At 39.0% G+C, this 55,916-nt stretch overlaps 18 non-coding genes across 18 annotated transcripts; all 18 read left to right on the forward strand.

Moving 5' to 3' along the window:
* The first annotated feature begins 6,495 nt into the window (after positions 1-6,495).
* TRNAY-GUA (transfer RNA tyrosine (anticodon GUA)) lies at positions 6,496-6,584 on the forward strand. Its single transcript is given in 2 exon segments — positions 6,496-6,532; positions 6,549-6,584. It is a non-coding gene; the product is annotated as a tRNA-Tyr (tRNA).
* Positions 6,585-9,887: 3,303 nt separating this feature from the next.
* TRNAY-GUA (transfer RNA tyrosine (anticodon GUA)) lies at positions 9,888-9,976 on the forward strand. Its single transcript is given in 2 exon segments — positions 9,888-9,924; positions 9,941-9,976. It is a non-coding gene; the product is annotated as a tRNA-Tyr (tRNA).
* A 1,704-nt stretch (positions 9,977-11,680) lies between these two features.
* Positions 11,681-11,769, forward strand: TRNAY-GUA (transfer RNA tyrosine (anticodon GUA)). The gene is given in 2 exon segments: positions 11,681-11,717; positions 11,734-11,769. It is a non-coding gene; the product is annotated as a tRNA-Tyr (tRNA).
* A 2,135-nt stretch (positions 11,770-13,904) lies between these two features.
* TRNAY-GUA (transfer RNA tyrosine (anticodon GUA)) lies at positions 13,905-13,993 on the forward strand. Its single transcript is given in 2 exon segments — positions 13,905-13,941; positions 13,958-13,993. It is a non-coding gene; the product is annotated as a tRNA-Tyr (tRNA).
* Positions 13,994-14,659: 666 nt separating this feature from the next.
* TRNAY-GUA (transfer RNA tyrosine (anticodon GUA)) lies at positions 14,660-14,748 on the forward strand. The gene is given in 2 exon segments: positions 14,660-14,696; positions 14,713-14,748. It is a non-coding gene; the product is annotated as a tRNA-Tyr (tRNA).
* A 1,185-nt stretch (positions 14,749-15,933) lies between these two features.
* TRNAY-GUA (transfer RNA tyrosine (anticodon GUA)) lies at positions 15,934-16,022 on the forward strand. Its single transcript is given in 2 exon segments — positions 15,934-15,970; positions 15,987-16,022. It is a non-coding gene; the product is annotated as a tRNA-Tyr (tRNA).
* Positions 16,023-17,708: 1,686 nt separating this feature from the next.
* Positions 17,709-17,797, forward strand: TRNAY-GUA (transfer RNA tyrosine (anticodon GUA)). Its single transcript is given in 2 exon segments — positions 17,709-17,745; positions 17,762-17,797. It is a non-coding gene; the product is annotated as a tRNA-Tyr (tRNA).
* A 2,697-nt stretch (positions 17,798-20,494) lies between these two features.
* Positions 20,495-20,583, forward strand: TRNAY-GUA (transfer RNA tyrosine (anticodon GUA)). Its single transcript is given in 2 exon segments — positions 20,495-20,531; positions 20,548-20,583. It is a non-coding gene; the product is annotated as a tRNA-Tyr (tRNA).
* A 1,146-nt stretch (positions 20,584-21,729) lies between these two features.
* Positions 21,730-21,818, forward strand: TRNAY-GUA (transfer RNA tyrosine (anticodon GUA)). The gene is given in 2 exon segments: positions 21,730-21,766; positions 21,783-21,818. It is a non-coding gene; the product is annotated as a tRNA-Tyr (tRNA).
* A 2,697-nt stretch (positions 21,819-24,515) lies between these two features.
* On the forward strand, positions 24,516-24,604 carry TRNAY-GUA (transfer RNA tyrosine (anticodon GUA)). The gene is given in 2 exon segments: positions 24,516-24,552; positions 24,569-24,604. It is a non-coding gene; the product is annotated as a tRNA-Tyr (tRNA).
* A 3,194-nt stretch (positions 24,605-27,798) lies between these two features.
* On the forward strand, positions 27,799-27,887 carry TRNAY-GUA (transfer RNA tyrosine (anticodon GUA)). The gene is given in 2 exon segments: positions 27,799-27,835; positions 27,852-27,887. It is a non-coding gene; the product is annotated as a tRNA-Tyr (tRNA).
* Positions 27,888-30,603: 2,716 nt separating this feature from the next.
* TRNAY-GUA (transfer RNA tyrosine (anticodon GUA)) lies at positions 30,604-30,692 on the forward strand. Its single transcript is given in 2 exon segments — positions 30,604-30,640; positions 30,657-30,692. It is a non-coding gene; the product is annotated as a tRNA-Tyr (tRNA).
* Positions 30,693-31,358: 666 nt separating this feature from the next.
* On the forward strand, positions 31,359-31,447 carry TRNAY-GUA (transfer RNA tyrosine (anticodon GUA)). Its single transcript is given in 2 exon segments — positions 31,359-31,395; positions 31,412-31,447. It is a non-coding gene; the product is annotated as a tRNA-Tyr (tRNA).
* A 13,367-nt stretch (positions 31,448-44,814) lies between these two features.
* Positions 44,815-44,903, forward strand: TRNAY-GUA (transfer RNA tyrosine (anticodon GUA)). The gene is given in 2 exon segments: positions 44,815-44,851; positions 44,868-44,903. It is a non-coding gene; the product is annotated as a tRNA-Tyr (tRNA).
* Positions 44,904-45,645: 742 nt separating this feature from the next.
* TRNAY-GUA (transfer RNA tyrosine (anticodon GUA)) lies at positions 45,646-45,734 on the forward strand. The gene is given in 2 exon segments: positions 45,646-45,682; positions 45,699-45,734. It is a non-coding gene; the product is annotated as a tRNA-Tyr (tRNA).
* A 2,501-nt stretch (positions 45,735-48,235) lies between these two features.
* On the forward strand, positions 48,236-48,324 carry TRNAY-GUA (transfer RNA tyrosine (anticodon GUA)). The gene is given in 2 exon segments: positions 48,236-48,272; positions 48,289-48,324. It is a non-coding gene; the product is annotated as a tRNA-Tyr (tRNA).
* Positions 48,325-52,563: 4,239 nt separating this feature from the next.
* Positions 52,564-52,652, forward strand: TRNAY-GUA (transfer RNA tyrosine (anticodon GUA)). Its single transcript is given in 2 exon segments — positions 52,564-52,600; positions 52,617-52,652. It is a non-coding gene; the product is annotated as a tRNA-Tyr (tRNA).
* Positions 52,653-53,394: 742 nt separating this feature from the next.
* Positions 53,395-53,483, forward strand: TRNAY-GUA (transfer RNA tyrosine (anticodon GUA)). Its single transcript is given in 2 exon segments — positions 53,395-53,431; positions 53,448-53,483. It is a non-coding gene; the product is annotated as a tRNA-Tyr (tRNA).
* Positions 53,484-55,916: the final 2,433 nt, after the last annotated feature.

Below are 55,916 nucleotides of genomic sequence, written 5' to 3' on the forward strand. Positions count from 1 at the left end.
GCACCCCTTTATGCCCAGGGTGCCATTACAAAAGATGAGAGCGGAAAAGTGGGGGATTAGCTCAAATGGTAGAGCGCTCGCTTCGCATGTGAGAGGTAGCGGGATCGATGCCCGCATTCTCCAGTGGCTGCTTCTTCTTTTAAATGAAGGGTGCTAAGACTGTATGTTGCATGTCTGTATTTTATGTAATAAATGTAACCTTGTGTATTTTACTGTCTTTTTACTGCCATGTGCTTAATGGAGTTTTGCATCTGTCCTTGGAGATAATTGGATTACTTCCCAATTATCTCCAGGATAGAAGACTCTGTGGAACTGGTTTTGGGCAGAAAAGCCATGCTTCATTTGGTCACAAAGGACTACGATCTATCTTTTGAACCACTGGACCAATTTGTATGATTCTGACCTATGTTTGTATTTGGAGTATGCTGATTCTGAAAATGTAAGTTTTATGTGAATGTGATGCATACTTTTAAAGTTATGAATAATGTGGAAAAACTGTATTTCTCTGCTTGTGATAATTACATTACCCATTTTGTAATGGCACCCCTTTATGCCCAGGGTGCCATTACAAAAGATGAGAGCGGAATAGTGGGGGATTAGCTCAAATGGTAGAGTGCTCGCTTAGCATGTGAGAGGTAGCGGGATCGATGCTTCTTCTTTTAAATGAAGGGTGTTTAGTTGAACTTTTTGTTTACCTGGAACTGGTTTTGGGCAGAAAAGCCATGCTTCATTTGGTCACAAAGGACTACGATCTATCTTTTGAACCACTGGACCAATTTGTATGATTCTGACCTATGTTTGTATTTGGAGTATGCTGATTCTGAAAATGTAAGTTTTATGTGAATGTGATGCATACTTTTAAAGTTATGAATAATGTGGAAAAACTGTATTTCTCTGCTTGTGATAATTACATTACCCATTTTGTAATGGCACCCCTTTATGCCCAGGGTGCCATTACAAAAGATGAGAGCGGAAAAGTGGGGGATTAGCTCAAATGGTAGAGCGCTCGCTTAGCATGTGAGAGGTAGCGGGATCGATGCCCGCATTCTCCAGTGGCTGCTTCTTCTTTTAAATGAAGGGTGCTAAGACTGTATGTTGCATGTCTGTATTTTATGTAATAAATGTAACCTTGTGTATTTTACTGTCTTTTTACTGCCATGTGCTTAATGGAGTTTTGCATCTGTCCTTGGAGATAATTGGATTACTTCCCAATTATCTCCAGGATAGAAGACTCTGTGGAACTGGTTTTGGGCAGAAAAGCCATGCTTCATTTGGTCACAAAGGACTACGATCTATCTTTTGAACCACTGGACCAATTTGTATGATTCTGACCTATGTTTGTATTTGGAGTATGCTGATTCTGAAAATGTAAGTTTTATGTGAATGTGATGCATACTTTTAAAGTTATGAATAATGTGGAAAAACTGTATTTCTCTGCTTGTGATAATTACATTACCCATTTTGTAATGGCACCCCTTTATGCCCAGGGTGCCATTACAAAAGATGAGAGCGGAATAGTGGGGGATTAGCTCAAATGGTAGAGTGCTCGCTTAGCATGTGAGAGGTAGCGGGATCGATGCTTCTTCTTTTAAATGAAGGGTGCTTAGTTGAACTTTTTGTTTACCTGGATGTCATTGCCACAGCAGCATGTTGCAAAATGTTTAACTGCTTACCTGATTCTTCAAAAATGTCCTACTTTGACATTGAGTGAACTCACGAATTACCTTCGATAGCTCAGCTGGTAGAGCGGAGGACTGTAGTTGGTATATGATAGCAATCCTTAGGTCGCTGGTTCAATTCCGGCTCGAAGGACATTTGTTTTTCTCTCTTGTAGAGCAGAGGACTGTATGTTGCATGTCTGTATTTTATGAAATAAATGTAACCTTGTGTATTTTACTGTCTTTTTACTGCCATGTGCTTAACGGAGTTTTGCATCTGTCCTTGGAGATAATTGGATTACTTCCCAATTATCTCCAGGATAGAAGACTCTGTGGAACTGGTTTTGGGCAGAAAAGCCATGCTTCATTTGGTCACAAAGGACTACGATCTATCTTTTGAACCACTGGACCAATTTGTATGATTCTGACCTATGTTTGTATTTGGAGTATGCTGATTCTGAAAATGTAAGTTTTATGTGAATGTGATGCATACTTTTAAAGTTATGAATAATGTGGAAAAACTGTATTTCTCTGCTTGTGATAATTACATTACCCATTTTGTAATGGCACCCCTTTATGCCCAGGGTGCCATTACAAAAGATGAGAGCGGAAAAGTGGGGGATTAGCTCAAATGGTAGAGCGCTCGCTTAGCATGTGAGAGGTAGCGGGATCGATGCCCGCATTCTCCAGTGGCTGCTTCTTCTTTTAAATGAAGGGTGCTAAGACTGTATGTTGCATGTCTGTATTTTATGTAATAAATGTAACCTTGTGTATTTTACTGTCTTTTTACTGCCATGTGCTTAATGGAGTTTTGCATCTGTCCTTGGAGATAATTGGATTACTTCCCAATTATCTCCAGGATAGAAGACTCTGTGGAACTGGTTTTGGGCAGAAAAGCCATGCTTCATTTGGTCACAAAGGACTACGATCTATCTTTTGAACCACTGGACCAATTTGTATGATTCTGACCTATGTTTGTATTTGGAGTATGCTGATTCTGAAAATGTAAGTTTTATGTGAATGTGATGCATACTTTTAAAGTTATGAATAATGTGGAAAAACTGTATTTCTCTGCTTGTGATAATTACATTACCCATTTTGTAATGGCACCCCTTTATGCCCAGGGTGCCATTACAAAAGATGAGAGCGGAATAGTGGGGGATTAGCTCAAATGGTAGAGTGCTCGCTTAGCATGTGAGAGGTAGCGGGATCGATGCTTCTTCTTTTAAATGAAGGGTGCTTAGTTGAACTTTTTGTTTACCTGGATGTCATTGCCACAGCAGCATGTTGCAAAATGTTTAACTGCTTACCTGATTCTTCAAAAATGTCCTACTTTGACATTGAGTGAACTCACGAATTACCTTCGATAGCTCAGCTGGTAGAGCGGAGGACTGTAGTTGGTATATGATAGCAATCCTTAGGTCGCTGGTTCAATTCCGGCTCGAAGGACATTTGTTTTTCTCTCTTGTAGAGCAGAGGACTGTATGTTGCATGTCTGTATTTTATGTAATAAATGTAACCTTGTGTATTTTACTGTCTTTTTACTGCCATGTGCTTAACGGAGTTTTGCATCTGTCCTTGGAGATAATTGGATTACTTCCCAATTATCTCCAGGATAGAAGACTCTGTGGAACTGGTTTTGGGCAGAAAAGCCATGCTTCATTTGGTCACAAAGGACTACAATCTATCTTTTGAACCACTGGACCAATTTGTATGATTCTGACCTATGTTTGTATTTGGAGTATGCTGATTCTGAAAATGTAAGTTTTATGTGAATGTGATGCATACTTTTAAAGTTATGAATAATGTGGAAAAACTGTATTTCTCTGCTTGTGATAATTACATTACCCATTTTGTAATGGCACCCCTTTATGCCCAGGGTGCCATTACAAAAGATGAGTGCGGAAAAGTGGGGGATTAGCTCAAATGGTAGAGCGCTCGCTTAGCATGTGAGAGGTAGCGGGATCGATGCCCGCATTCTCCAGTGGCTTCTTCTTCTTTTAAATGAAGGGTGCTTAGACTGTATGTTGCATGTCTGTATTTTATGTAATAAATGTAACCTTGTGTATTTTACTGTCTTTTTACTGCCATGTGCTTAATGGAGTTTTGCATCTGTCCTTGGAGATAATTGGATTACTTCTCAATTATCTCCAGGATAGAAGACTCTGTGGAACTGGTTTTGGGCAGAAAAGCCATGCTTCATTTGTTCACAAAGGACTACGATCTATCTTTTGAACCACTGGACCAATTTGTATTTGGAGTATGCTGATTCTGAAAATGTAAGTTTTATGTGAATGTGATGCATACTTTTAAAGTTATGAATAATGTGGAAAAACTGTATTTCTCTGCTTGTGATAATTACATTACCCATTTTGTAATGGCACCCCTTTATGCCCAGGGTGCCATTACAAAAGATGAGAGCGGAATAGTGGGGGATTAGCTCAAATGGTAGAGTGCTCGCTTAGCATGTGAGAGGTAGCGGGATCGATGCTTCTTCTTTTAAATGAAGGGTGTTTAGTTGAACTTTTTGTTTACCTGGAACTGGTTTTGGGCAGAAAAGCCATGCTTCATTTGGTCACAAAGGACTACGATCTATCTTTTGAACCACTGGACCAATTTGTATGATTCTGACCTATGTTTGTATTTGGAGTATGCTGATTCTGAAAATGTAAGTTTTATGTGAATGTGATGCATACTTTTAAAGTTATGAATAATGTGGAAAAACTGTATTTCTCTGCTTGTGATAATTACATTACCCATTTTGTAATGGCACCCCTTTATGCCCAGGGTGCCATTACAAAAGATGAGAGCGGAAAAGTGGGGGATTAGCTCAAATGGTAGAGCGCTCGCTTAGCATGTGAGAGGTAGCGGGATCGATGCCCGCATTCTCCAGTGGCTTCTTCTTCTTTTAAATGAAGGGTGCTTAGACTGTATGTTGCATGTCTGTATTTTATGTAATAAATGTAACCTTGTGTATTTTACTGTCTTTTTACTGCCATGTGCTTAATGGAGTTTTGCATCTGTCCTTGGAGATAATTGGATTACTTCCCAATTATCTCCAGGATAGAAGACTCTGTGGAACTGGTTTTGGGCAGAAAAGCCATGCTTCATTTGGTCACAAAGGACTATGATCTATCTTTTGAACCACTGGACCAATTTGTATGATTCTGACCTATGTTTGTATTTGGAGTATGCTGATTCTGAAAATGTAAGTTTTATGTGAATGTGATGCATACTTTTAAAGTTATGAATAATGTGGAAAAACTGTATTTCTCTGCTTGTGATAATTACATTACCCATTTTGTAATGGCACCCCTTTATGCCCAGGGTGCCATTACAAAAGATGAGAGCGGAAAAGTGGGGGATTAGCTCAAATGGTAGAGTGCTCGCTTAGCATGTGAGAGGTAGCGGGATCGATGCTTCTTCTTTTAAATGAAGGGTGCTTAGTTGAACTTTTTGTTTACCTGGATGTCATTGCCACAGCAGCATGTTGCAAAATGTTTAACTGCTTACCTGATTCTTCAAAAATGTCCTACTTTGACATTGAGTGAACTCACAAATTACCTTCGATAGCTCAGCTGGTAGAGCGGAGGACTGTAGTTGGTATATGATAGCAATCCTTAGGTCGCTGGTTCAATTCCGGCTCGAAGGACATTTGTTTTTCTCTCTTGTAGAGCAGAGGACTGTATGTTGCATGTCTGTATTTTATGTAATAAATGTAACCTTGTGTATTTTACTGTCTTTTTACTGCCATGTGCTTAACGGAGTTTTGCATCTGTCCTTGGAGATAATTGGATTACTTCCCAATTATCTCCAGGATAGAAGACTCTGTGGAACTGGTTTTGGGCAGAAAAGCCATGCTTCATTTGGTCACAAAGGACTACGATCTATCTTTTGAACCACTGGACCAATTTGTATGATTCTGACCTATGTTTGTATTTGGAGTATGCTGATTCTGAAAATGTAAGTTTTATGTGAATGTGATGCATACTTTTAAAGTTATGAATAATGTGGAAAAACTGTATTTCTCTGCTTGTGATAATTACATTACCCATTTTGTAATGGCACCCCTTTATGCCCAGGGTGCCATTACAAAAGATGAGTGCGGAAAAGTGGGGGATTAGCTCAAATGGTAGAGCGCTCGCTTAGCATGTGAGAGGTAGCGGGATCGATGCCTGCATTCTCCAGTGGCTTCTTCTTCTTTTAAATGAAGGGTGCTTAGACTGTATGTTGCATGTCTGTATTTTATGTAATAAATGTAACCTTGTGTATTTTACTGTCTTTTTACTGCCATGTGCTTAATGGAGTTTTGCATCTGTCCTTGGAGATAATTGGATTACTTCTCAATTATCTCCAGGATAGAAGACTCTGTGGAACTGGTTTTGGGCAGAAAAGCCATGCTTCATTTGTTCACAAAGGACTACGATCTATCTTTTGAACCACTGGACCAATTTGTATTTGGAGTATGCTGATTCTGAAAATGTAAGTTTTATGTGAATGTGATGCATACTTTTAAAGTTATGAATAATGTGGAAAAACTGTATTTCTCTGCTTGTGATAATTACATTACCCATTTTGTAATGGCACCCCTTTATGCCCAGGGTGCCATTACAAAAGATGAGAGCGGAAAAGTGGGGGATTAGCTCAAATGGTAGAGTGCTCGCTTAGCATGTGAGAGGTAGCGGGATCGATGCTTCTTCTTTTAAATGAAGGGTGCTTAGTTGAACTTTTTGTTTACCTGGATGTCATTGCCACAGCAGCATGTTGCAAAATGTTTAACTGCTTACCTGATTCTTCAAAAATGTCCTACTTTGACATTGAGTGAACTCACAAATTACCTTCGATAGCTCAGCTGGTAGAGCGGAGGACTGTAGTTGGTATATGATAGCAATCCTTAGGTCGCTGGTTCAATTCCGGCTCGAAGGACATTTGTTTTTCTCTCTTGTAGAGCAGAGGACTGTATGTTGCATGTCTGTATTTTATGTAATAAATGTAACCTTGTGTATTTTACTGTCTTTTTACTGCCATGTGCTTAACGGAGTTTTGCATCTGTCCTTGGAGATAATTGGATTACTTCCCAATTATCTCCAGGATAGAAGACTCTATGGAACTGGTTTTGGGCAGAAAAGCCATGCTTCATTTGGTCACAAAGGACTACGATCTATCTTTTGAACCACTGGACCAATTTGTATGATTCTGACCTATGTTTGTATTTGGAGTATGCTGATTCTGAAAATGTAAGTTTTATGTGAATGTGATGCATACTTTTAAAGTTATGAATAATGTGGAAAAACTGTATTTCTCTGCTTGTGATAATTACATTACCCATTTTGTAATGGCACCCCTTTATGCCCAGGGTGCCATTACAAAAGATGAGTGCGGAAAAGTGGGGGATTAGCTCAAATGGTAGAGCGCTCGCTTAGCATGTGAGAGGTAGCGGGATCGATGCCCGCATTCTCCAGTGGCTTCTTCTTCTTTTAAATGAAGGGTGCTTAGACTGTATGTTGCATGTCTGTATTTTATGTAATAAATGTAAACTTGTGTATTTTACTGTCTTTTTACTGCCATGTGCTTAATGGAGTTTTGCATCTGTCCTTGGAGATAATTGGATTACTTCTCAATTATCTCCAGGATAGAAGACTCTGTGGAACTGGTTTTGGGCAGAAAAGCCATGCTTCATTTGTTCACAAAGGACTACGATCTATCTTTTGAACCACTGGACCAATTTGTATTTGGAGTATGCTGATTCTGAAAATGTAAGTTTTATGTGAATGTGATGCATACTTTTAAAGTTATGAATAATGTGGAAAAACTGTATTTCTCTGCTTGTGATAATTACATTACCCATTTTGTAATGGCACCCCTTTATGCCCAGGGTGCCATTACAAAAGATGAGAGCGGAAAAGTGGGGGATTAGCTCAAATGGTAGAGCGCTCGCTTAGCATGTGAGAGGTAGCAGGATCGATGCCCGCATTCTCCAGTGGCTGCTTCTTCTTTTAAATGAAGGGTGCTTAGACTGTATGTTGAATGTCTGTATTTTATGTAATAAATGTAACCTTGTGTATTTTACTGTCTTTTTACTGCCATGTGCTTAATGGAGTTTTGCATCTGTCCTTGGAGATAATTGGATTACTTCCCAATTATCTCCAGGATAGAAGACTCTGTGGAACTGGTTTTGGGCAGAAAAGCCATGCTTCATTTGGTCACAAAGGACTACGATCTATCTTTTGAACCACTGGACCAATTTGTATGATTCTGACCTATGTTTGTATTTGGAGTATGCTGATTCTGAAAATGTAAGTTTTATGTGAATGTGATGCATACTTTTAAAGTTATGAATAATGTGGAAAAACTGTATTTCTCTGCTTGTGATAATTACATTACCCATTTTGTAATGGCACCCCTTTATGCCCAGGGTGCCATTACAAAAGATGAGAGCGGAAAAGTGGGGGATTAGCTCAAATGGTAGAGCGCTCGCTTAGCATGTGAGAGGTAGCGGGATCGATGCCCGCATTCTCCAGTGGCTGCTTCTTCTTTTAAATGAAGGGTGCTAAGACTGTATGTTGCATGTCTGTATTTTATGTAATAAATGTAACCTTGTGTATTTTACTGTCTTTTTACTGCCATGTGCTTAATGGAGTTTTGCATCTGTCCTTGGAGATAATTGGATTACTTCCCAATTATCTCCAGGATAGAAGACTCTGTGGAACTGGTTTTGGGCAGAAAAGCCATGCTTCATTTGGTCACAAAGGACTACGATCTATCTTTTGAACCACTGGACCAATTTGTATGATTCTGACCTATGTTTGTATTTGGAGTATGCTGATTCTGAAAATGTAAGTTTTATGTGAATGTGATGCATACTTTTAAAGTTATGAATAATGTGGAAAAACTGTATTTCTCTGCTTGTGATAATTACATTACCCATTTTGTAATGGCACCCCTTTATGCCCAGGGTGCCATTACAAAAGATGAGTGCGGAAAAGTGGGGGATTAGCTCAAATGGTAGAGCGCTCGCTTAGCATGTGAGAGGTAGCGGGATCGATGCCCGCATTCTCCAGTGGCTTCTTCTTCTTTTAAATGAAGGGTGCTTAGACTGTATGTTGCATGTCTGTATTTTATGTAATAAATGTAACCTTGTGTATTTTACTGTCTTTTTACTGCCATGTGCTTAATGGAGTTTTGCATCTGTCCTTGGAGATAATTGGATTACTTCTCAATTATCTCCAGGATAGAAGACTCTGTGGAACTGGTTTTGGGCAGAAAAGCCATGCTTCATTTGTTCACAAAGGACTACGATCTATCTTTTGAACCACTGGACCAATTTGTATTTGGAGTATACTGATTCTGAAAATGTAAGTTTTATGTGAATGTGATGCATACTTTTAAAGTTATGAATAATGTGGAAAAACTGTATTTCTCTGCTTGTGATAATTACATTACCCATTTTGTAATGGCACCCCTTTATGCCCAGGGTGCCATTACAAAAGATGAGAGCAGAAAAGTGGGGGATTAGCTCAAATGGTAGAGCGCTCGCTTAGCATGTGAGCGGTAGCAGGATCGATGCCCGCATTCTCCAGTGGCTGCTTCTTCTTTTAAATGAAGGGTGCTTAGACTGTATGTTGAATGTCTATATTTTATGTAATAAATGTAACCTTGTGTATTTTACTGTCTTTTTACTGCCATGTGCTTAATGGAGTTTTGCATCTGTCCTTGGAGATAATTGGATTACTTCTCAATTATCTCCAGGATAGAAGACTCTGTGGAACTGGTTTTGGGCAGAAAAGCCATGCTTCATTTGTTCACAAAGGACTACGATCTATCTTTTGAACCACTGGACCAATTTGTATTTGGAGTATGCTGATTCTGAAAATGTAAGTTTTATGTGAATGTGATGCATACTTTTAAAGTTATGAATAATGTGGAAAAACTGTATTTCTCTGCTTGTGATAATTACATTACCCATTTTGTAATGGCACCCCTTTATGCCCAGGGTGCCATTACAAAAGATGAGAGCGGAAAAGTGGGGGATTAGCTCAAATGGTAGAGTGCTCGCTTAGCATGTGAGAGGTAGCGGGATCGATGCTTCTTCTTTTAAATGAAGGGTGCTTAGTTGAACTTTTTGTTTACCTGGATGTCATTGCCACAGCAGCATGTTGCAAAATGTTTAACTGCTTACCTGATTCTTCAAAAATGTCCTACTTTGACATTGAGTGAACTCACAAATTACCTTCGATAGCTCAGCTGGTAGAGCGGAGGACTGTAGTTGGTATATGATAGCAATCCTTAGGTCGCTGGTTCAATTCCGGCTCGAAGGACATTTGTTTTTCTCTCTTGTAGAGCAGAGGACTGTATGTTGCATGTCTGTATTTTATGTAATAAATGTAACCTTGTGTATTTTACTGTCTTTTTACTGCCATGTGCTTAACGGAGTTTTGCATCTGTCCTTGGAGATAATTGGATTACTTCCCAATTATCTCCAGGATAGAAGACTCTATGGAACTGGTTTTGGGCAGAAAAGCCATGCTTCATTTGGTCACAAAGGACTACGATCTATCTTTTGAACCACTGGACCAATTTGTATGATTCTGACCTATGTTTGTATTTGGAGTATGCTGATTCTGAAAATGTAAGTTTTATGTGAATGTGATGCATACTTTTAAAGTTATGAATAATGTGGAAAAACTGTATTTCTCTGCTTGTGATAATTACATTACCCATTTTGTAATGGCACCCCTTTATGCCCAGGGTGCCATTACAAAAGATGAGTGCGGAAAAGTGGGGGATTAGCTCAAATGGTAGAGCGCTCGCTTAGCATGTGAGAGGTAGCGGGATCGATGCCCGCATTCTCCAGTGGCTTCTTCTTCTTTTAAATGAAGGGTGCTTAGACTGTATGTTGCATGTCTGTATTTTATGTAATAAATGTAAACTTGTGTATTTTACTGTCTTTTTACTGCCATGTGCTTAATGGAGTTTTGCATCTGTCCTTGGAGATAATTGGATTACTTCTCAATTATCTCCAGGATAGAAGACTCTGTGGAACTGGTTTTGGGCAGAAAAGCCATGCTTCATTTGTTCACAAAGGACTACGATCTATCTTTTGAACCACTGGACCAATTTGTATTTGGAGTATGCTGATTCTGAAAATGTAAGTTTTATGTGAATGTGATGCATACTTTTAAAGTTATGAATAATGTGGAAAAACTGTATTTCTCTGCTTGTGATAATTACATTACCCATTTTGTAATGGCACCCCTTTATGCCCAGGGTGCCATTACAAAAGATGAGAGCGGAAAAGTGGGGGATTAGCTCAAATGGTAGAGCGCTCGCTTAGCATGTGAGAGGTAGCAGGATCGATGCCCGCATTCTCCAGTGGCTGCTTCTTCTTTTAAATGAAGGGTGCTTAGACTGTATGTTGAATGTCTGTATTTTATGTAATAAATGTAACCTTGTGTATTTTACTGTCTTTTTACTGCCATGTGCTTAATGGAGTTTTGCATCTGTCCTTGGAGATAATTGGATTACTTCCCAATTATCTCCAGGATAGAAGACTCTGTGGAACTGGTTTTGGGCAGAAAAGCCATGCTTCATTTGTTCACAAAGGACTACGATCTATCTTTTGAACCACTGGACCAATTTGTATTTGGAGTATGCTGATTCTGAAAATGTAAGTTTTATGTGAATGTGATGCATACTTTTAAAGTTATGAATAATGTGGAAAAACTGTATTTCTCTGCTTGTGATAATTACATTACCCATTTTGTAATGGCACCCCTTTATGCCCAGGGTGCCATTACAAAAGATGAGAGCGGAAAAGTGGGGGATTAGCTCAAATGGTAGAGTGCTCGCTTAGCATGTGAGAGGTAGCGGGATCGATGCTTCTTCTTTTAAATGAAGGGTGCTTAGTTGAACTTTTTGTTTACCTGGATGTCATTGCCACAGCAGCATGTTGCAAAATGTTTAACTGCTTACCTGATTCTTCAAAAATGTCCTACTTTGACATTGAGTGAACTCACAAATTACCTTCGATAGCTCAGCTGGTAGAGCGGAGGACTGTAGTTGGTATATGATAGCAATCCTTAGGTCGCTGGTTCAATTCCGGCTCGAAGGACATTTGTTTTTCTCTCTTGTAGAGCAGAGGACTGTATGTTGCATGTCTGTATTTTATGTAATAAATGTAACCTTGTGTATTTTACTGTCTTTTTACTGCCATGTGCTTAACGGAGTTTTGCATCTGTCCTTGGAGATAATTGGATTACTTCCCAATTATCTCCAGGATAGAAGACTCTGTGGAACTGGTTTTGGGCAGAAAAGCCATGCTTCATTTGGTCACAAAGGACTACGATCTATCTTTTGAACCACTGGACCAATTTGTATGATTCTGACCTATGTTTGTATTTGGAGTATGCTGATTCTGAAAATGTAAGTTTTATGTGAATGTGATGCATACTTTTAAAGTTATGAATAATGTGGAAAAACTGTATTTCTCTGCTTGTGATAATTACATTACCCATTTTGTAATGGCACCCCTTTATGCCCAGGGTGCCATTACAAAAGATGAGAGCGGAAAAGTGGGGGATTAGCTCAAATGGTAGAGCGCTCGCTTCGCATGTGAGAGGTAGCGGGATCGATGCCCGCATTCTCCAGTGGCTGCTTCTTCTTTTAAATGAAGGGTGCTAAGACTGTATGTTGCATGTCTGTATTTTATGTAATAAATGTAACCTTGTGTATTTTACTGTCTTTTTACTGCCATGTGCTTAATGGAGTTTTGCATCTGTCCTTGGAGATAATTGGATTACTTCCCAATTATCTCCAGGATAGAAGACTCTGTGGAACTGGTTTTGGGCAGAAAAGCCATGCTTCATTTGGTCACAAAGGACTACGATCTATCTTTTGAACCACTGGACCAATTTGTATGATTCTGACCTATGTTTGTATTTGGAGTATGCTGATTCTGAAAATGTAAGTTTTATGTGAATGTGATGCATACTTTTAAAGTTATGAATAATGTGGAAAAACTGTATTTCTCTGCTTGTGATAATTACATTACCCATTTTGTAATGGCACCCCTTTATGCCCAGGGTGCCATTACAAAAGATGAGAGCGGAATAGTGGGGGATTAGCTCAAATGGTAGAGTGCTCGCTTAGCATGTGAGAGGTAGCGGGATCGATGCTTCTTCTTTTAAATGAAGGGTGTTTAGTTGAACTTTTTGTTTACCTGGAACTGGTTTTGGGCAGAAAAGCCATGCTTCATTTGGTCACAAAGGACTACGATCTATCTTTTGAACCACTGGACCAATTTGTATGATTCTGACCTATGTTTGTATTTGGAGTATGCTGATTCTGAAAATGTAAGTTTTATGTGAATGTGATGCATACTTTTAAAGTTATGAATAATGTGGAAAAACTGTATTTCTCTGCTTGTGATAATTACATTACCCATTTTGTAATGGCACCCCTTTATGCCCAGGGTGCCATTACAAAAGATGAGAGCGGAAAAGTGGGGGATTAGCTCAAATGGTAGAGCGCTCGCTTAGCATGTGAGAGGTAGCGGGATCGATGCCCGCATTCTCCAGTGACTGCTTCTTCTTTTAAATGAAGGGTGCTAAGACTGTATGTTGCATGTCTGTATTTTATGTAATAAATGTAACCTTGTGTATTTTACTGTCTTTTTACTGCCATGTGCTTAATGGAGTTTTGCATCTGTCCTTGGAGATAATTGGATTACTTCCCAATTATCTCCAGGATAGAAGACTCTGTGGAACTGGTTTTGGGCAGAAAAGCCATGCTTCATTTGGTCACAAAGGACTACGATCTATCTTTTGAACCACTGGACCAATTTGTATGATTCTGACCTATGTTTGTATTTGGAGTATGCTGATTCTGAAAATGTAAGTTTTATGTGAATGTGATGCATACTTTTAAAGTTATGAATAATGTGGAAAAACTGTATTTCTCTGCTTGTGATAATTACATTACCCATTTTGTAATGGCACCCCTTTATGCCCAGGGTGCCATTACAAAAGATGAGAGCGGAATAGTGGGGGATTAGCTCAAATGGTAGAGTGCTCGCTTAGCATGTGAGAGGTAGCGGGATCGATGCTTCTTCTTTTAAATGAAGGGTGCTTAGTTGAACTTTTTGTTTACCTGGATGTCATTGCCACAGCAGCATGTTGCAAAATGTTTAACTGCTTACCTGATTCTTCAAAAATGTCCTACTTTGACATTGAGTGAACTCACGAATTACCTTCGATAGCTCAGCTGGTAGAGCGGAGGACTGTAGTTGGTATATGATAGCAATCCTTAGGTCGCTGGTTCAATTCCGGCTCGAAGGACATTTGTTTTTCTCTCTTGTAGAGCAGAGGACTGTATGTTGCATGTCTGTATTTTATGTAATAAATGTAACCTTGTGTATTTTACTGTCTTTTTACTGCCATGTGCTTAATGGAGTTTTGCATCTGTCCTTGGAGATAATTGGATTACTTCCCAATTATCTCCAGGATAGAAGACTCTGTGGAACTGGTTTTGGGCAGAAAAGCCATGCTTCATTTGGTCACAAAGGACTATGATCTATCTTTTGAACCACTGGACCAATTTGTATGATTCTGACCTATGTTTGTATTTGGAGTATGCTGATTCTGAAAATGTAAGTTTTATGTGAATGTGATGCATACTTTTAAAGTTATGAATAATGTGGAAAAACTGTATTTCTCTGCTTGTGATAATTACATTACCCATTTTGTAATGGCACCCCTTTATGCCCAGGGTGCCATTACAAAAGATGAGAGCGGAAAAGTGGGGGATTAGCTCAAATGGTAGAGTGCTCGCTTAGCATGTGAGAGGTAGCGGGATCGATGCTTCTTCTTTTAAATGAAGGGTGCTTAGTTGAACTTTTTGTTTACCTGGATGTCATTGCCACAGCAGCATGTTGCAAAATGTTTAACTGCTTACCTGATTCTTCAAAAATGTCCTACTTTGACATTGAGTGAACTCACAAATTACCTTCGATAGCTCAGCTGGTAGAGCGGAGGACTGTAGTTGGTATATGATAGCAATCCTTAGGTCGCTGGTTCAATTCCGGCTCGAAGGACATTTGTTTTTCTCTCTTGTAGAGCAGAGGACTGTATGTTGCATGTCTGTATTTTATGTAATAAATGTAACCTTGTGTATTTTACTGTCTTTTTACTGCCATGTGCTTAACGGAGTTTTGCATCTGTCCTTGGAGATAATTGGATTACTTCCCAATTATCTCCAGGATAGAAGACTCTGTGGAACTGGTTTTGGGCAGAAAAGCCATGCTTCATTTGGTCACAAAGGACTACGATCTATCTTTTGAACCACTGGACCAATTTGTATGATTCTGACCTATGTTTGTATTTGGAGTATGCTGATTCTGAAAATGTAAGTTTTATGTGAATGTGATGCATACTTTTAAAGTTATGAATAATGTGGAAAAACTGTATTTCTCTGCTTGTGATAATTACATTACCCATTTTGTAATGGCACCCCTTTATGCCCAGGGTGCCATTACAAAAGATGAGTGCGGAAAAGTGGGGGATTAGCTCAAATGGTAGAGCGCTCGCTTAGCATGTGGGAGGTAGCGGGATCGATGCCTGCATTCTCCAGTGGCTTCTTCTTCTTTTAAATGAAGGGTGCTTAGACTGTATGTTGCATGTCTGTATTTTATGTAATAAATGTAACCTTGTGTATTTTACTGTCTTTTTACTGCCATGTGCTTAATGGAGTTTTGCATCTGTCCTTGGAGATAATTGGATTACTTCTCAATTATCTCCAGGATAGAAGACTCTGTGGAACTGGTTTTGGGCAGAAAAGCCATGCTTCATTTGTTCACAAAGGACTACGATCTATCTTTTGAACCACTGGACCAATTTGTATTTGGAGTATGCTGATTCTGAAAATGTAAGTTTTATGTGAATGTGATGCATACTTTTAAAGTTATGAATAATGTGGAAAAACTGTATTTCTCTGCTTGTGATAATTACATTACCCATTTTGTAATGGCACCCCTTTATGCCCAGGGTGCCATTACAAAAGATGAGAGCGGAAAAGTGGGGGATTAGCTCAAATGGTAGAGTGCTCGCTTAGCATGTGAGAGGTAGCGGGATCGATGCTTCTTCTTTTAAATGAAGGGTGCTTAGTTGAACTTTTTGTTTACCTGGATGTCATTGCCACAGCAGCATGTTGCAAAATGTTTAACTGCTTACCTGATTCTTCAAAAATGTCCTACTTTGACATTGAGTGAACTCACAAATTACCTTCGATAGCTCAGCTGGTAGAGCGGAGGACTGTAGTTGGTATATGATAGCAATCCTTAGGTCGCTGGTTCAATTCCGGCTCGAAGGACATTTGTTTTTCTCTCTTGTAGAGCAGAGGACTGTATGTTGCATGTCTGTATTTTATGTAATAAATGTAACCTTGTGTATTTTACTGTCTTTTTACTGCCATGTGCTTAACGGAGTTTTGCATCTGTCCTTGGAGATAATTGGATTACTTCCCAATTATCTCCAGGATAGAAGACTCTATGGAACTGGTTTTGGGCAGAAAAGCCATGCTTCATTTGGTCACAAAGGACTACGATCTATCTTTTGAACCACTGGACCAATTTGTATGATTCTGACCTATGTTTGTATTTGGAGTATGCTGATTCTGAAAATGTAAGTTTTATGTGAATGTGATGCATACTTTTAAAGTTATGAATAATGTGGAAAAACTGTATTTCTCTGCTTGTGATAATTACATTACCCATTATGTAATGGCACCCCTTTATGCCCAGGGTGCCATTACAAAAGATGAGTGCGGAAAAGTGGGGGATTAGCTCAAATGGTAGAGCGCTCGCTTAGCATGTGAGAGGTAGCGGGATCGATGCCCGCATTCTCCAGTGGCTTCTTCTTCTTTTAAATGAAGGGTGCTTAGACTGTATGTTGCATGTCTGTATTTTATGTAATAAATGTAAACTTGTGTATTTTACTGTCTTTTTACTGCCATGTGCTTAATGGAGTTTTGCATCTGTCCTTGGAGATAATTGGATTACTTCTCAATTATCTCCAGGATAGAAGACTCTGTGGAACTGGTTTTGGGCAGAAAAGCCATGCTTCATTTGTTCACAAAGGACTACGATCTATCTTTTGAACCACTGGACCAATTTGTATTTGGAGTATGCTGATTCTGAAAATGTAAGTTTTATGTGAATGTGATGCATACTTTTAAAGTTATGAATAATGTGGAAAAACTGTATTTCATTACCCATTTTGTAATGGCACCCCTTTATGCCCAGGGTGCCATTACAAAAGATGAGAGCGGAAAAGTGGGGGATTAGCTCAAATGGTAGAGCGCTCGCTTAGCATGTGAGAGGTAGCAGGATCGATGCCCGCATTCTCCAGTGGCTGCTTCTTCTTTTAAATGAAGGGTGCTTAGACTGTATGTTGAATGTCTGTATTTTATGTAATAAATGTAACCTTGTGTATTTTACTGTCTTTTTACTGCCATGTGCTTAATGGAGTTTTGCATCTGTCCTTGGAGATAATTGGATTACTTCCCAATTATCTCCAGGATAGAAGACTCTGTGGAACTGGTTTTGGGCAGAAAAGCCATGCTTCATTTGTTCACAAAGGACTACGATCTATCTTTTGAACCACTGGACCAATTTGTATTTGGAGTATGCTGATTCTGAAAATGTAAGTTTTATGTGAATGTGATGCATACTTTTAAAGTTATGAATAATGTGGAAAAACTGTATTTCTCTGCTTGTGATAATTACATTACCCATTTTGTAATGGCACCCCTTTATGCCCAGGGTGCCATTACAAAAGATGAGAGCGGAAAAGTGGGGGATTAGCTCAAATGGTAGAGTGCTCGCTTAGCATGTGAGAGGTAGCGGGATCGATGCTTCTTCTTTTAAATGAAGGGTGCTTAGTTGAACTTTTTGTTTACCTGGATGTCATTGCCACAGCAGCATGTTGCAAAATGTTTAACTGCTTACCTGATTCTTCAAAAATGTCCTACTTTGACATTGAGTGAACTCACAAATTACCTTCGATAGCTCAGCTGGTAGAGCGGAGGACTGTAGTTGGTATATGATAGCAATCCTTAGGTCGCTGGTTCAATTCCGGCTCGAAGGACATTTGTTTTTCTCTCTTGTAGAGCAGAGGACTGTATGTTGCATGTAATAAATGTAACCTTGTGTATTTTACTGTCTTTTTACTGCCATGTGCTTAACGGAGTTTTGCATCTGTCCTTGGAGATAATTGGATTACTTCCCAATTATCTCCAGGATAGAAGACTCTGTGGAACTGGTTTTGGGCAGAAAAGCCATGCTTCATTTGGTCACAAAGGACTACGATCTATCTTTTGAACCACTGGACCAATTTGTATGATTCTGACCTATGTTTGTATTTGGAGTATGCTGATTCTGAAAATGTTTTATGTGAATGTGATGCATACTTTTAAAGTTATGAATAATGTGGAAAAACTGTATTTCTCTGCTTGTGATAATTACATTACCCATTTTGTAATGGCACCCCTTTATGCCCAGGGTGCCATTACAAAAGATGAGAACGGAAAAGTGGGGGATTAGCTCAAATAGTAGAGCGCTCACTTAGCATGTGAGAGGTAGCAGGATCGATGCCCGCATTCTCCAGTGGCTGCTTCTTCTTTTAAATGAAGGGTGCTTAGACTGTATGTTGAATGTCTGTATTTTATGTAATAAATGTAACCTTGTGTATTTTACTGTCTTTTTACTGCCATGTGCTTAATGGAGTTTTGCATCTGTCCTTGGAGATAATTGGATTACTTCCCAATTATCTCCAGGATAGAAGACTCTGTGGAACTGGTTTTGGGCAGAAAAGCCATGCTTCATTTGGTCACAAAGGACTACGATCTATCTTTTGAACCACTGGACCAATTTGTATGATTCTGACCTATGTTTGTATTTGGAGTATGCTGATTCTGAAAATGTAAGTTTTATGTGAATGTGATGCATACTTTTAAAGTTATGAATAATGTGGAAAAACTGTATTTCTCTGCTTGTGATAATTACATTACCCATTTTGTAATGGCACCCCTTTATGCCCAGGGTGCCATTACAAAAGATGAGAGCGGAAAAGTGGGGGATTAGCTCAAATGGTAGAGTGCTCGCTTAGCATGTGAGAGGTAGCGGCATCGATGCTTCTTCTTTTAAATGAAGGGTGCTTAGTTGAACTTTTTGTTTACCTGGATGTCATTGCCACAGCAGCATGTTGCAAAATGTTTAACTGCTTACCTGATTCTTCAAAAATGTCCTACTTTGACATTGAGTGAACTCACAAATTACCTTCGATAGCTCAGCTGGTAGAGCGGAGGACTGTAGTTGGTATATGATAGCAATCCTTAGGTCGCTGGTTCAATTCCGTCTCGAAGGACATTTGTTTTTCTCTCTTGTAGAGCAGAGGACTGTATGTTGCATGTCTGTATTTTATGTAATAAATGTAACCTTGTGTATTTTACTGTCTTTTTACTGCCATGTGCTTAATGGAGTTTTGCATCTGTCCTTGGAGATAATTGGATTACTTCCCAATTATCTCCAGGATAGAAGACTCTGTGGAACTGGTTTTGGGCAGAAAAGCCATGCTTCATTTGGTCACAAAGGACTACGATCTATCTTTTGAACCACTGGACCAATTTGTATGATTCTGACCTATGTTTGTATTTGGAGTATGCTGATTCTGAAAATGTAAGTTTTATGTGAATGTGATGCATACTTTTAAAGTTATGAATAATGTGGAAAAACTGTATTTCTCTGCTTGTGATAATTACATTACCCATTTTGTAATGGCACCCCTTTATGCCCAGGGTGCCATTACAATAGATGAGAGCGGATTAGTGGGGGATTAGCTCAAATGGTAGAGTGCTCGCTTAGCATGTGAGAGGTAGCGGGATCGATGCTTCTTCTTTTAAATGAAGGGTGCTTAGTTGAACTTTTTGTTTACCTGGATGTCATTGCCACAGCAGCATGTTGCAAAATGTTTAACTGCTTACCTGATTCTTCAAAAATGTCCTACTTTGACATTGAGTGAACTCACGAATTACCTTCGATAGCTCAGCTGGTAGAGCGGAGGACTGTAGTTGGTATATGATAGCAATCCTTAGGTCGCTGGCAATTCCGGCTCAAAGGACATTTGTTTTTCTCTCTTGTAGAGCAGAGGACTGTATGTTGCATGTCTGTATTTTATGTAATAAATGTAACCTTGTGTATTTTACTGTATTTTTACTGCCATGTGCTTAACGGAGTTTTGCATCTGTCCTTGGAGATAATTGGATTACTTCCCAATTATCTCCAGGATAGAAGACTCTGTGGAACTGGTTTTGGGCAGAAAAGCCATGCTTCATTTGGTCACAAAGGACTACGATCTATCTTTTGAACCACTGGACCAATTTGTATGATTCTGACCTATGTTTGTATTTGGAGTATGCTGATTCTGAAAATGTAAGTTTTATGTGAATGTGATGCATACTTTTAAAGTTATGAATAATGTGGAAAAACTGTATTTCTCTGCTTGTGATAATTACATTACCCATTTTGTAATGGCACCCCTTTATGCCCAGGGTGCCATTACAAAAGATGAGAGCGGAATAGTGGGGGATTAGCTCAAATGGTAGAGTGCTCGCTTAGCATGTGAGAGGTAGCGGGATCGATGCTTCTTCTTTTAAATGAAGGGTGCTTAGTTGAACTTTTTGTTTACCTGGATGTCATTGCCACAGCAGCATGTTGCAAAATGTTTAACTGCTTACCTGATTCTTCAAAAATGTCCTACTTTGACATTGAGTGAACTCACAAATTACCTTCGATAGCTCAGCTGGTAGAGCGGAGGACTGTAGTTGGTATATGATAGCAATCCTTAGGTCGCTGGTTCAATTCCGGCTCGAAGGACATTTGTTTTTCTCTCTTGTAGAGCAGAGGACTGTATGTTGCATGTCTGTATTTTATGTAATAAATGTAACCTTGTGTATTTTACTGTCTTTTTACTGCCATGTGCTTAACAGAGTTTTGCATCTGTCCTTGGAGATAATTGGATTACTTCCTAATTATCTCCAGGATAGAAGACTCTGTGGAACTGGTTTTGGGCAGAAAAGCCATGCTTCATTTGTTCACAAAGGACTACGATCTATCTTTTGAACCACTGGACCAATTTGTATTTGGAGTATGCTGATTCTGAAAATGTAAGTTTTATGTGAATGTGATGCATACTTTTAAAGTTATGAATAATGTGGAAAAACTGTATTTCATTACCCATTTTGTAATGGCACCCCTTTATGCCCAGGGTGCCATTACAAAAGATGAGAGCGGAAAAGTGGGGGATTAGCTCAAATGGTAGAGCGCTCGCTTAGCATGTGAGAGGTAGCAGGATCGATGCCCGCATTCTCCAGTGGCTGCTTCTTCTTTTAAATGAAGGGTGCTTAGACTGTATGTTGAATGTCTGTATTTTATGTAATAAATGTAACCTTGTGTATTTTACTGTCTTTTTACTGCCATGTGCTTAATGGAGTTTTGCATCTGTCCTTGGAGATAATTGGATTACTTCCCAATTATCTCCAGGATAGAAGACTCTGTGGAACTGGTTTTGGGCAGAAAAGCCATGCTTCATTTGTTCACAAAGGACTACGATCTATCTTTTGAACCACTGGACCAATTTGTATTTGGAGTATGCTGATTCTGAAAATGTAAGTTTTATGTGAATGTGATGCATACTTTTAAAGTTATGAATAATGTGGAAAAACTGTATTTCTCTGCTTGTGATAATTACATTACCCATTTTGTAATGGCACCCCTTTATGCCCAGGGTGCCATTACAAAAGATGAGAGCGGAAAAGTGGGGGATTAGCTCAAATGGTAGAGTGCTCGCTTAGCATGTGAGAGGTAGCGGGATCGATGCTTCTTCTTTTAAATGAAGGGTGCTTAGTTGAACTTTTTGTTTACCTGGATGTCATTGCCACAGCAGCATGTTGCAAAATGTTTAACTGCTTACCTGATTCTTCAAAAATGTCCTACTTTGACATTGAGTGAACTCACAAATTACCTTCGATAGCTCAGCTGGTAGAGCGGAGGACTGTAGTTGGTATATGATAGCAATCCTTAGGTCGCTGGTTCAATTCCGGCTCGAAGGACATTTGTTTTTCTCTCTTGTAGAGCAGAGGACTGTATGTTGCATGTAATAAATGTAACCTTGTGTATTTTACTGTCTTTTTACTGCCATGTGCTTAACGGAGTTTTGCATCTGTCCTTGGAGATAATTGGATTACTTCCCAATTATCTCCAGGATAGAAGACTCTGTGGAACTGGTTTTGGGCAGAAAAGCCATGCTTCATTTGGTCACAAAGGACTACGATCTATCTTTTGAACCACTGGACCAATTTGTATGATTCTGACCTATGTTTGTATTTGGAGTATGCTGATTCTGAAAATGTTTTATGTGAATGTGATGCATACTTTTAAAGTTATGAATAATGTGGAAAAACTGTATTTCTCTGCTTGTGATAATTACATTACCCATTTTGTAATGGCACCCCTTTATGCCCAGGGTGCCATTACAAAAGATGAGAACGGAAAAGTGGGGGATTAGCTCAAATAGTAGAGCGCTCACTTAGCATGTGAGAGGTAGCAGGATCGATGCCCGCATTCTCCAGTGGCTGCTTCTTCTTTTAAATGAAGGGTGCTTAGACTGTATGTTGAATGTCTGTATTTTATGTAATAAATGTAACCTTGTGTATTTTACTGTCTTTTTACTGCCATGTGCTTAATGGAGTTTTGCATCTGTCCTTGGAGATAATTGGATTACTTCCCAATTATCTCCAGGATAGAAGACTCTGTGGAACTGGTTTTGGGCAGAAAAGCCATGCTTCATTTGGTCACAAAGGACTACGATCTATCTTTTGAACCACTGGACCAATTTGTATGATTCTGACCTATGTTTGTATTTGGAGTATGCTGATTCTGAAAATGTAAGTTTTATGTGAATGTGATGCATACTTTTAAAGTTATGAATAATGTGGAAAAACTGTATTTCTCTGCTTGTGATAATTACATTACCCATTTTGTAATGGCACCCCTTTATGCCCAGGGTGCCATTACAAAAGATGAGAGCGGAAAAGTGGGGGATTAGCTCAAATGGTAGAGTGCTCGCTTAGCATGTGAGAGGTAGCGGCATCGATGCTTCTTCTTTTAAATGAAGGGTGCTTAGTTGAACTTTTTGTTTACCTGGATGTCATTGCCACAGCAGCATGTTGCAAAATGTTTAACTGCTTACCTGATTCTTCAAAAATGTCCTACTTTGACATTGAGTGAACTCACAAATTACCTTCGATAGCTCAGCTGGTAGAGCGGAGGACTGTAGTTGGTATATGATAGCAATCCTTAGGTCGCTGGTTCAATTCCGTCTCGAAGGACATTTGTTTTTCTCTCTTGTAGAGCAGAGGACTGTATGTTGCATGTCTGTATTTTATGTAATAAATGTAACCTTGTGTATTTTACTGTCTTTTTACTGCCATGTGCTTAATGGAGTTTTGCATCTGTCCTTGGAGATAATTGGATTACTTCCCAATTATCTCCAGGATAGAAGACTCTGTGGAACTGGTTTTGGGCAGAAAAGCCATGCTTCATTTGGTCACAAAGGACTACGATCTATCTTTTGAACCACTGGACCAATTTGTATGATTCTGACCTATGTTTGTATTTGGAGTATGCTGATTCTGAAAATGTAAGTTTTATGTGAATGTGATGCATACTTTTAAAGTTATGAATAATGTGGAAAAACTGTATTTCTCTGCTTGTGATAATTACATTACCCATTTTGTAATGGCACCCCTTTATGCCCAGGGTGCCATTACAATAGATGAGAGCGGATTAGTGGGGGATTAGCTCAAATGGTAGAGTGCTCGCTTAGCATGTGAGAGGTAGCGGGATCGATGCTTCTTCTTTTAAATGAAGGGTGCTTAGTTGAACTTTTTGTTTACCTGGATGTCATTGCCACAGCAGCATGTTGCAAAATGTTTAACTGCTTACCTGATTCTTCAAAAATGTCCTACTTTGACATTGAGTGAACTCACGAATTACCTTCGATAGCTCAGCTGGTAGAGCGGAGGACTGTAGTTGGTATATGATAGCAATCCTTAGGTCGCTGGCAATTCCGGCTCAAAGGACATTTGTTTTTCTCTCTTGTAGAGCAGAGGACTGTATGTTGCATGTCTGTATTTTATGTAATAAATGTAACCTTGTGTATTTTACTGTATTTTTACTGCCATGTGCTTAACGGAGTTTTGCATCTGTCCTTGGAGATAATTGGATTACTTCCCAATTATCTCCAGGATAGAAGACTCTGTGGAACTGGTTTTGGGCAGAAAAGCCATGCTTCATTTGGTCACAAAGGACTACGATCTATCTTTTGAACCACTGGACCAATTTGTATGATTCTGACCTATGTTTGTATTTGGAGTATGCTGATTCTGAAAATGTAAGTTTTATGTGAATGTGATGCATACTTTTAAAGTTATGAATAATGTGGAAAAACTGTATTTCTCTGCTTGTGATAATTACATTACCCATTTTGTAATGGCACCCCTTTATGCCCAGGGTGCCATTACAAAAGATGAGAGCGGAATAGTGGGGGATTAGCTCAAATGGTAGAGTGCTCGCTTAGCATGTGAGAGGTAGCGGGATCGATGCTTCTTCTTTTAAATGAAGGGTGCTTAGTTGAACTTTTTGTTTACCTGGATGTCATTGCCACAGCAGCATGTTGCAAAATGTTTAACTGCTTACCTGATTCTTCAAAAATGTCCTACTTTGACATTGAGTGAACTCACAAATTACCTTCGATAGCTCAGCTGGTAGAGCGGAGGACTGTAGTTGGTATATGATAGCAATCCTTAGGTCGCTGGTTCAATTCCGGCTCGAAGGACATTTGTTTTTCTCTCTTGTAGAGCAGAGGACTGTATGTTGCATGTCTGTATTTTATGTAATAAATGTAACCTTGTGTATTTTACTGTCTTTTTACTGCCATGTGCTTAACAGAGTTTTGCATCTGTCCTTGGAGATAATTGGATTACTTCCTAATTATCTCCAGGATAGAAGACTCTGTGGAACTGGTTTTGGGCAGAAAAGCCATGCTTCATTTGGTCACAAAGGACTACGATCTATCTTTTGAACCACTGGACCAATTTGTATGATTCTGACCTATGTTTGTATTTGGAGTATGCTGATTCTGAAAATGTAAGTTTTATGTGAATGTGATGCATACTTTTAAAGTTATGAATAATGTGGAAAAACTGTATTTCTCTGCTTGTGATAATTACATTACCCATTTTGTAATGGCACCCCTTTATGCCCAGGGTGCCATTACAAACGATGAGAGTGGAAAAGTGGGGGATTAGCTCAAATGGTAGAGCGCTCGCTTAGCATGTGAGAGGTAGCAGGATCGATGCCCGCATTCTCCAGTGGCTGCTTCTTCTTTTAAATGAAGGGTGCTTAGACTGTATGTTGAATGTCTGTATTTTATGTAATAAATGTAACCTTGTGTATTTTACTGTCTTTTTACTGCCATGTGCTTAATGGAGTTTTGCATCTGTCCTTGGAGATAATTGGATTACTTCCCAATTATCTCCAGGATAGAAGACTCTGTGGAACTGGTTTTGGGCAGAAAAGCCATGCTTCATTTGGTCACAAAGGACTACGATCTATCTTTTGAACCACTGGACCAATTTGTATGATTCTGACCTATGTTTGTATTTGGAGTATGCTGATTCTGAAAATGTAAGTTTTATGTGAATGTGATGCATACTTTTAAAGTTATGAATAATGTGGAAAAACTGTATTTCTCTGCTTGTGATAATTACATTACCCATTTTGTAATGGCACCCCTTTATGCCCAGGGTGCCATTACAAACGATGAGAGTGGAAAAGTGGGGGATTAGCTCAAATGGTAGAGCGCTCGCTTAGCATGTGAGAGGTAGCAGGATCGATGCCCGCATTCTCCAGTGGCTGCTTCTTCTTTTAAATGAAGGGTGCTTAGACTGTATGTTGAATGTCTGTATTTTATGTAATAAATGTAACCTTGTGTATTTTACTGTCTTTTTACTGCCATGTGCTTAATGGAGTTTTGCATCTGTCCTTGGAGATAATTGGATTACTTCCCAATTATCTCCAGGATAGAAGACTCTGTGGAACTGGTTTTGGGCAGAAAAGCCATGCTTCATTTGGTCACAAAGGACTACGATCTATCTTTTGAACCACTGGACCAATTTGTATGATTTTGACGTATGTTTGTATTTGGAGTATGCTGATTCTGAAAATGTAAGTTTTATGTGAATGTGATGCATACTTTTAAAGTTATGAATAATGTGGAAAAACTGTATTTCTCTGCTTGTGATAATTACATTACCCATTTTGTAATGGCACCCCTTTATGCCCAGGGTGCCATTACAAAAGATGAGAGCGGAAAAGTGGGGGATTAGCTCAAATGGTAGAGTGCTCGCTTAGCATGTGAGAGGTAGCGGGATCGATGCTTCTTCTTTTAAATGAAGGGTGCTTAGTTGAACTTTTTGTTTACCTGGATGTCATTGCCACAGCAGCATGTTGCAAAATGTTTAACTGCTTACCTGATTCTTCAAAAATGTCCTACTTTGACATTGAGTGAACTCACAAATTACCTTCGATAGCTCAGCTGGTAGAGCGGAGGACTGTAGTTGGTATATGATAGCAATCCTTAGGTCGCTGGTTCAATTCCGTCTCGAAGGACATTTGTTTTTCTCTTTTGTCGAGCAGAGGACTGTATGTTGCATGTCTGTATTTTATGTAATAAATGTAACTTTGTGTATTTTACTGTCTTTTTACTGCCATGTGCTTAATGGAGTTTTGCATCTGTCCTTGGAGATAATTGGATTACTTCCCAATTATCTCCAGGATAGAAGACTCTGTGGAACTGGTTTTGGGCAGAAAAGCCATGCTTCATTTGGTCACAAAGGACTACGATCTATCTTTTGAACCACTGGACCAATTTGTATTTTGTGTATTTTACTGTCTTTTTACTGCCATGTGCTTAATGGAGTTTTGCATCTGTCCTTGGAGATAATTGGATTACTTCTCAATTATCTCCAGGATAGAAGACTCTGTGGAACTGGTTTTGGGCAGAAAAGCCATGCTTCATTTGTTCACAAAGGACTACGATCTATCTTTTGAACCACTGGACCAATTTGTATTTGGAGTATGCTGATTCTGAAAATGTAAGTTTTATGTGAATGTGATGCATACTTTTAAAGTTATGAATAATGTGGAAAAACTGTATTTCTCTGCTTGTGATAATTACATTACCCATTTTGTAATGGCACCCCTTTATGCCCAGGGTGCCATTACAAAAGATGAGAGCGGAAAAGTGGGGGATTAGCTCAAATGGTAGAGCGCTCGCTTAGCATGTGAGAGGTAGCAGGATCGATGCCCGCATTCTCCAGTGGCTGCTTCTTCTTTTAAATGAAGGGTGCTTAGACTGTATGTTGAATGTCTGTATTTTATGTAATAAATGTAACCTTGTGTATTTTACTGTCTTTTTACTGCCATGTGCTTAATGGAGTTTTGCATCTGTCCTTGGAGATAATTGGATTACTTCCCAATTATCTCCAGGATAGAAGACTCTGTGGAACTGGTTTTGGGCAGAAAAGCCATGCTTCATTTGTTCACAAAGGACTACGATCTATCTTTTGAACCACTGGACCAATTTGTATTTGGAGTATGCTGATTCTGAAAATGTAAGTTTTATGTGAATGTGATGCATACTTTTAAAGTTATGAATAATGTGGAAAAACTGTATTTCTCTGCTTGTGATAATTACATTACCCATTTTGTAATGGCACCCCTTTATGCCCAGGGTGCCATTACAAAAGATGAGAGCGGAAAAGTGGGGGATTAGCTCAAATGGTAGAGTGCTCGCTTAGCATGTGAGAGGTAGCGGGATCGATGCTTCTTCTTTTAAATGAAGGGTGCTTAGTTGAACTTTTTGTTTACCTGGATGTCATTGCCACAGCAGCATGTTGCAAAATGTTTAACTGCTTACCTGATTCTTCAAAAATGTCCTACTTTGACATTGAGTGAACTCACAAATTACCTTCGATAGCTCAGCTGGTAGAGCGGAGGACTGTAGTTGGTATATGATAGCAATCCTTAGGTCGCTGGTTCAATTCCGGCTCGAAGGACATTTGTTTTTCTCTCTTGTAGAGCAGAGGACTGTATGTTGCATGTCTGTATTTTATGTAATAAATGTAACCTTGTGTATTTTACTGTCTTTTTACTGCCATGTGCTTAACGGAGTTTTGCATCTGTCCTTGGAGATAATTGGATTACTTCCCAATTATCTCCAGGATAGAAGACTCTGTGGAACTGGTTTTGGGCAGAAAAGCCATGCTTCATTTGGTCACAAAGGACTACGATCTATCTTTTGAACCACTGGACCAATTTGTATGATTCTGACCTATGTTTGTATTTGGAGTATGCTGATTCTGAAAATGTAAGTTTTATGTGAATGTGATGCATACTTTTAAAGTTATGAATAATGTGGAAAAACTGTATTTCTCTGCTTGTGATAATTACATTACCCATTTTGTAATGGCACCCCTTTATGCCCAGGGTGCCATTACAAAAGATGAGAACGGAAAAGTGGGGGATTAGCTCAAATGGTAGAGCGCTCGCTTAGCATTTGAGAGGTAGCAGGATCGATGCCCGCATTCTCCAGTGGCTGCTTCTTCTTTTAAATGAAGGGTGCTTAGACTGTATGTTGAATGTCTGTATTTTATGTAATAAATGTAACCTTGTGTATTTTACTGTCTTTTTACTACCATGTGCTTAATGGAGTTTTGCATCTGTCCTTGGAGATAATTGGATTACTTCCCAATTATCTCCAGGATAGAAGACTCTGTGGAACTGGTTTTGGGCAGAAAAGCCATGCTTCATTTGGTCACAAAGGACTACGATCTATCTTTTGAACCACTGGACCAATTTGTATGATTCTGACCTATGTTTGTATTTGGAGTATGCTGATTCTGAAAATGTAAGTTTTATGTGAATGTGATGCATACTTTTAAAGTTATGAATAATGTGGAAAAACTGTATTTCTCTGCTTGTGATAATTACATTACCCATTTTGTAATGGCACCCCTTTATGCCCAGGGTGCCATTACAAAAGATGAGAGCGGAAAAGTGGGGGATTAGCTCAAATGGTAGAGTGCTCGCTTAGCATGTGAGAGGTAGCGGCATCGATGCTTCTTCTTTTAAATGAAGGGTGCTTAGTTGAACTTTTTGTTTACCTGGATGTCATTGCCACAGCAGCATGTTGCAAAATGTTTAACTGCTTACCTGATTCTTCAAAAATGTCCTACTTTGACATTGAGTGAACTCACAAATTACCTTCGATAGCTCAGCTGGTAGAGCGGAGGACTGTAGTTGGTATATGATAGCAATCCTTAGGTCGCTGGTTCAATTCCGTCTCGAAGGACATGTGTTTTTCTCTCTTGTAGAGCAGAGGACTGTATGTTGCATGTCTGTATTTTATGTAATAAATATAACTTTGTGTATTTTACTGTCTTTTTACTGCCATGTGCTTAATGGAGTTTTGCATCTGTCCTTGGAGATAATTGGATTACTTCCCAATTATCTCCAGGATAGAAGACTCTGTGGAACTGGTTTTGGGCAGAAAAGCCATGCTTCATTTGGTCACAAAGGACTACGATCTATCTTTTGAACCACTGGACCAATTTGTATGATTTTGACGTATGTTTGTATTTGGAGTATGCTGATTCTGAAAATGTAAGTTTTATGTGAATGTGATGCATACTTTTAAAGTTATGAATAATGTGGAAAAACTGTATTTCTCTGCTTGTGATAATTACATTACCCATTTTGTAATGGCACCCCTTTATGCCCAGGGTGCCATTACAAAAGATGAGAGCGGATTAGTGGGGGATTAGCTCAAATGGTAGAGTGCTCGCTTAGCATGTGAGAGGTAGCGGGATCGATGCTTCTTCTTTTAAATGAAGGGTGCTTAGTTGAACTTTTTGTTTACCTGGATGTCATTGCCACAGCAGCATGTTGCAAAATGTTTAACTGCTTACCTGATTCTTCAAAAATGTCCTACTTTGACATTGAGTGTACTCACGAATTACCTTCGATAGCTCAGCTGGTAGAGCGGAGGACTGTAGTTGGTATATGATAGCAATCCTTAGGTCGCTGGTTCAATTCCGGCTCAAAGGACATTTGTTTTTCTCTCTTGTAGAGCAGAGGACTGTATGTTGCATGTCTGTATTTTATGTAATAAATGTAACCTTGTGTATTTTACTGTATTTTTACTGCCATGTGCTTAACGGAGTTTTGCATCTGTCCTTGGAGATAATTGGATTACTTCCCAATTATCTCCAGGATAGAAGACTCTGTGGAACTGGTTTTGGGCAGAAAAGCCATGCTTCATTTGGTCACAAAGGACTACGATCTATCTTTTGAACCACTGGACCAATTTGTATGATTCTGACCTATGTTTGTATTTGGAGTATGCTGATTCTGAAAATGTAAGTTTTATGTGAATGTGATGCATACTTTTAAAGTTATGAATAATGTGGAAAAACTGTATTTCTCTGCTTGTGATAATTACATTACCCATTTTGTAATGGCACCCCTTTATGCCCAGGGTGCCATTACAAAAGATGAGAGCGGAATAGTGGGGGATTAGCTCAAATGGTAGAGTGCTCGCTTAGCATGTGAGAGGTAGCGGGATCGATGCTTCTTCTTTTAAATGAAGGGTGCTTAGTTGAACTTTTTGTTTACCTGGATGTCATTGCCACAGCAGCATGTTGCAAAATGTTTAACTGCTTACCTGATTCTTCAAAAATGTCCTACTTTGACATTGAGTGAACTCACAAATTACCTTCGATAGCTCAGCTGGTAGAGCGGAGGACTGTAGTTGGTATATGATAGCAATCCTTAGGTCGCTGGTTCAATTCCGGCTCGAAGGACATTTGTTTTTCTCTCTTGTAGAGCAGAGGACTGTATGTTGCATGTCTGTATTTTATGTAATAAATGTAACCTTGTGTATTTTACTGTATTTTTACTGCCATGTGCTTAACAGAGTTTTGCATCTGTCCTTGGAGATAATTGGATTACTTCCCAATTATCTCCAGGATAGAAGACTCTGTGGAACTGGTTTTGGGCAGAAAAGCCATGCTTCATTTGGTCACAAAGGACTACGATCTATCTTTTGAACCACTGGACCAATTTGTATGATTTTGACGTATGTTTGTATTTGGAGTATGCTGATTCTGAAAATTTAAGTTTTATGTGAATGTGATGCATACTTTTAAAGTTATGAATAATGTGGAAAAACTGTATTTCTCTGCTTGTGATAATTACATTACCCATTTTGTAATGGCACCCCTTTATGCCCAGGGTGCCATTACAAAAGATGAGAGCGGAATAGTGGGGGATTAGCTCAAATGGTAGAGTGCTCGCTTAGCATGTGAGAGGTAGCGGGATCGATGCTTCTTCTTTTAAATGAAGGGTGCTTAGTTGAACTTTTTGTTTACCTGGATGTCATTGCCACAGCAGCATGTTGCAAAATGTTTAACTGCTTACCTGATTCTTCAAAAATGTCCTACTTTGACATTGAGTGAACTCACGAATTACCTTCGATAGCTCAGCTGGTAGAGCGGAGGACTGTAGTTGGTATATGATAGCAATCCTTAGGTCGCTGGTTCAATTCCGGCTCGAAGGACATTTGCTTTTCTCTCTTGTAGAGCAGAGGACTGTATGTTGCATGTCTGTATTTTATGTAATAAATGTAACCTTGTGTATTTTACTGTCTTTTTACTGCCATGTGCTTAATGGAGTTTTGCATCTGTCCTTGGAGATAATTGGATTACTTCCCAATTATCTCCAGGATAGAAGACTCTGTGGAACTGGTTTTGGGCAGAAAAGCCATGCTTCATTTGGTCACAAAGGACTACGATCTATCTTTTGAACCACTGGACCAATTTGTATGATTTTGACGTATGTTTGTATTTGGAGTATGCTGATTCTGAAAATGTAAGTTTTATGTGAATGTGATGCATACTTTTAAAGTTATGAATAATGTGGAAAAACTGTATTTCTCTGCTTGTGATAATTACATTACCCATTTTGTAATGGCACCCCTTTATGCCCAGGGTGCCATTACAAAAGATGAGAGCGGAAAAGTGGGGGATTAGCTCAAATGGTAGAGTGCTCGCTTAGCATGTGAGAGGTAGCGGGATAAATGCTTCTTCTTTTAACCCCTTAAGGACCAAACTTCTGGAATAAAAGGGAATCATGACATGTCACACATGTCATGTGTCCTTAAGGGGTTAAATGAAGGGTGCTTAGTTGAACTTTTTGTTTACCTGGATGTCATTGCCACAGCAGCATGTTGCAAAATGTTTAACTGCTTACCTGATTCTTCAAAAATGTCCTACTTTGACATTGAGTGAACTCACGAATTACCTTCGATAGCTCAGCTGGTAGAGCGGAGGACTGTAGTTGGTATATGATAGCAATCCTTAGGTCGCTGGTTCAATTCCGTCTCGAAGGACATTTGTTTTTCTCTCTTGTAGAGCAGAGGACTGTATGTTGCATGTCTGTATTTTATGTAATAAATGTAACCTTGTGTATTTTACTGTCTTTTTACTGCCATGTGCTTAATGGAGTTTTGCATCTGTCCTTGGAGATAATTGGATTACTTCCCAATTATCTCCAGGATAGAAGACTCTGTGGAACTGGTTTTGGGCAGAAAAGCCATGCTTCATTTGGTCACAAAGGACTACGATCTATCTTTTGAACCACTGGACCAATTTGTATGATTTTGACGTATGTTTGTATTTGGAGTATGCTGATTCTGAAAATTTAAGTTTTATGTGAATGTGATGCATACTTTTAAAGTTATGAATAATGTGGAAAAACTGTATTTCTCTGCTTGTGATAATTACATTACCCATTTTGTAATGGCACCCCTTTATGCCCAGGGTGCCATTACAAAAGATGAGAGCGGAATAGTGGGGGATTAGCTCAAATGGTAGAGTGCTCGCTTAGCATGTGAGAGGTAGCGGGATCGATGCTTCTTCTTTTAAATGAAGGGTGCTTAGTTGAACTTTTTGTTTACCTGGATGTCTTTGCCACAGCAGCATGTTGCAAAATGTTTAACTGCTTACCCGATTCTTCAAAAATGTCCTACTTTGACATTGAGTGAACTCACAAATTACCTTCGATAGCTCAGCTGGTAGAGCGGAGGACTGTAGTTGGTATATGATAGCAATCCTTAGGTCGCTGGTTCAATTCTGGCTCGAATGACATTTGCTTTTCTCTCTTGTAGAGCAGAGGACTGTATGTTGCATGTCTGTATTTTATGTAATAAATGTAACCTTGTGTATTTTACTGTCTTTTTACTGCCATGTGCTTAATGGAGTTTTGCATCTGTCCTTGGAGATAATTGGATTACTTCCCAATTATCTCCAGGATAGAAGACTCTGTGGAACTGGTTTTGGGCAGAAAAGCCATGCTTCATTTGGTCACAAAGGACTACGATCTATCTTTTGAACCACTGGACCAATTTGTATGATTTTGACGTATGTTTGTATTTGGAGTATGCTGATTCTGAAAATGTAAGTTTTATGTGAATGTGATGCATACTTTTAAAGTTATGAATAATGTGGAAAAACTGTATTTCTCTGCTTGTGATAATTACATTACCCATTTTGTAATGGCACCCCTTTATGCCCAGGGTGCCATTACAAAAGATGAGAGCGGAATAGTGGGGGATTAGCTCAAATGGTAGAGTGCTCGCTTAGCATGTGAGAGGTAGCGGGATCGATGCTTCTTCTTTTAAATGAAGGGTGCTTAGTTGAACTTTTTGTTTACCTGGATGTCATTGCCACAGCAGCATGTTGCAAAATGTTTAACTGCTTACCTGATTCTTCAAAAATGTCCTACTTTGACATTGAGTGAACTCACAAATTACCTTCGATAGCTCAGCTGGTAGAGCGGAGGACTGTAGTTGGTATATGATAGCAATCCTTAGGTCGCTGGTTAAATTCTGGCTCGAAGGACATGTGTTTTTCTCTCTTGTAGAGCAGAGGACTGTATGTTGCATGTCTGTATTTTATGTAATAAATATAACCTTGTGTATTTTACTGTCTTTTTACTGCCATGTGCTTAATGGAGTTTTGCATCTGTCCTTGGAGATAATTGGATTACTTCCCAATTATCTCCAGGATAGAAGACTCTGTGGAACTGGTTTTGGGCAGAAAAGCCATGCTTCATTTGGTCACAAAGGACTATGATCTATCTTTTGAACCACTGGACCAATTTGTATGATTCTGACCTATGTTTGTATTTGGAGTATGCTGATTCTGAAAATGTAAGTTTTATGTGAATGTGATGCATACTTTTAAAGTTATGAATAATGTGGAAAAACTGTATTTCTCTGCTTGTGATAATTACATTACCCATTTTGTAATGGCACCCCTTTATGCCCAGGGTGCCATTACAAACGATGAGAGTGGAAAAGTGGGGGATTAGCTCAAATGGTAGAGCGCTCGCTTAGCATGTGAGAGGTAGCAGGATCGATGCCCGCATTCTCCAGTGGCTGCTTCTTCTTTTAAATGAAGGGTGCTTAGACTGTATGTTGAATGTCTGTATTTTATGTAATAAATGTAACCTTGTGTATTTTACTGTCTTTTTACTGCCATGTGCTTAATGGAGTTTTGCATCTGTCCTTGGAGATAATTGGATTACTTCCCAATTATCTCCAGGATAGAAGACTCTGTGGAACTGGTTTTGGGCAGAAAAGCCATGCTTCATTTGGTCACAAAGGACTACGATCTATCTTTTGAACCACTGGACCAATTTGTATGATTCTGACCTATGTTTGTATTTGGAGTATGCTGATTCTGAAAATGTAAGTTTTATGTGAATGTGATGCATACTTTTAAAGTTATGAATAATGTGGAAAAACTGTATTTCTCTGCTTGTGATAATTACATTACCCATTTTGTAATGGCACCCCTTTATGCCCAGGGTGCCATTACAAAAGATGAGAGCGGAATAGTGGGGGATTAGCTCAAATGGTAGAGTGCTCGCTTAGCATGTGAGAGGTAGCGGGATCGATGCTTCTTCTTTTAAATGAAGGGTGCTTAGTTGAACTTTTTGTTTACCTGGATGTCATTGCCACAGCAGCATGTTGCAAAATGTTTAACTGCTTACCTGATTCTTCAAAAATGTCCTACTTTGACATTGAGTGAACTCACAAATTACCTTCGATAGCTCAGCTGGTAGAGCGGAGGACTGTAGTTGGTATATGATAGCAATCCTTAGGTCGCTGGTTAAATTCTGGCTCGAAGGACATGTGTTTTTCTCTCTTGTAGAGCAGAGGACTGTATGTTGCATGTCTGTATTTTATGTAATAAATATAACCTTGTGTATTTTACTGTCTTTTTACTGCCATGTGCTTAATGGAGTTTTGCATCTGTCCTTGGAGATAATTGGATTACTTCCCAATTATCTCCAGGATAGAAGACTCTGTGGAACTGGTTTTGGGCAGAAAAGCCATGCTTCATTTGGTCACAAAGGACTATGATCTATCTTTTGAACCACTGGACCAATTTGTATGATTCTGACCTATGTTTGTATTTGGAGTATGCTGATTCTGAAAATGTAAGTTTTATGTGAATGTGATGCATACTTTTAAAGTTATGAATAATGTGGAAAAACTGTATTTCTCTGCTTGTGATAATTACATTACCCATTTTGTAATGGCACCCCTTTATGCCCAGGGTGCCATTACAAACGATGAGAGTGGAAAAGTGGGGGATTAGCTCAAATGGTAGAGCGCTCGCTTAGCATGTGAGAGGTAGCAGGATCGATGCCCGCATTCTCCAGTGGCTGCTTCTTCTTTTAAATGAAGGGTGCTTAGACTGTATGTTGAATGTCTGTATTTTATGTAATAAATGTAACCTTGTGTATTTTACTGTCTTTTCACTGCCATGTGCTTAATGGAGTTTTGCATCTGTCCTTGGAGATAATTGGATTACTTCCCAATTATCTCCAGGATAGAAGACTCTGTGGAACTGGTTTTGGGCAGAAAAGCCATGCTTCATTTGGTCACAAAGGACTACGATCTATCTTTTGAACCACTGGACCAATTTGTATGATTCTGACCTATGTTTGTATTTGGAGTATGCTGATTCTGAAAATGTAAGTTTTATGTGAATGTGATGCATACTTTTAAAGTTATGAATAATGTGGAAAAACTGTATTTCTCTGCTTGTGATAATTACATTACCCATTTTGTAATGGCACCCCTTTATGCCCAGGGTGCCATTACAAACGATGAGAGTGGAAAAGTGGGGGATTAGCTCAAATGGTAGAGCGCTCGCTTAGCATGTGAGAGGTAGCAGGATCGATGCCCGCATTCTCCAGTGGCTGCTTCTTCTTTTAAATGAAGGGTGCTTAGACTGTATGTTGAATGTCTGTATTTTATGTAATAAATGTAACCTTGTGTATTTTACTGTCTTTTTACTGCCATGTGCTTAATGGAGTTTTGCATCTGTCCTTGGAGATAATTGGATTACTTCCCAATTATCTCCAGGATAGAAGACTCTGTGGAACTGGTTTTGGGCAGAAAAGCCATGCTTCATTTGGTCACAAAGGACTACGATCTATCTTTTGAACCACTGGACCAATTTGTATGATTCTGACCTATGTTTGTATTTGGAGTATGCTGATTCTGAAAATGTAAGTTTTATGTGAATGTGATGCATACTTTTAAAGTTATGAATAATGTGGAAAAACTGTATTTCTCTGCTTGTGATAATTACATTACCCATTTTGTAATGGCACCCCTTTATGCCCAGGGTGCCATTACAAAAGATGAGAGCGGAATAGTGGGGGATTAGCTCAAATGGTAGAGTGCTCGCTTAGCATGTGAGAGGTAGCGGGATCGATGCTTCTTCTTTTAAATGAAGGGTGCTTAGTTGAACTTTTTGTTTACCTGGATGTCATTGCCACAGCAGCATGTTGCAAAATGTTTAACTGCTTACCTGATTCTTCAAAAATGTCCTACTTTGACATTGAGTGAACTCACAAATTACCTTCGATAGCTCAGCTGGTAGAGCGGAGGACTGTAGTTGGTATATGATAGCAATCCTTAGGTCGCTGGTTAAATTCTGGCTCGAAGGACATGTGTTTTTCTCTCTTGTAGAGCAGAGGACTGTATGTTGCATGTCTGTATTTTATGTAATAAATATAACCTTGTGTATTTTACTGTCTTTTTACTGCCATGTGCTTAATGGAGTTTTGCATCTGTCCTTGGAGATAATTGGATTACTTCCCAATTATCTCCAGGATAGAAGACTCTGTGGAACTGGTTTTGGGCAGAAAAGCCATGCTTCATTTGGTCACAAAGGACTATGATCTATCTTTTGAACCACTGGACCAATTTGTATGATTCTGACCTATGTTTGTATTTGGAGTATGCTGATTCTGAAAATGTAAGTTTTATGTGAATGTGATGCATACTTTTAAAGTTATGAATAATGTGGAAAAACTGTATTTCTCTGCTTGTGATAATTACATTACCCATTTTGTAATGGCACCCCTTTATGCCCAGGGTGCCATTACAAACGATGAGAGTGGAAAAGTGGGGGATTAGCTCAAATGGTAGAGCGCTCGCTTAGCATGTGAGAGGTAGCAGGATCGATGCCCGCATTCTCCAGTGGCTGCTTCTTCTTTTAAATGAAGGGTGCTTAGACTGTATGTTGAATGTCTGTATTTTATGTAATAAATGTAACCTTGTGTATTTTACTGTCTTTTTACTGCCATGTGCTTAATGGAGTTTTGCATCTGTCCTTGGAGATAATTGGATTACTTCCCAATTATCTCCAGGATAGAAGACTCTGTGGAACTGGTTTTGGGCAGAAAAGCCATGCTTCATTTGGTCACAAAGGACTACGATCTATCTTTTGAACCACTGGACCAATTTGTATGATTCTGACCTATGTTTGTATTTGGAGTATGCTGATTCTGAAAATGTAAGTTTTATGTGAATGTGATGCATACTTTTAAAGTTATGAATAATGTGGAAAAACTGTATTTCTCTGCTTGTGATAATTACATTACCCATTTTGTAATGGCACCCCTTTATGCCCAGGGTGCCATTACAAAAGATGAGAGCGGAAAAGTGGGGGATTAGCTCAAATGGTAGAGTGCTCGCTTAGCATGTGAGAGGTAGCGGGATCGATGCTTCTTGTTTTAAATGAAGGGTGCTTAGTTGAACTTTTTGTTTACCTGGATGTCATTGCCACAGCAGCATGTTGCAAAATGTTTAACTGCTTACCTGATTCTTCAAAAATGTCCTACTTTGACATTGAGTGAACTCACAAATTACCTTCGATAGCTCAGCTGGTAGAGCGGAGGACTGTAGTTGGTATATGATAGCAATCCTTAGGTCGCTGGTTCAATTCCGTCTCGAAGGACATTTGTTTTTCTCTCTTGTAGAGCAGAGGACTGTATGTTGCATGTCTGTATTTTATGTAATAAATGTAACCTTGTGTATTTTACTGTCTTTTTACTGCCATGTGCTTAATGGAGTTTTGCATCTGTCCTTGGAGATAATTGGATTACTTCCCAATTATCTCCAGGATAGAAGACTCTGTGGAACTGGTTTTGGGCAGAAAAGCCATGCTTCATTTGGTCACAAAGGACTACGATCTATCTTTTGAACCACTGGACCAATTTGTATGATTTTGACGTATGTTTGTATTTGGAGTATGCTGATTCTGAAAATTTAAGTTTTATGTGAATGTGATGCATACTTTTAAAGTTATGAATAATGTGGAAAAACTGTATTTCTCTGCTTGTGATAATTACATTACCCATTTTGTAATGGCACCCCTTTATGCCCAGGGTGCCATTACAAAAGATGAGAGCGGAATAGTGGGGGATTAGCTCAAATGGTAGAGTGCTCGCTTAGCATGTGAGAGGTAGCGGGATCGATGCTTCTTCTTTTAAATGAAGGGTGCTTAGTTGAACTTTTTGTTTACCTGGATGTCATTGCCACAGCAGCATGTTGCAAAATGTTTAACTGCTTACCCGATTCTTCAAAAATGTCCTACTTTGACATTGAGTGAACTCACAAATTACCTTCGATAGCTCAGCTGGTAGAGCGGAGGACTGTAGTTGGTATATGATAGCAATCCTTAGGTCGCTGGTTCAATTCTGGCTCGAAGGACATTTGCTTTTCTCTCTTGTAGAGCAGAGGACTGTATGTTGCATGTCTGTATTTTATGTAATAAATGTAACCTTGTGTATTTTACTGTCTTTTTACTGCCATGTGATTAATGGAGTTTTGCATCTGTCCTTGGAGATAATTGGATTACTTCCCAATTATCTCCAGGATAGAAGACTCTGTGGAACTGGTTTTGGGCAGAAAAGCCATGCTTCATTTGGTCACAAAGGACTACGATCTATCTTTTGAACCACTGGACCAATTTGTATGATTTTGACGTATGTTTGTATTTGGAGTATGCTGATTCTGAAAATGTAAGTTTTATGTGAATGTGATGCATACTTTTAAAGTTATGAATAATGTGGAAAAACTGTATTTCTCTGCTTGTGATAATTACATTACCCATTTTGTAATGGCACCCCTTTATGCCCAGGGTGCCATTACAAAAGATGAGAGCGGAATAGTGGGGGATTAGCTCAAATGGTAGAGTGCTCGCTTAGCATGTGAGAGGTAGCGGGATCGATGCTTCTTCTTTTAAATGAAGGGTGCTTAGTTGAACTTTTTGTTTACCTGGATGTCATTGCCACAGCAGCATGTTGCAAAATGTTTAACTGCTTACCTGATTCTTCAAAAATGTCCTACTTTGACATTGAGTGAACTCACAAATTACCTTCGATAGCTCAGCTGGTAGAGCGGAGGACTGTAGTTGGTATATGATAGCAATCCTTAGGTCGCTGGTTAAATTCTGGCTCGAAGGACATGTGTTTTTCTCTCTTGTAGAGCAGAGGACTGTATGTTGCATGTCTGTATTTTATGTAATAAATATAACCTTGTGTATTTTACTGTCTTTTTACTGCCATGTGCTTAATGGAGTTTTGCATCTGTCCTTGGAGATAATTGGATTACTTCCCAATTATCTCCAGGATAGAAGACTCTGTGGAACTGGTTTTGGGCAGAAAAGCCATGCTTCATTTGGTCACAAAGGACTATGATCTATCTTTTGAACCACTGGACCAATTTGTATGATTCTGACCTATGTTTGTATTTGGAGTATGCTGATTCTGAAAATGTAAGTTTTATGTGAATGTGATGCATACTTTTAAAGTTATGAATAATGTGGAAAAACTGTATTTCTCTGCTTGTGATAATTACATTACCCATTTTGTAATGGCACCCCTTTATGCCCAGGGTGCCATTACAAACGATGAGAGTGGAAAAGTGGGGGATTAGCTCAAATGGTAGAGCGCTCGCTTAGCATGTGAGAGGTAGCAGGATCGATGCCCGCATTCTCCAGTGGCTGCTTCTTCTTTTAAATGAAGGGTGCTTAGACTGTATGTTGAATGTCTGTATTTTATGTAATAAATGTAACCTTGTGTATTTTACTGTCTTTTTACTGCCATGTGCTTAATGGAGTTTTGCATCTGTCCTTGGAGATAATTGGATTACTTCCCAATTATCTCCAGGATAGAAGACTCTGTGGAACTGGTTTTGGGCAGAAAAGCCATGCTTCATTTGGTCACAAAGGACTACGATCTATCTTTTGAACCACTGGACCAATTTGTATGATTCTGACCTATGTTTGTATTTGGAGTATGCTGATTCTGAAAATGTAAGTTTTATGTGAATGTGATGCATACTTTTAAAGTTATGAATAATGTGGAAAAACTGTATTTCTCTGCTTGTGATAATTACATTACCCATTTTGTAATGGCACCCCTTTATGCCCAGGGTGCCATTACAAACGATGAGAGTGGAAAAGTGGGGGATTAGCTCAAATGGTAGAGCGCTCGCTTAGCATGTGAGAGGTAGCAGGATCGATGCCCGCATTCTCCAGTGGCTGCTTCTTCTTTTAAATGAAGGGTGCTTAGACTGTATGTTGAATGTCTGTATTTTATGTAATAAATGTAACCTTGTGTATTTTACTGTCTTTTTACTGCCATGTGCTTAATGGAGTTTTGCATCTGTCCTTGGAGATAATTGGATTACTTCCCAATTATCTCCAGGATAGAAGACTCTGTGGAACTGGTTTTGGGCAGAAAAGCCATGCTTCATTTGGTCACAAAGGACTACGATCTATCTTTTGAACCACTGGACCAATTTGTATGATTCTGACCTATGTTTGTATTTGGAGTATGCTGATTCTGAAAATGTAAGTTTTATGTGAATGTGATGCATACTTTTAAAGTTATGAATAATGTGGAAAAACTGTATTTCTCTGCTTGTGATAATTACATTACCCATTTTGTAATGGCACCCCTTTATGCCCAGGGTGCCATTACAAAAGATGAGAGCGGAAAAGTGGGGGATTAGCTCAAATGGTAGAGTGCTCGCTTAGCATGTGAGAGGTAGCGGGATCGATGCTTCTTGTTTTAAATGAAGGGTGCTTAGTTGAACTTTTTGTTTACCTGGATGTCATTGCCACAGCAGCATGTTGCAAAATGTTTAACTGCTTACCTGATTCTTCAAAAATGTCCTACTTTGACATTGAGTGAACTCACAAATTACCTTCGATAGCTCAGCTGGTAGAGCGGAGGACTGTAGTTGGTATATGATAGCAATCCTTAGGTCGCTGGTTCAATTCCGTCTCGAAGGACATTTGTTTTTCTCTCTTGTAGAGCAGAGGACTGTATGTTGCATGTCTGTATTTTATGTAATAAATGTAACCTTGTGTATTTTACTGTCTTTTTACTGCCATGTGCTTAATGGAGTTTTGCATCTGTCCTTGGAGATAATTGGATTACTTCCCAATTATCTCCAGGATAGAAGACTCTGTGGAACTGGTTTTGGGCAGAAAAGCCATGCTTCATTTGGTCACAAAGGACTACGATCTATCTTTTGAACCACTGGACCAATTTGTATGATTCTGACCTATGTTTGTATTTGGAGTATGCTGATTCTGAAAATGTAAGTTTTATGTGAATGTGATGCATACTTTTAAAGTTATGAATAATGTGGAAAAACTGTATTTCTCTGCTTGTGATAATTACATTACCCATTTTGTAATGGCACCCCTTTATGCCCAGGGTGCCATTACAAACGATGAGAGTGGAAAAGTGGGGGATTAGCTCAAATGGTAGAGCGCTCGCTTAGCATGTGAGAGGTAGCAGGATCGATGCCCGCATTCTCCAGTGGCTGCTTCTTCTTTTAAATGAAGGGTGCTTAGACTGTATGTTGAATGTCTGTATTTTATGTAATAAATGTAACCTTGTGTATTTTACTGTCTTTTTACTGCCATGTGCTTAATGGAGTTTTGCATCTGTCCTTGGAGATAATTGGATTACTTCCCAATTATCTCCAGGATAGAAGACTCTGTGGAACTGGTTTTGGGCAGAAAAGCCATGCTTCATTTGGTCACAAAGGACTACGATCTATCTTTTGAACCACTGGACCAATTTGTATGATTTTGACGTATGTTTGTATTTGGAGTATGCTGATTCTGAAAATTTAAGTTTTATGTGAATGTGATGCATACTTTTAAAGTTATGAATAATGTGGAAAAACTGTATTTCTCTGCTTGTGATAATTACATTACCCATTTTGTAATGGCACCCCTTTATGCCCAGGGTGCCATTACAAAAGATGAGAGCGGAATAGTGGGGGATTAGCTCAAATGGTAGAGTGCTCGCTTAGCATGTGAGAGGTAGCGGGATCGATGCTTCTTCTTTTAAATGAAGGGTGCTTAGTTAAACTTTTTGTTTACCTGGATGTCATTGCCACAGCAGCATGTTGCAAAATGTTTAACTGCTTACCCGATTCTTCAAAAATGTCCTACTTTGACATTGAGTGAACTCACAAATTACCTTCGATAGCTCAGCTGGTAGAGCGGAGGACTGTAGTTGGTATATGATAGCAATCCTTAGGTCGCTGGTTCAATTCTGGCTCGAAGGACATTTGCTTTTCTCTCTTGTAGAGCAGAGGACTGTATGTTGCATGTCTGTATTTTATGTAATAAATGTAACCTTGTGTATTTTACTGTCTTTTTACTGCCATGTGCTTAATGGAGTTTTGCATCTGTCCTTGGAGATAATTGGATTACTTCCCAATTATCTCCAGGATAGAAGACTCTGTGGAACTGGTTTTGGGCAGAAAAGCCATGCTTCATTTGGTCACAAAGGACTACGATCTATCTTTTGAACCACTGGACCAATTTGTATGATTTTGACGTATGTTTGTATTTGGAGTATGCTGATTCTGAAAATGTAAGTTTTATGTGAATGTGATGCATACTTTTAAAGTTATGAATAATGTGGAAAAACTGTATTTCTCTGCTTGTGATAATTACATTACCCATTTTGTAATGGCACCCCTTTATGCCCAGGGTGCCATTACAAAAGATGAGAGCGGAATAGTGGGGGATTAGCTCAAATGGTAGAGTGCTCGCTTAGCATGTGAGAGGTAGCGGGATCGATGCTTCTTCTTTTAAATGAAGGGTGCTTAGTTGAACTTTTTGTTTACCTGGATGTCATTGCCACAGCAGCATGTTGCAAAATGTTTAACTGCTTACCTGATTCTTCAAAAATGTCCTACTTTGACATTGAGTGAACTCACAAATTACCTTCGATAGCTCAGCTGGTAGAGCGGAGGACTGTAGTTGGTATATGATAGCAATCCTTAGGTCGCTGGTTAAATTCTGGCTCGAAGGACATGTGTTTTTCTCTCTTGTAGAGCAGAGGACTGTATGTTGCATGTCTGTATTTTATGTAATAAATATAACCTTGTGTATTTTACTGTCTTTTTACTGCCATGTGCTTAATGGAGTTTTGCATCTGTCCTTGGAGATAATTGGATTACTTCCCAATTATCTCCAGGATAGAAGACTCTGTGGAACTGGTTTTGGGCAGAAAAGCCATGCTTCATTTGGTCACAAAGGACTATGATCTATCTTTTGAACCACTGGACCAATTTGTATGATTCTGACCTATGTTTGTATTTGGAGTATGCTGATTCTGAAAATGTAAGTTTTATGTGAATGTGATGCATAATTTTAAAGTTATGAATAATGTGGAAAAACTGTATTTCTCTGCTTGTGATAATTACATTACCCATTTTGTAATGGCACCCCTTTATGCCCAGGGTGCCATTACAAACGATGAGAGTGGAAAAGTGGGGGATTAGCTCAAATGGTAGAGCGCTCGCTTAGCATGTGAGAGGTAGCAGGATCGATGCCCGCATTCTCCAGTGGCTGCTTCTTCTTTTAAATGAAGGGTGCTTAGACTGTATGTTGAATGTCTGTATTTTATGTAATAAATGTAACCTTGTGTATTTTACTGTCTTTTTACTGCCATGTGCTTAATGGAGTTTTGCATCTGTCCTTGGAGATAATTGGATTACTTCCCAATTATCTCCAGGATAGAAGACTCTGTGGAACTGGTTTTGGGCAGAAAAGCCATGCTTCATTTGGTCACAAAGGACTACGATCTATCTTTTGAACCACTGGACCAATTTGTATGATTCTGACCTATGTTTGTATTTGGAGTATGCTGATTCTGAAAATGTAAGTTTTATGTGAATGTGATGCATACTTTTAAAGTTATGAATAATGTGGAAAAACTGTATTTCTCTGCTTGTGATAATTACATTACCCATTTTGTAATGGCACCCCTTTATGCCCAGGGTGCCATTACAAAAGATGAGAGCGGAAAAGTGGGGGATTAGCTCAAATGGTAGAGTGCTCGCTTAGCATGTGAGAGGTAGCGGGATCGATGTTTCTTCTTTTAAATGAAGGGTGCTTAGTTGAACTTTTTGTTTACCTGGATGTCATTGCCACAGCAGCATGTTGCAAAATGTTTAACTGCTTACCTGATTCTTCAAAAATGTCCTACTTTGACATTGAGTGAACTCACGAATTACCTTCGATAGCTCAGCTGGTAGAGCGGAGGACTGTAGTTGGTATATGATAGCAATCCTTAGGTCGCTGGTTCAATTCCGGCTCGAAGGACATTTGCTTTTCTCTCTTGTAGAGCAGAGGACTGTATGTTGCATGTCTGTATTTTATGTAATAAATGTAACCTTGTGTATTTTACTGTCTTTTTACTGCCATGTGCTTAATGGAGTTTTGCATCTGTCCTTGGAGATAATTGGATTACTTCCCAATTATCTCCAGGATAGAAGACTCTGTGGAACTGGTTTTGGGCAGAAAAGCCATGCTTCATTTGGTCACAAAGGACTACGATCTATCTTTTGAACCACTGGACCAATTTGTATGATTTTGACGTATGTTTGTATTTGGAGTATGCTGATTCTGAAAATGTAAGTTTTATGTGAATGTGATGCATACTTTTAAAGTTATGAATAATGTGGAAAAACTGTATTTCTCTGCTTGTGATAATTACATTACCCATTTTGTAATGGCACCCCTTTATGCCCAGGGTGCCATTACAAAAGATGAGAGCGGAAAAGTGGGGGATTAGCTCAAATGGTAGAGTGCTCGCTTAGCATGTGAGAGGTAGCGGGATAAATGCTTCTTCTTTTAACCCCTTAAGGACCAAACTTCTGGAATAAAAGGGAATCATGACATGTCACACATGTCATGTGTCCTTAAGGGGTTAAATGAAGGGTGCTTAGTTGAACTTTTTGTTTACCTGGATGTCATTGCCACAGCAGCATGTTGCAAAATGTTTAACTGCTTACCTGATTCTTCAAAAATGTCCTACTTTGACATTGAGTGAACTCACGAATTACCTTCGATAGCTCAGCTGGTAGAGCGGAGGACTGTAGTTGGTATATGATAGCAATCCTTAGGTCGCTGGTTCAATTCCGGCTCGAAGGACATTTGTTTTTCTCTCTTGTAGAGCAGAGGACTGTATGTTGCATGTCTGTATTTTATGTAATAAATGTAACCTTGTGTATTTTACTGTCTTTTTACTGCCATGTGCTTAATGGAGTTTTGCATCTGTCCTTGGAGATAATTGGATTACTTCCCAATTATCTCCAGGATAGAAGACTCTGTGGAACTGGTTTTGGGCAGAAAAGCCATGCTTCATTTGGTCACAAAGGACTACGATCTATCTTTTGAACCACTGGACCAATTTGTATGATTTTGACGTATGTTTGTATTTGGAGTATGCTGATTCTGAAAATGTAAGTTTTATGTGAATGTGATGCATACTTTTAAAGTTATGAATAATGTGGAAAAACTGTATTTCTCTGCTTGTGATAATTACATTACCCATTTTGTAATGGCACCCCTTTATGCCCAGGGTGCCATTACAAAAGATGAGAGCGGAATAGTGGGAGATTAGCTCAAATGGTAGAGTGCTCGCTTAGCATGTGAGAGGTAGCGGGATCGATGCTTCTTCTTTTAAATGAAGGGTGCTTAGTTGAACTTTTTGTTTACCTGGATGTCATTGCCACAGCAGCATGTTGCAAAATGTTTAACTGCTTACCTGATTCTTCAAAAATGTCCTACTTTGACATTGAGTGAACTCACAAATTACCTTCGATAGCTCAGCTGGTAGAGCGGAGGACTGTAGTTGGTATATGATAGCAATCCTTAGGTCGCTGGTTAAATTCTGGCTCGAAGGACATGTGTTTTTCTCTCTTGTAGAGCAGAGGACTGTATGTTGCATGTCTGTATTTTATGTAATAAATATAACCTTGTGTATTTTACTGTCTTTTTACTGCCATGTGCTTAATGGAGTTTTGCATCTGTCCTTGGAGATAATTGGATTACTTCCCAATTATCTCCAGGATAGAAGACTCTGTGGAACTGGTTTTGGGCAGAAAAGCCATGCTTCATTTGGTCACAAAGGACTATGATCTATCTTTTGAACCACTGGACCAATTTGTATGATTCTGACCTATGTTTGTATTTGGAGTATGCTGATTCTGAAAATGTAAGTTTTATGTGAATGTGATGCATACTTTTAAAGTTATGAATAATGTGGAAAAACTGTATTTCTCTGCTTGTGATAATTACATTACCCATTTTGTAATGGCACCCCTTTATGCCCAGGGTGCCATTACAAACGATGAGAGTGGAAAAGTGGGGGATTAGCTCAAATGGTAGAGCGCTCGCTTAGCATGTGAGAGGTAGCAGGATCGATGCCCGCATTCTCCAGTGGCTGCTTCTTCTTTTAAATGAAGGGTGCTTAGACTGTATGTTGAATGTCTGTATTTTATGTAATAAATGTAACCTTGTGTATTTTACTGTCTTTTTACTGCCATGTGCTTAATGGAGTTTTGCATCTGTCCTTGGAGATAATTGGATTACTTCCCAATTATCTCCAGGATAGAAGACTCTGTGGAACTGGTTTTGGGCAGAAAAGCCATGCTTCATTTGGTCACAAAGGACTACGATCTATCTTTTGAACCACTGGACCAATTTGTATGATTCTGACCTATGTTTGTATTTGGAGTATGCTGATTCTGAAAATGTAAGTTTTATGTGAATGTGATGCATACTTTCAAAGTTATGAATAATGTGGAAAAACTGTATTTCTCTGCTTGTGATAATTACATTACCCATTTTGTAATGGCACCCCTTTATGCCCAGGGTGCCATTACAAACGATGAGAGTGGAAAAGTGGGGGATTAGCTCAAATGGTAGAGCGCTCGCTTAGCATGTGAGAGGTAGCAGGATCGATGCCCGCATTCTCCAGTGGCTGCTTCTTCTTTTAAATGAAGGGTGCTTAGACTGTATGTTGAATGTCTGTATTTTATGTAATAAATGTAACCTTGTGTATTTTACTGTCTTTTTACTGCCATGTGCTTAATGGAGTTTTGCATCTGTCCTTGGAGATAATTGGATTACTTCCCAATTATCTCCAGGATAGAAGACTCTGTGGAACTGGTTTTGGGCAGAAAAGCCATGCTTCATTTGGTCACAAAGGACTACGATCTATCTTTTGAACCACTGGACCAATTTGTATGATTCTGACCTATGTTTGTATTTGGAGTATGCTGATTCTGAAAATGTAAGTTTTATGTGAATGTGATGCATACTTTTAAAGTTATGAATAATGTGGAAAAACTGTATTTCTCTGCTTGTGATAATTACATTACCCATTTTGTAATGGCACCCCTTTATGCCCAGGGTGCCATTACAAAAGATGAGAGCGGAAAAGTGGGGGATTAGCTCAAATGGTAGAGTGCTCGCTTAGCATGTGAGAGGTAGCGGGATCGATGTTTCTTCTTTTAAATGAAGGGTGCTTAGTTGAACTTTTTGTTTACCTGGATGTCATTGCCACAGCAGCATGTTGCAAAATGTTTAACTGCTTACCTGATTCTTCAAAAATGTCCTACTTTGACATTGAGTGAACTCACGAATTACCTTCGATAGCTCAGCTGGTAGAGCGGAGGACTGTAGTTGGTATATGATAGCAATCCTTAGGTCGCTGGTTCAATTCCGGCTCGAAGGACATTTGCTTTTCTCTCTTGTAGAGCAGAGGACTGTATGTTGCATGTCTGTATTTTATGTAATAAATGTAACCTTGTGTATTTTACTGTCTTTTTACTGCCATGTGCTTAATGGAGTTTTGCATCTGTCCTTGGAGATAATTGGATTACTTCCCAATTATCTCCAGGATAGAAGACTCTGTGGAACTGGTTTTGGGCAGAAAAGCCATGCTTCATTTGGTCACAAAGGACTACGATCTATCTTTTGAACCACTGGACCAATTTGTATGATTTTGACGTATGTTTGTATTTGGAGTATGCTGATTCTGAAAATGTAAGTTTTATGTGAATGTGATGCATACTTTTAAAGTTATGAATAATGTGGAAAAACTGTATTTCTCTGCTTGTGATAATTACATTACCCATTTTGTAATGGCACCCCTTTATGCCCAGGGTGCCATTACAAAAGATGAGAGCGGAAAAGTGGGGGATTAGCTCAAATGGTAGAGTGCTCGCTTAGCATGTGAGAGGTAGCGGGATAAATGCTTCTTCTTTTAACCCCTTAAGGACCAAACTTCTGGAATAAAAGGGAATCATGACATGTCACACATGTCATGTGTCCTTAAGGGGTTAAATGAAGGGTGCTTAGTTGAACTTTTTGTTTACCTGGATGTCATTGCCACAGCAGCATGTTGCAAAATGTTTAACTGCTTACCTGATTCTTCAAAAATGTCCTACTTTGACATTGAGTGAACTCACAAATTACCTTCGATAGCTCAGCTGGTAGAGCGGAGGACTGTAGTTGGTATATGATAGCAATCCTTAGGTCGCTGGTTAAATTCTGGCTCGAAGGACATGTGTTTTTCTCTCTTGTAGAGCAGAGGACTGTATGTTGCATGTCTGTATTTTATGTAATAAATATAACCTTGTGTATTTTACTGTCTTTTTACTGCCATGTGCTTAATGGAGTTTTGCATCTGTCCTTGGAGATAATTGGATTACTTCCCAATTATCTCCAGGATAGAAGACTCTGTGGAACTGGTTTTGGGCAGAAAAGCCATGCTTCATTTGGTCACAAAGGACTACGATCTATCTTTTGAACCACTGGACCAATTTGTATGATTTTGACGTATGTTTGTATTTGGAGTATGCTGATTCTGAAAATGTAAGTTTTATGTGAATGTGATGCATACTTTTAAAGTTATGAATAATGTGGAAAAACTGTATTTCTCTGCTTGTGATAATTACATTACCCATTTTGTAATGGCACCCCTTTATGCCCAGGGTGCCATTACAAAAGATGAGAGCGGAAAAGTGGGGGATTAGCTCAAATGGTAGAGTGCTCGCTTAGCATGTGAGAGGTAGCGGGATAAATGCTTCTTCTTTTAACCCCTTAAGGACCAAACTTCTGGAATAAAAGGGAATCATGACATGTCACACATGTCATGTGTCCTTAAGGGGTTAAATGAAGGGTGCTTAGTTGAACTTTTTGTTTACCTGGATGTCATTGCCACAGCAGCATGTTGCAAAATGTTTAACTGCTTACCTGATTCTTCAAAAATGTCCTACTTTGACATTGAGTGAACTCACAAATTACCTTCGATAGCTCAGCTGGTAGAGCGGAGGACTGTAGTTGGTATATGATAGCAATCCTTAGGTCGCTGGTTAAATTCTGGCTCGAAGGACATGTGTTTTTCTCTCTTGTAGAGCAGAGGACTGTATGTTGCATGTCTGTATTTTATGTAATAAATATAACCTTGTGTATTTTACTGTCTTTTTACTGCCATGTGCTTAATGGAGTTTTGCATCTGTCCTTGGAGATAATTGGATTACTTCCCAATTATCTCCAGGATAGAAGACTCTGTGGAACTGGTTTTGGGCAGAAAAGCCATGCTTCATTTGGTCACAAAGGACTATGATCTATCTTTTGAACCACTGGACCAATTTGTATGATTCTGACCTATGTTTGTATTTGGAGTATGCTGATTCTGAAAATGTAAGTTTTATGTGAATGTGATGCATACTTTTAAAGTTATGAATAATGTGGAAAAACTGTATTTCTCTGCTTGTGATAATTACATTACCCATTTTGTAATGGCACCCCTTTATGCCCAGGGTGCCATTACAAAAGATGAGAGCGGAAAAGTGGGGGATTAGCTCAAATGGTAGAGTGCTCGCTTAGCATGTGAGAGGTAGCGGGATAAATGCTTCTTCTTTTAACCCCTTAAGGACCAAACTTCTGGAATAAAAGGGAATCATGACATGTCACACATGTCATGTGTCCTTAAGGGGTTAAATGAAGGGTGCTTAGTTGAACTTTTTGTTTACCTGGATGTCATTGCCACAGCAGCATGTTGCAAAATGTTTAACTGCTTACCTGATTCTTCAAAAATGTCCTACTTTGACATTGAGTGAACTCACAAATTACCTTCGATAGCTCAGCTGGTAGAGCGGAGGACTGTAGTTGGTATATGATAGCAATCCTTAGGTCGCTGGTTAAATTCTGGCTCGAAGGACATGTGTTTTTCTCTCTTGTAGAGCAGAGGACTGTATGTTGCATGTCTGTATTTTATGTAATAAATATAACCTTGTGTATTTTACTGTCTTTTTACTGCCATGTGCTTAATGGAGTTTTGCATCTGTCCTTGGAGATAATTGGATTACTTCCCAATTATCTCCAGGATAGAAGACTCTGTGGAACTGGTTTTGGGCAGAAAAGCCATGCTTCATTTGGTCACAAAGGACTATGATCTATCTTTTGAACCACTGGACCAATTTGTATGATTCTGACCTATGTTTGTATTTGGAGTATGCTGATTCTGAAAATGTAAGTTTTATGTGAATGTGATGCATACTTTTAAAGTTATGAATAATGTGGAAAAACTGTATTTCTCTGCTTGTGATAATTACATTACCCATTTTGTAATGGCACCCCTTTATGCCCAGGGTGCCATTACAAACAATGAGAGTGGAAAAGTGGGGGATTAGCTCAAATGGTAGAGCGCTCGCTTAGCATGTGAGAGGTAGCAGGATCGATGCCCGCATTCTCCAGTGGCTGCTTCTTCTTTTAAATGAAGGGTGCTTAGACTGTATGTTGAATGTCTGTATTTTATGTAATAAATGTAACCTTGTGTATTTTACTGTCTTTTTACTGCCATGTGCTTAATGGAGTTTTGCATCTGTCCTTGGAGATAATTGGATTACTTCCCAATTATCTCCAGGATAGAAGACTCTGTGGAACTGGTTTTGGGCAGAAAAGCCATGCTTCATTTGGTCACAAAGGACTACGATCTATCTTTTGAACCACTGGACCAATTTGTATGATTCTGACCTATGTTTGTATTTGGAGTATGCTGATTCTGAAAATGTAAGTTTTATGTGAATGTGATGCATACTTTTAAAGTTATGAATAATGTGGAAAAACTGTATTTCTCTGCTTGTGATAATTACATTACCCATTTTGTAATGGCACCCCTTTATGCCCAGGGTGCCATTACAAACGATGAGAGTGGAAAAGTGGGGGATTAGCTCAAATGGTAGAGCGCTCGCTTAGCATGTGAGAGGTAGCAGGATCAATGCCCGCATTCTCCAGTGGCTGCTTCTTCTTTTAAATGAAGGGTGCTTAGACTGTATGTTGAATGTCTGTATTTTATGTAATAAATGTAACCTTGTGTATTTTACTGTCTTTTTACTGCCATGTGCTTAATGGAGTTTTGCATCTGTCCTTGGAGATAATTGGATTACTTCCCAATTATCTCCAGGATAGAAGACTCTGTGGAACTGGTTTTGGGCAGAAAAGCCATGCTTCATTTGGTCACAAAGGACTACGATCTATCTTTTGAACCACTGGACCAATTTGTATGATTCTGACCTATGTTTGTATTTGGAGTATGCTGATTCTGAAAATGTAAGTTTTATGTGAATGTGATGCATACTTTTAAAGTTATGAATAATGTGGAAAAACTGTATTTCTCTGCTTGTGATAATTACATTACCCATTTTGTAATGGCACCCCTTTATGCCCAGGGTGCCATTACAAAAGATGAGAGCGGAAAAGTGGGGGATTAGCTCAAATGGTAGAGTGCTCGCTTAGCATGTGAGAGGTAGCGGGATCGATGTTTCTTCTTTTAAATGAAGGGTGCTTAGTATAACTTTTTGTTTACCTGGATGTCATTGCCACAGCAGCATGTTGCAAAATGTTTAACTGCTTACCTGATTCTTCAAAAATGTCCTACTTTGACATTGAGTGAACTCACGATTTACCTTCGATAGCTCAGCTGGTAGAGCGGAGGACTGTAGTTGGTATATGATAGCAATCCTTAGGTCGCTGGTTCAATTCCGGCTCGAAGGACATTTGCTTTTCTCTCTTGTAGAGCAGAGGACTGTATGTTGCATGTCTGTATTTTATGTAATAAATGTAACCTTGTGTATTTTACTGTCTTTTTACTGCCATGTGCTTAATGGAGTTTTGCATCTGTCCTTGGAGATAATTGGATTACTTCCCAATTATCTCCAGGATAGAAGACTCTGTGGAACTGGTTTTGGGCAGAAAAGCCATGCTTCATTTGGTCACAAAGGACTACGATCTATCTTTTGAACCACTGGACCAATTTGTATGATTCTGACCTATGTTTGTATTTGGAGTATGCTGATTCTGAAAATGTAAGTTTTATGTGAATGTGATGCATACTTTTAAAGTTATGAATAATGTGGAAAAACTGTATTTCTCTGCTTGTGATAATTACATTACCCATTTTGTAATGGCACCCCTTTATGCCCAGGGTGCCATTACAAAAGATGAGAGCGGAAAAGTGGGGGATTAGCTCAAATGGTAGAGTGCTCGCTTAGCATGTGAGAGGTAGCGGGATAAATGCTTCTTCTTTTAACCCCTTAAGGACCAAACTTCTGGAATAAAAGGGAATCATGACATGTCACACATGTCATGTGTCCTTAAGGGGTTAAATGAAGGGTGCTTAGTTGAACTTTTTGTTTACCTGGATGTCATTGCCACAGCAGCATGTTGCAAAATGTTTAACTGCTTACCTGATTCTTCAAAAATGTCCTACTTTGACATTGAGTGAACTCACGAATTACCTTCGATAGCTCAGCTGGTAGAGCGGAGGACTGTAGTTGGTATATGATAGCAATCCTTAGGTCGCTGGTTCAATTCCGGCTCGAAGGACATTTGTTTTTCTCTCTTGTAGAGCAGAGGACTGTATGTTGCATGTCTGTATTTTATGTAATAAATGTAACCTTGTGTATTTTACTGTCTTTTTACTGCCATGTGCTTAATGGAGTTTTGCATCTGTCCTTGGAGATAATTGGATTACTTCCCAATTATCTCCAGGATAGAAGACTCTGTGGAACTGGTTTTGGGCAGAAAAGCCATGCTTCATTTGGTCACAAAGGACTACGATCTATCTTTTGAACCACTGGACCAATTTGTATGATTTTGACGTATGTTTGTATTTGGAGTATGCTGATTCTGAAAATTTAAGTTTTATGTGAATGTGATGCATACTTTTAAAGTTATGAATAATGTGGAAAAACTGTATTTCTCTGCTTGTGATAATTACATTACCCATTTTGTAATGGCACCCCTTTATGCCCAGGGTGCCATTACAAAAGATGAGAGCGGAATAGTGGGGCATTAGCTCAAATGGTAGAGTGCTCGCTTAGCATGTGAGAGGTAGCGGGATCGATGCTTCTTCTTTTAAATGAAGGGTGCTTAGTTGAACTTTTTGTTTACCTGGATGTCATTGCCACAGCAGCATGTTGCAAAATGTTTAACTGCTTACCTGATTCTTCAAAAATGTCCTACTTTGACATTGAGTGAACTCACAAATTACCTTCGATAGCTCAGCTGGTAGAGCGGAGGACTGTAGTTGGTATATGATAGCAATCCTTAGGTCGCTGGTTAAATTCTGGCTCGAAGGACATGTGTTTTTCTCTCTTGTAGAGCAGAGGACTGTATGTTGCATGTCTGTATTTTATGTAATAAATATAACCTTGTGTATTTTACTGTCTTTTTTACTGCCATGTGCTTAATGGAGTTTTGCATCTGTCCTTGGAGATAATTGGATTACTTCCCAATTATCTCCAGGATAGAAGACTCTGTGGAACTGGTTTTGGGCAGAAAAGCCATGCTTCATTTGGTCACAAAGGACTATGATCTATCTTTTGAACCACTGGACCAATTTGTATGATTCTGACCTATGTTTGTATTTGGAGTATGCTGATTCTGAAAATGTAAGTTTTATGTGAATGTGATGCATACTTTTAAAGTTATGAATAATGTGGAAAAACTGTATTTCTCTGCTTGTGATAATTACATTACCCATTTTGTAATGGCACCCCTTTATGCCCAGGGTGCCATTACAAACGATGAGAGTGGAAAAGTGGGGGATTAGCTCAAATGGTAGAGCGCTCGCTTAGCATGTGAGAGGTAGCAGGATCGATGCCCGCATTCTCCAGTGGCTGCTTCTTCTTTTAAATGAAGGGTGCTTAGACTGTATGTTGAATGTCTGTATTTTATGTAATAAATGTAACCTTGTGTATTTTACTGTCTTTTTACTGCCATGTGCTTAATGGAGTTTTGCATCTGTCCTTGGAGATAATTGGATTACTTCCCAATTATCTCCAGGATAGAAGACTCTGTGGAACTGGTTTTGGGCAGAAAAGCCATGCTTCATTTGGTCACAAAGGACTACGATCTATCTTTTGAACCACTGGACCAATTTGTATGATTCTGACCTATGTTTGTATTTGGAGTATGCTGATTCTGAAAATGTAAGTTTTATGTGAATGTGATGCATACTTTTAAAGTTATGAATAATGTGGAAAAACTGTATTTCTCTGCTTGTGATAATTACATTACCCATTTTGTAATGGCACCCCTTTATGCCCAGGGTGCCATTACAAACGATGAGAGTGGAAAAGTGGGGGATTAGCTCAAATGGTAGAGCGCTCGCTTAGCATGTGAGAGGTAGCAGGATCGATGCCCGCATTCTCCAGTGGCTGCTTCTTCTTTTAAATGAAGGGTGCTTAGACTGTATGTTGAATGTCTGTATTTTATGTAATAAATGTAACCTTGTGTATTTTACTGTCTTTTTACTGCCATGTGCTTAATGGAGTTTTGCATCTGTCCTTGGAGATAATTGGATTACTTCCCAATTATCTCCAGGATAGAAGACTCTGTGGAACTGGTTTTGGGCAGAAAAGCCATGCTTCATTTGGTCACAAAGGACTACGATCTATCTTTTGAACCACTGGACCAATTTGTATGATTCTGACCTATGTTTGTATTTGGAGTATGCTGATTCTGAAAATGTAAGTTTTATGTGAATGTGATGCATACTTTTAAAGTTATGAATAATGTGGAAAAACTGTATTTCTCTGCTTGTGATAATTACATTACCCATTTTGTAATGGCACCCCTTTATGCCCAGGGTGCCATTACAAAAGATGAGAGCGGAAAAGTGGGGGATTAGCTCAAATGGTAGAGTGCTCGCTTAGCATGTGAGAGGTAGCGGGATCGATTCTTCTTCTTTTAAATGAAGGGTGCTTAGTTGAACTTTTTGTTTACCTGGATGTCATTGCCACAGCAGCATGTTGC

Source organism: Pelobates fuscus, chromosome 4 (genome assembly GCF_036172605.1).
Source record: "Pelobates fuscus isolate aPelFus1 chromosome 4, aPelFus1.pri, whole genome shotgun sequence".
NCBI classification, from domain to species: domain Eukaryota; kingdom Metazoa; phylum Chordata; class Amphibia; order Anura; family Pelobatidae; genus Pelobates; species Pelobates fuscus.